Here is a 72,089-nt window from a genome sequence, read left to right as displayed (position 1 = left end):
GAGACTGCATGTCTATCTGCCTCTGGCTGACATGGTATTGACCTGACGCCTATGCTGGCCTCAGGCTTGTAACAATCTCCAACAAGTGCTTTGATTACAGACCTATAATACTATGCTCAATTGTTGATAGTTTTTAAAAATATTATTAAATTTAGCCGGGCGGTGGTGGTGCACGCCTTTAATCCCAGCACTCGGGAGGCAGAGACAGGCAGATCTCTGTCAGTTTGAGGCCAGCCTGGGCTACCAAGTGAGTTCCAGGAAAGGCGCAAAGCTACACAGAGAAACCCTGTCTCGAAAAACCAAAAAAAAAAAAAAAATTATTAAATTTATATGGCAAATCTAAATATTTTCACCAAGATTTCAGTTTAATTCTATCATAAATGGTGTTTAGATTCTATTCTGTATTCTGCATTTCTGCTGGATTTTTCTGTAAATGTGAATCATTAAAACCATATCCATTCACTTTGAAAAGAGAAGCACAGCTTCCATTCATTCTAAATGGATGCACTGTGGGTATAATGCACAAAGGGTACCAAGTCCTTACTATCTCAAGGAAACTGCACAATTCATTCACACCAAAAGCTGCATATCATACAGCACCAATCCATGTTCCTCTTTTATGAATTTGTTTTGCACAAATCATTTATTAGTCCTATCTTTTACATAGCAAATTACATCATGAATTATAATTTAGTTACATAAAGCTGAAATGATGACATACGTTTTCTTGCAGTGTGCTCTATATTTACATTTGAACTTCTTTCCCTCTCTGATGCACACAGTCCTGCCTTGACTCTGAAGAGCTGTTACTCCATCTTCTGTTATCTTGTCTATTTTGTATACTCTCATTTTGAAAAAGTTGAACTGCAACATAGAATTCCAGCAATAGAGGAGTCTGAAACACACAGTTCAACTATTTTGGAGACAGAAAAATCCACTGTCCAAATTGGGTTCCATATGATTGATTGTTTATAAGATCATGACTGAGAATAGCCTTGTACAACTTAGTGTCCTAGGGGAAGAAAGAGTCCATTCATTATCCATGGAGTCACCCCACACAATCAAGTCCTCCTTTAGTATCTCCGAGAAGCCAGAAGATATTTAGGGAGATTAATTTACCAGCAAAAGCAAAGAACCAGACTACTTAGAAAAGGTATCAATGTGGGCTGCTGTGGGTGTCAGGCAGAACCAAGGGACAAATCCCCTCCAAGACTCTAACTATATTATTGGACACAGGGGACCCAAAGCTCGGTTGCAAAGCTTTGACTTTTTCAATTTTTTTTTCACAGTATAGTTCCACAAAGTAAACCAGGTTAAAACAAACAAGACTTGGGTCTTATTCTTCCAAAAACTATATATGGAGCACCTTTGGGATAGAGCCTGACTGTTGTTATTTTTATAGCTTCCAGATAAATCCATTGTGTGTATCTATGGAGGCCTACAATGAGATCTGAGCTTGCTTTACCCAGCAGGGCTGCATTAGAGGATTGCTTGACCACGTGTGTGTTTACCAGGTGTTTGGAAGGGACTGCACTTGGCTGTGCTAGGGGGAGGTCTTTTGCTCCACCCCTTGGCATTCCTATAAATAGCCCTTTAGAAAAAACAGAAGGGGCTGATGGGTAATGATCCAGGCCCTCCTGAGGCCATCCTGTGTTTCTGTCTCTTTCTGTCCCCTCTATCCTTCTACCTAAATCTCTTATCCCTCACTCCTCAAGAGTACTCTGGGGTACACTATGGGAGCTGGTCTTCCAGCTGGGCTCCCACATATCTCAAGATGACAAACACTGCATCAATCCTGCCAACGGGGAAAGATGAGAGCCAGACACAATGACACAGTGACATAGTAACATAGTAACAGACATAGTAACATAGTAACATTGTAAAATAGTAATAGACATAGTAACAGGGGTGCCCTGTTACTGTGGAGAACTGCAAATCCATAGTGCCCATTCTCAGCCCATCAGGCACAAAAAAGATGTACTGGAACAGAATATGAGTGGCCTTGGTGGAACAGAAAGTGGCTTGGGAAACAGTGATCAGACGCTGTCATCCCATTTCAGAAAGTCTTGAGAAATCTGAACCTCTGAGGTTTTCCATTCACTTGATAATTCTCCCAAGGACATTTCTGATCCCTCCCCTATGATGTGGGTTCCTCTTTATCCCCTAAGAAATATTTGATATTGTCATAAATGAACTGAAGGAAAACCGAGATCTCAGAAATGTATTACTTAAAGTACACTTTGTCTCTCTTGCCCAGTGCTCTAAACAACAGCACGAGGAGAGTTAGCTACTCTTCACAAATGCAGGTTCTTCAGAGGCTAGCACTGGCCAGTGCTTTATGGATGTTAGTGGAGTCCAGCACTGGTGTTTTAGTTTTATTGTTTACTTGTTTACTTTGCTTTTCCTTATTTGGTGTGGAGGCATGCCCCTCAGCTTATTTACAAAACTGTTCTATTTTGTTATGCCAACTTCAGTTTCCAAGGGGAGTGCTCAACTACCAAATGGGTGACCTTATTAGCTGAATAGGAACCTGTTGTAACACAGTCCAGGAGCCATGTGAGAATTCTGAGTGTTTGTGAGAACACTCCAAAAACAAACAAACAAACAAACAAACACCTTTGACAAAGCAAAAGCAAAGCAAACAAGAGTCTTGTGACCTCAGTTTCTTCAAAATACAGAATTGTTCTTGGATGTGTTTTTGTGTTTGTAGGGGATAGGAGTGAGTTGACTTCTGACCACCATTGCTTGTTGCTGTCATTCAATAATATGCCTTGATAGAAAAACATACTTTTGCTACATGCAGCCTGTCTTTGTGACTGTCTATAGCATGGACTCGAGAACTTTACTTGGGTGACCTTTTTTTTTTTTTTTTTTTTATTTAATGCCAAATGCTATTTATTGAAGGAGGGAAGAGGTCTTAAATACAGGCTTACAACACAATGGGAGGGCAGAAGTTCGCTACCAATGTTTTACAATCTTGCGTCTAAGCTGCTAATGCCCATTATGTTTGATACACAGACAAGGAACTTCCCTTAAGCATTTAGAAGGGTGGAACCTGGCAGGGAATTAGCATAGGGAGGATATCAAGGTCAAGGTCAGCAAGCAAGGCAACAGTTGTCCAAAACGGGGCCAGGACCCTACAGGTCCCCCTTTTACTAAAAAATGAGCTTCTGGAGCCGGGCGGTGGTGGCGCACGCCTTTAATCCCAGCACTCGGGAGGCAGAGGCAGGCGGATCTCTGTGAGTTCGAGGCCAGCCTGGGCTACCAAGTGAGTTCCAGGAAAGGCGCAAAGCTACACAGAGAAACCCTGTCTCAAAAAAAAAAAAAAAAAAAAAATGAGCTTCTGACTTAGGTTGCATGGGACGTCAGCAGGTCACCTTACCCGTCACGGAGACGCCTGTCCAGGCCACATAGGTGCTCTGTCTTAGGTTGGTGAGCACCCTCCAGACATTACCCATCTCTGAATACTCATTATCATACAGGCTCAATCGTGTGTGAGCTGCAGTTAACTGCTGCCAAAGATCTCAAAGTGGCACTGGGCTTGCAATCTGTGTGTTCGACACAGAAAAGACCAACAGAGGTCCTATCTCACCCATAGCCAGTAGGCTAAATGTAACTGAGCCATTCCCTTCCTTAACGAGCCTTACTGCAAATTGGAGTCCTTGTAAGATGGTATCCCAAAAGCAAATGGAACTTGAGTTTATAAATTTATGATTTTCAAAGCCAATCGAAATGTATGTAACTACTGAATTAAATTTATCATGCCTAATAGAATGAAAGATTAACTAACCGTGGTAGCTACTTTTGTTGCCAGGGTCTCCACTGTGCTAGCTGTGGTAAGTTGTTTCTTTTCTTTTCTAGTTAGACCTATTTCTTCTTGAAGTAACTTCTGGTCTTCCATAGTTAACAGCTTTTGAGGGGCAGCAGGTGTCTCTTCATCACGTGTTAGTGTCTCCTCTGGGTGGGCTATTTCTTCTTGAAGTAACTAAGCCTGTATTTAAGACCTCTTCCCTCCTTCAATAAACAGCATTTGGCATTATATATATATATATATATATATATATATATATATATATATATATATATATTACAAAGGGCCAGTGAAAGAAAGAAACACACTTTGACCCTGAAACCAGACCCAAAGAAACACACTCTGCCCCTGACCAACTCAGCATGAAAACCAACCAATTTCTGAACATGAAACCAACCAATCCCTTAGCACAAAATCCAGCCAATCTCTGAGCTTCCCAAGCTCAGGGATTGAAACCCGACCAATTCCTACCCTGAAAATCTTCATTCTGGAAAAACTCTGCCCCTAAGAAGCCCTATATAAGCCCTGTACCTGTTCAGTTCAGAGCTGCCTTTTTCCACCCTGGTAGAGGCAGCCAGTCTCCTGGATTCCTCCCTCCCAATAAATCTCTTGAATGAGGTTTGGGTAAAGACTTTCTTTCATTGGAGTAGAGCAGAGCAGAGAAGTAGCAATTTTCACTGGAGCAGGAGCAGAACCGCTACATTCCTACTAGGAAACCATCCCCCACCAGAACAGAGTTGTAGATATCACCTGGCTTCCGACCGCCAGAATACCTTTCCCTTCAGAGTTATAGGTATCACCTGGCTGCCAATGGCCAGGATAACTTTCCCTTCTAAGCTGTAGGTATAACCTGACTTCTGGCAGCCAGGATACCTTTCTTTTCAGAGCTGTAACAACACCTACAGATATAGCCTGGCTTCTGACAGCCAAGATACCTTTCCCTTCAGAGCTGTAATACCTACAGGTATAGCCTGGCTTCTGACAGCCAGGATACCTTTCCCTTCTGAACCATAGGTCTAGCCTGGCTTCTGACAGTCAGGATACCTTTTCTTCCAGAACTGTAACACAGTTGGGCTTTTCCTTGGGTGGCCAGCTTGCAAAAAATGATGACAAGATTTATATTCATTATGAAAGCTTGGTCTTAGCTTATTCTTATTTTTAACTAGCTCTTATAACTTAAATTAACCCATTTCTATTACTTTCTACCTCATGGCTTTATTAACTCATCTCCGTTCTGCCCATCCTGCTTTCTCTGTATCTCCTGGAATCTCTGTCTTCTCTCCCTCTCTGCATGAAAATTTTGCCTAGCTATTGGTCATTCAGCTCTCCACTAAGCCAATCAGAGTGACACATCCTCACAGTGTACAAAAAGATTATTCTACAACAGTGCTCCTTTTTTTCTAAATAAAAAGGAAAGGTTTTAAGTCTAACATAGTAAAACTTTATACAATAAGAACAATTATCAGGTATTGTCTAAATAGAAAGGAAACGTATTAACTTTAACAAATGAAACTCTATACAATAAGAACAATTATCAGGTAAGAATCACATTCACAATGTCCAGTTCATTCGTATTTGGCAAATTCAGAGAAAATACTCCATTATCTATGCCATCTTGATGAGTCTGAAGTTTTGTACCTAATCTACTTCTATCAAGACTAAGGAAAACTATAACTATAATTATCTAGTCTTCAACTCCATCAGAGACCCAAGAAGGATGTAATATTACCTGAGTAAACAGGAAGTGCAGAGCAAGCAACTTCCAAAACTAAGAGAAATGACAGAAAGAGCTGGCTGCCTGGACAGTCACCAAAGTTTCCTCTGTAATATTGGAACATTTATCCTTGGCCTATGCAAATATATCTGTTGGACCTTGAAAATATACCCAACATAACTATGTTTGATTGTTTTAGATGACCAATGACAACTATTAACCTGTATTTTTTAATATCATAAATAGGTTTCAAAGACTAAAACTTTACACAACCTTTTTAAAATGAGCTATACAATACCTTAAACAAGAGTAGAAACATATATACAGTATAACAAAAATAACCCTAAATTTGTATCAATTACAAAAATCCATACCAATGTAAAATATTTGAGACTAGCGGTTGCTCAAAAGAAGTCTTAACAGTCTACCCTTTTATCCCATCATTTTTAGACTGTATCTCCCCCTTTCCCTTCAGAAATAGATCCCTGAATCTAATCTCTTTTGTTTAGCTTTCTCCCTGACCATGACTAATTTGTAACCAACCCTTCTAAATGGTAACAAACATCCATAACCCATCAACTGACCAAAAACCATCCACCCCACTCTTAGGAATGTGGGTGTTAGGTTCTCTAGACTGCTTCCTGCTGGGCACCATATGTAGTTGGGCTTTTCTTTGGGACACCAGCTCACAAAAAGTGACACGGAGACTTACATTAATTATGAAAGCTTGGCCTTAGCTCAGGCTTGTTTCTAACTGGGTCTTAAAACTTAAATTAGCCCACTACTATAAATTTACTTTCTGTCTCCCAGCTTTATTCCCTCATCTCTGTACTGCCCATCCTGCTTGCTCTGCATCGCTTGGTATCTCTGCTTTATTCTCATAGCATCCCCTCTGCATGGAAATCCTGCCTAGCTATTGTCCATCAGCCCTCCACCGAATCAGTCAGAGTGACACATCCTCACAGTGAACAAAAAGATTATTCCACAATATACACATTCCTTCCATTGAAGAGACAAGCCTGCATGCTTATCATTCCTGGTTTCCCTAGTGCTTATCTGTGAGCTTATGCCCTCTACAGTTACAGTTGTGTGTGTGTGTGTGTCCCTCCATTTATGATTAGCTGTTACTTGGTATAGTCTTGTGCAGTCAACTGCAGTTGCTTGCGAGCTCATGTCTGCAATGACTGTGTCTTGCTCAGAAAATAGTATTGCTGCCAGGTGGTGGTGGCTCACGCCTTTAATCCCAGCAGTTGGGAGGCAGACTCAGGTGTATCTCTGTGAGTTTGAGGCCAGCCTGGTCTACAGAGTGAGATCCAGGACAGGTACCAAAGCTACAGAGAAACCTTATCTTGAAAAAAAAAAGAAAGAAAGAAAAAGAAAATAGTATTGCCAATCTTTCTACCTTATGCCTCATATTATTTCTTCCCTCTTTGTTTCCTGAGTCTTAGAGGCAGTAGTTTAAATGTCCTGTTTAGGGATGAGCACTAAATCATCATTAATTCTAAACCTCTTCAACTATGTCTCTAGATTCCCTCTGGGTTCACTGTCTAGGCCTGGAGTTGGGGGATGGAGAGAACTGGGTGCATGGTGACTATTTTAGAGGCAGAGCAGGTAAAGACTTAAGTCTCTTATGCTCCCATTGCAGGTGATCTGTGCCCACGGAACAGATAGAATGGACACTAAAATCCCTTTGTTAAGGGCTGAGGATGTAGCTCAGTGATAAAGCACTTGCCTAGCATCCATGACCTAGCTTCATTCCTAGTGCCATACAAACAAACAAAAACTTTTGTAAAGATCTCAGTTTAGCAGGGCCACAGAACTAGGTAGGCCACCAGACCTTAGCACAACTGACTCCATGTTAGAAGTACTATTCAGGCCATAAAACTCAGCACATAGACAGCACCACCTGCTAAAATGAAAATAAAGACTTAATCCATCAAAGCGCATAGTTCTGGGAAATCTCTAAATGTACTAACCTTGCTTTTTTTGGCTTCTGCAGTTCCTCTTCTGGTTAGCTGTACTGTGGGATATTTGTATACAGAGTGAAGATGTATTGCTGTGATTGGTATAACAAAAGGCTGAGTGGTCAATAGCTAGGCAGCAAGTATAGGCAGAACTTTAAGGGGAGAAAGGTAGAGGAGGAGGAATCTAGGTGCATGAGGAATACCAGGAGCTAGAAGGAGAGGAAACAGGAGGTACAAGACAGAAGAGAGGTAACGCCATGTGACAGAATGCAGGTTACTAGAAATGGGTTAATTTAAGTTACAAGAGCGAGTTGACAAGACAAGTCTAAACTAAAGGCCAAGCTTTCATAATTAATAATAAGTTTCTGTGTTGTTATTTGTGAGCTGGTGGTTGATGGAAAAAGTACTACCACATAACTCTCCTTGTTAACTGAAGTATGTCAAACCAGAACATGGTTTTGTGCGTAAAAGCTCACGCTGAGAAAGGCTGGGGACTCCACTGGGGTCCTGAACACCCAGTGTAGTTGCTGTCTGGCTGATAAAGACTTTCTGTTGGCTTAGACCTGCGTCTGAGCAATCCTTTCTGGTAGGTACCCACACCATAAGAAAGATCAGTATGACACAGGAGAATCACCGAGCAGTAACGCTTCTCTGTTACAAGGCTTGTCAGCAGCCCAGGAAGAGTCAATCTTAGTGGGCCCATAAGTACCTAATAGACATGCACTTTAGGAGAAAGTTATCAGAATAGTGTGTTCATGAGAGACAATTGTGTGGAAGAAAGAGATTACATTATATAAGAAACCAAAGGGACTAGGATTCTACTTTTTCAGATTACTCAATGGTTTCCAAGGACACACCTCAGCTAAGCAAAAATCTCTAAGCTCCACCTCTCAAAAGATTTGACACTAACAAACTGGGGACCAAGCTCCTAACACATAAACATTTGTTGAGCAGGGTGCACACAACACATATCCAACAGCACTTCAGGTGATTAAAACCTCATGGAAAACTCAGTACTCCTGAACTTCTAGTCTTCAGAACCTAGGAGAGATGTTTGTTGTGAACATTTACGATTTGAGCTGCCAGGCAGTGGTGGCGCATGCCTTTAATCCCAGCACTTGAGAGGCAGAGGCAGGTGGATTTCTGTGAGTTCGAGGCCAGTCTGGTCTACAGAGTGAGATCCAGCACAGCCAGGGCTACACAGAGAAACCCTGTCTTGAAAAAAAAAAAAGACTTGAGGTATGTGTTGTTAGGATTCTGCCCTTACTCCAGCTGCATGACCACACATGCACAGCTCAGCAGTTAAGCAAAAGGTCTTGCATCTTACATCATCAATGTGCACTGGCGACAATGTAGGAGCCTTAAAAAGCCGAACACAGACCCCACTCCCTCCCTGCTCTGCTCTGCTCCCCTCTCCCCCCACCCCTCCTTCTTTCTCTCCAGGCCTGGCTCTCCTCTCTCCCTCCTCTTCCCTCCTAATAAAGCTCTGAAAACTAACACTGGGTTCTGTTGTGACCATGACCTTTCCACACAGTAACCAGTGGCAGCCACCAGCACCGTTTATCATCCTTCCATTGGTGCTGTGACTCGGATAGGAAATTCTGCTCACTCTGTGTCTGGGGCTGAGCGTTGTTGGAAACCCATACCGAGGACCTGCAATTGTGCGATCTGCTTTTTCATTTGCCCAGTTGCTGGCCCTGCACATTACCCCCATCAACCAGACTGGTTTTTCCCCTGCTACTTCCTGCGACTGAAGCCTGAGCTATATTCTTTATGTCGGACCTCTGGGGGTCCTCGGCTGTGAACCATGACACACTCAATCTTGATGAAGTATTTCATGCTGTCTGGACTCCCAGGGGGTCCTCTGGAACGTACACCCCAGCCCCTGCCCTTATCATGACAAAGACTGGGTAATTTGTGCTGTTAATGCCGGTCCATAGACTGCCTATTCTCAAGGACACTTGAAATAGGAGCCTGGGATCCCGTTTGTTATTTTAATTTTTTATTTTTCTCTCTCAGCGCTGCAGCCATGGGACATAGGGGCTTCTCGTGGTTCCATTCCTCCTCTGAAAAATGCCTTAAATATCCCCAGATACCAGTAAATTTGGCCACATAACAGCTTCACAGGAATTATCTAACTTGTGCCAGCGAACGGGCAAATGAAAAGAGTTACCTTACCCCTACGCTTTTACCTAAGCTCTAAAGCACTAAAGCCCCTCCCTTTCTGACTCTCTCTTTCTCCTGACCACGTGCATTCCTAAAACTAAGGAATCTCTGACTCCAAATAACCTTATCTTATCTATTTTCTGCTCTGTGCTCTGCTTTCTGCTCTTGGGTATTGGGCAGGCTCTCCAGTATGGGGCAGGCTCTCCAGTATGGGGCAGGCTCTCCAGTATGGGGCAGGCTCTCCAGTATGGGGCAGGCTCTCCAGTATGGGGCTATCACCTCAACTCCACCTTAACTCCTCCCACTCATTCTCAAGCTGCCCTGAGAAGTGCAGATGGGTCTGGAAGCAGGCTAGGATCCATGCAAATAAGTTTACAGTAATCAGGATGGCTCTTTAGCCAGAGATCAGTTTATAGCCTGCCTCCTGGCGGGTCTTCCTAAAGCTGTCCCCAAGCCAGCAGACATAAAAAAAAAATCAAGACACAGAGTAAAATCCATCTCCATCTCTTGTCTCCCAGACCTCCCCAACATAAGGACTAAAACTTAAGCATCTGGAGAGCAAGGCTCCTGACCCCATAGGAGGAAGTTTCATCTGTGGCATTTATGGTGTACCAGGGGAGAGATAAAAATGCTGGACAACAAAATTGCCAAGTGCTGGCACAAAGCCACTGGGTCCGTGTTTTAAGAGCGGGGGTGGGGGAAAAGCCATGCGAGCTAGTGCATGCGCTGCCAGGCCATCAACTGAGCCTTGTTCAGATGCCACCTAGAAAGACAACCAGTCAGCTGACTGCACCCAGGCATCAATGGGCAAGGGAGCATCAAGCTAAGACCTCCAGCAGACCTAGGCTTGGCCACAGGCTCGCTCGCAGGAAACCCAGAATGCAGTATGGAAGTGATCCATTTCTTTTCTTCTCAACCACCAGAGCTACTAACTCAGTCCTGGGAGTTTGGGGGTCTCACCTCTCCTCGCTTCCCTATTGTTGGGGTAGGGAGGACAGCCTTACCCACCTCACCAGACTTAATTGTACTTTCAGGGTTAGTTAATGGGAAAATTTTCCAGCTAAGATAGGAGCTTTCATTTCATTGCTCCTCCACGTGCCTCACTCCAGACCTGTCACAGTGCTTCTCCTCCTCGTGCACAGAGACAGGGCACTGATCTCTGACTTGTCCCTAATTCTAAAAAATGAGTTCTCACCCCACAAGCTTTTCTCTTCCCCGTTCCCTCTTCTAATTAACTGCTCAGGATCACCACAAAGCTGGAGTCCAGAGATCATTAAGTAAGAAACTGTAACAGCTAAAAGGTATTTACACCCCCAGACCCAAAAGTGTTTGGGCTCTACAAAAACAGACTTTAATATAACCATTTATCACTGTTAAATGCTCTCAACAATTGATGACCTGTGTCTCCTGGATGCTAAACTAGTAAAGGAAACAGGTACCTTAAAATAATCTGTCTCTGCCAGGCAGCAGTGGTGCACACCTTTGATCCTAGCACTCGGGAGGCAGAGCCAGGCAGATCTCTTTGAGTTTGAGGCCAGCCTGGTCTACAGAGTGAGATCCAGAACAGGCACCAAAACTACACAGAGAAAACCTGTCTCAAAAAACCAAAAAAAAAAAAAAAAAAAAAAAAAAAATCTGTCTCTGATAAAGCTTATCTCAGGTTAAAAATGTTCCAATCTCTCTGTCTCTCTCATTAACACTAACCAATATAAGCAGAGTACTAAATACTTCAATGGTCACTAATTTTCTCATGGCTGCTTCTTAATATGTTCAAATTTTTTCCCAAGCTCCAAAAGCCAGCTTAAGTCCATCTGGACAGGTCAGATCTACTTCAGAAGTTCCCTTCCCTATCTGCCCCAAGAGCCAACTGACGCCCACCAAGTCAGCTGGAAGCAGTTTTTCTGGGAGAAATGATGCCCCTATTCCTATTCACTCACTTTTTATAAGCAAAAAGTCAGGAATGTTAGGATTCTGCCCTTACTCCAGCTGCATGACCACACATGCGCAGTTTAGGACATAAGCAAAGGTCTTGCATCTTACATAATCAATGTGCACTGGCGACTACGTATGCACCTTAAAAAGCTGGACGCAGACCCCACTCCCTCCCTGCTCTGCTCTGCTCCCCTCTCCCCCCACCTCTGCATCTTTCTCTCTCTCCAGACCTGGCTCTCCTCTCTCCCTCCCTTTCCCTCCTAATAAAGCTCTGAAAACTAACACAGGGTTCTGTTGTGACCGTGACCTTTCCACACAGTAACCAGTGCCGCCACCAGCATTGTTTATCATTCTTTCATGTGTTAGTTTGAATGAAATTGCCCCTCATAAGCTCATAGGTAGTGGCACTATTAGGAGGTATGGCTTTGTTAGAGTAGATATGGCCTTGTTGGAGGAAGTGTGTCATTATTGGGGTGGGCTTTGAGATCTAATATATGTTCAAGTCATGCCAAGTATCTTCAGGACAAGATGTAAGAACTCTCAGCTACCTCTCCAGCACCATGTCTGCCTACATGCTGCCATATCCCACCATGATGATAATGGACTGAATTTGTGAACTGTAAGTCACTCAATTAAATATTTTTCTGTGGTGATATATTTGTAATCTAAGAAATAAAGCTTGCCTGAAGATTAGAGGATAGAGCCAGCTACAGAGTTAATCACAGAGGTCACACAGTGGTGGCACATACCTTTAATCCTACCACTTGGGAGGCAGAGCCAGAGATTCTTCTGGATTTCTGTGAGTTCAAGGCCACACTGGGCTACATGAGATTAATCCGGCCTAAAAGAGAGAGAGAGCCATGCAGTAATGGCACACACCTTTAATCCCAGCATGTATGATCATACACCTTTAATCCTAGCACTAGGAAGGTTGAGACAGGAAGTGATTATGGCTGGACAGAGAAAGGAATATAAGGTGGTAGGAGACAGGAATTCGTGTTCTTGCAGAGGCTCTATCAGGCTGAGGAGTTGGTGAGGTAAGAGGTAGTAGCTGTGGCTTGCTCTGATTCTCTGATTTTTCAGCTTTTACCATGATATCTGGCTCTGGGTTTTTATTATAAGACCAAAGAGGATTCGTGCTACATTTTTCCATTATAGGAGTTGCCATGGTCATGGTGTCTCTTCACATCAATAGAAACCCTAAGATAAGGCAATCTAAAACACAGGCATTGATGTCTAGTGTAGGAATTTTCTTTGACTTCATTCCTTGAATTAGAAATTGAGTATAAAAATTTTCATTTCTGCCTAGATACCTGTAGTTTGTCTTCTGGAACTTTCAGCCAGTGATTAAATGCCTGTGAAAGTTTGGTTCTCACCTGTTTACCTGCAATTAATAACACAGAATATGACAAATAAAACATTATTTTACTTAAAAAATAAAAAAAATTTCATTTCTGGATGTTCTAACAAGAAGCATAATGAAATTGGGATTCCTATTTAATTCCTAATTTGCAATGGACTAGCCCAATATCATTAAAGCAGGAGTGGGATTGACAGTGGAAGCTTTCTAATGTGTGAACTGCAATGTACTCATGTGCTACAGTATAGTCACTAGTTATTTCTTATCAATGTTGTCTGATGTTTAAAAAAAAATTGAGCCATGCCCAAAGGCTTTCTCACATTCCATCTATGCTTAGATTTTCACAGTAGCATGAATTCCTTGATGGACTTTAAAGCTGAGCCATACCTGAAAAATCTCCCATACTGATGTGTTGTAGAATAATGTTTTTGTACACTGTGAAGATATGTCTTTGCATTCTGATTGGTTTAATAAAGAGCTGAGGGGTCAACAGGTAGGCAGGAGAGAATAGGTGGGACTTCCAGAGATAGAGAAGAATTCAGGGTTAAAATCTAGGCATTCAGGAGACATCAGTGAGACACTGAGAAAGCTGGATGTACAGTGTGGAGATGTAACAAGCCATGTGGCAGAATGTAGATTAATAGAAACAGGTTAATTTAAGTTATAAGAGCTAGTGAGACAAGCCTAAACTAAGGCCAAGCTTTCATAATCAATAAGATGTTTCCATGTCATTATTTGGTATCTGAAAGTCCAAAGAAAGTGTGACAAGAAAGAGCTACTACACTGAAGACTTACTGATGTACTTTAAGGCTAAGCCGCTTATATCTGAACGATCTCCCACACTGATGACTTATGTGAGGTTTCTCACCATCATGGGTTCCTTTATTTTGAGCAAGGTTGGAAACAGGAGTAAAAAATTATTTACATGTGAAAGGTTTTCTACTAGTATGCATTTTCTGGTGTTGAGTAAAGTATCCATACATTTTAAAGGCCTTTCCACATTCCTTACATTTATAGATTTCTTTTCATCTATGTGACTACTCTGGTGTGCAGTGAGGTGTGAACTTTGTTTAAAGGTCTTCCCACATTTACATCTGAAAGGCTTCTCATCAGTATGAATATAAAATATAAAACATGTTTTATATTTTAAAGATATATTTATGTTTATATATTTTATATAAAAAATTTTAAATAAAGTAAACAGCTATCCATATAAAATATTGAGTAAACAATTACTTAATATTCTTAGCACTGGTGGTTCACAAATGTCTATAACTCTAGTTCCAAGGGACTGGGCATCCACTTGTCCCCTTTCCCCTCCTCCCTTCTCCTCTTCCTCTCTTCTCTTCTTCCTCTCTGTCTCTCTGTCTCTCTCTCTCTCTCTCTCACACACATACACTTAAAGTAATAAAAATTATTTTAAAAATTCCATTCTCTGGGGAATGCATTGTTTTCTGTTGTTTTGTGATTTACACAGGGTCTCATGTAGCCCACAGTGGCTTTGAATTCTATATGTAGTACAGGTTATGGGACCCTAATTCTTTTTTATATTTAATATTTTTATTTTATAATTAATTTAATTTCACATATCAGCCATAGATTCCCCTGTTCTCCGTCCTCCCACCTCCCAGCCCTCCCCCTCCAATCCACCCCCCATTCCCACCTCCTCCAAGGCAAGGTCTCCCCTGGGGAGTGAGCCCAGACTGGCAGACTCAGCCAAGGCAGGTCCAGTCCCCTCCTCCCTACACGGAGGCTGAGCAAAGTGTCCCAGCAGAGGCCCCAGGCTCCAAAAAGCTAGCCCAAGGACAGGTCCTGGCTCCACTGCCTGGGGGCCTCCCAAACAGTTCAAGCTAATTAACTGTCTCACTTATCCAGAGGGCCTGCTCCAGTCCCATGGGGGTTCCTCAGCCATTGGTTCACAGTTTATGGGTTTCCACTAGTTTGGCTATTTGTCCCTGTGCTTTTTCCAATCATGGTCTCAATATCTCTCGCTTATACAATCCCTCCTCTCTCTTGCCAATTGGACTCCCAGAACTGCACCTGGGGCTCAGCCATGGATCTCTGCATCCACATCCATCAGACACTGGATGAGAGTTCTATCATGACAGCCAGGGTGTTCGGCCATCTGATCACCAGAGCAGGTCAGCTCAGGCACTCTCTTGACCATTGCCAGTAGTCTACAGTAGAGGTATCTTTGTGGATTTCTGGGGACCTCTCTAGCACTCTGCATCTTCCTATTCCCCTGTGGTCTTCATTCATCATGGTATCTTGCTCCCCATTCTCCCACTCTGCTCCTGATCCAGCTGGAACCTCCCGCTCCCCTAAGCTCTCTTTCCCCCAACCCTTGCCCTTCACTACCCGCCCCCCACTCCCAGTTTGCTCATGTAGATCTCATCCATTTCTCTGTCATTGGGCGATCCTTGTGTCTTTCTTAGGATCCTTTTTACTAGGTAGCCTCCCTGGAGTTGTGAGTAGCAGTCTAGTCATCCTTTGTTTTACATCTAGTATCCACCTATGAGTGAGTACATACCATGTTTGTCTTTCTGAGTCTGGGTTACCTCACTCAGGATGTTTTTTTTTAGATCCATCCATTTGCCTGCAAACCTCATGATGTCATTGTTTTTCTCTGCCAAGTAGTACTCCATTGTGTATATGCACCACATTTTATTTATCCATTCTTCAGTTGAAGGGCATCTAGCTTTTGGCTATTACAAATAATGCTGCTATGAACATAGTTGAGCAGTGTCCTTGTGGTATGATTGAGCATTCCTTGGGTATATGCCCAAGAGTGGTATAGCTGGGTCTTGAGGGAGGTTGATTCCCAATTTTCTAAGAAACCGCCATATAGATTTCCAAAGTGGCTGTACAAGTTTGCATTCCCACCAACAGTGGAGGAATGCTCCCCTTGCTCCACATCCTCTCCAATATAAGCTGTCTTCAGTGTTTTTTATCTTAGCCATTCTGACAGGTGTAAGATGGTATCTCATAGTTGTTTTGATTTGCATTTCCCAGATGACTAAGGATGTTGAGCATTTTCTTAACTTTCTTTCAGCCATTTGAGCTTTTTCTGTTGAGAATTCTCTGTTTAGTTCTATAGCCCATTTGTTAATTGGACTGGTGGGCATTTTGATGTCTAATTTCTTGAGTTCTTTATATGTTCTGGATATCAGCCCTCTGTCAGATGTGGGGTTGGTGAAGATCTTTTCCCATTCTATAGCCTGTCATTTTTTGTCTTGTTGACTGTCTCCTTTGCCCTACAAAAGCTTCTCAATTTCAAGAGGTCCCATTTATTAATTGTTTCTCTCAGTGTCTGTGCTACTGGTGTTATATTTAGGAAGTGATCTCCAGTGCCAATGCATTCAAGACCACTTCCTATTTTCTCTTCTATCAGGTTCAGAGTAACTGAATTTATGTTGAGGTCTTCAATCCATTTGGACTTAAGTTTTGTGCATGGTGACAGATTTGCAAAAAAAAAAAAAAAAAAAAAAAAGAGAGATTTGCAGTCTTTTACATGTTGACATCCAGTATGGCAGCACCATTTGTTGAAGATACTTTCTTTTTTCTATTGTATAGTTTTGGCTTCTTTGTCAAAAACCATATGCTCATAGGTGTGCAGATTAATGTCAGAGTCTTCAGTTCTATTCCATTGGTCCACATGTCAGTTTTTATGCCAGTACCAAGCTGTTTTTATTACAGTAGCTCTACAGTAGAGCTTAAAGTCAGGATTTGTGATGCCTCCAGAGGTTGTTTTATTGTACATGATTCTTTTGGCTATCCTGGGTTTTTTGTTTTTCCATATGAAATTGAGAATTGTTCTTTCTAGGTCTGTGAAGAATTGTGTTGGGATTTTGATGGGGATTGCATTGAATCTGTAGATTGCTTTTGGTAAGATTGCCATTTTTACTATGTTAATCCTACCTATCTATGAGCATGGAAGATCTTTCCATTTTCTGACATCTTCAATTTCTTTCTTCAGGGATTTAAAGTTCTTGTCATACAGGTCCTTTGCTTGTTTAGAGTTACCTCAAGGTATTTTATATCATTTGTGGCTATTGTAAAGGGTGATGTATCTCTGATTTCCTTCTCAGTCTGTTTGTCATTTGTATTTAGGAGGGCTACTGATTTTTTTTTTTGAGTTAAGTTTGTATCCTGCTACATTGCTGAAGGTGTTTATAAGCTGTATAAGTTCCTTGGTCAAATTTTTGGGGTCACTTATGTATACTATCATGTCATCTGCAAATAGTGAAAGCTTGATTTCTTCCTTTACAATTTGTATCCCCTTGATCTCCTTATGTTGTCTTATTGCTCTGGCTAGAACTTCAAGTACTATATTGAATAAGTATGGGGAGAGGAGACAGCCTTGTCTTTTTCCTGATTTTAGTGGAATCGCTTTGAGTTTCTCTCCAATTACTTTGATGCTTCCAAGTTGGCTGTTGGCTTGCTGTAAATTGCCTTTATTATGTTTAGGTATGTTCCCTGTATTCCTGATCTCTCCAAGACCTTTATCATGAAATGGTGTTGGATTTTATCAAAGGCCTTTTCAGCATTTAGTGAGATAATCATGTGGTTTTCTTCTTTCAGTTTGTTTATATGGTGTATTACATTGACAGACTTTCATATGTTGAACCACCCTTGCATCCCTGGGATGAAGCCTACTTGATCATGGTGGATAATTGTTCTGATGTGTTCTTGGAGTCTGTTTGCCAGTATTTTATTGAGTATTTTTGCATCAATGTTCATGAGGGAGATTGGTCTGTAGTTCTCTTTTTTTGTTGCATCCTTGTTCGGTTTAGGAATCCGGGTAATTGTAGCCTCATAGAAGGAGTTTGGTAATGTTCCTTCTGTTTCTATTATGTGGAACAATTTAGAGAGTATTGGTATTAACTCTTCTTTGAAGATCTGGTAGAATTCTGCGCTAAAACCATCTGGTCCTGGGCTTTTTTTGGTTGGGAGACTTTTAATGACTGTTTCTATTTCCTTAGGGGTTATTGGACTATTTAAATAGTTTATCTGGTCTTGATTTAACTTAGGTATGTGGTACCTATCCAGAAAATTGTCCATTTCTTTTAGGTTTTTCCAGTTTTGTGGAGTAGAGGTTTTTGAAATATGACCTGATGGTTCTCTGGATTTCCTCAATGTCTGTTGTTATGTGCCCCTTTTCATTTCTGATGTTGTTGATTTGGATTCTCTCTCTCTGTCTTTTGGTTAATTTGGATAAGTGCTTGTCTATCTTGTTGATTTTCTCAAAGAACCAACTCTTTGTTTCATTAATTTTTTTGTATTATTCTCTTAGTTTCTAATTTATTAATTTCACCTCTCACTTTGATAATTTCCTGGCGTCTATTCTTCCTGGGAGACTTTGCTTCTTCTTGTTCTAGAGCTTTCAGGTGTGCTGTTAAGTCACTAGTGTGGGATTTCTCCAACTTCTTTATGTGGGCATTTAGTGCTATGAATTTCCCTCTAAGCACTGCTTTCATAGTGTCACATAAGTTTGGGTATGTGGTGTCTTCATTTTCGTTGATCTCTAGGAAGTCTTTAATTTCTTTCTTTATTTCTTCCTTAACCCATTGGTGATTCAGTTGAGCATTATTCAGTTTCCATAAGATTGTAGGTTTTCTGTAAGTTTTTGTTGTTGTTGAAATCTAACTTTAAACCATGTTGGTCTGATAGAACACAGGAGGTTATTCCAATTGTTTTGTATCTGTTGAGATTTGCTTTGTGGCCAAGTATGTGGTCGATTTTAGAGAAAGTTCCATGGGGTGCTGAGAAGAAGGTATATTCTTTCTTGTTAGGATGGAATGTTCTGTAGATATCTATTAGGTCCAATTGGGTCATGACATCAGTTAAGTCCTTTATTTCTCTGTTAAGTTTTGATTTGGGAGATCTGTCCAGTGGTGAAAGTGGGGTGTTGAGATCTCCCACTATTAATGTGTGGGGTTTTATATGTGGTTTAAGATTTAGTAATGTTTCTTTTACATATGTGGGTGCCCTTGTGTTTGGGGCATAAATGTTCATAATTGAAACTTCATCTTGGTGGATCTTTCCTGTGATGAGGATGTAATGCCCTTCTTGATCTCTTTTGATTGATTTTAGTTTTGTTGGATATCAGGATGGCTACACCCACTTGTTTCTTAAGACCATTTGATTGGAAAGTCTTTTCCCAGCCTTTTATTCTTAGGTAGTGTCTGTCTTTTTTTTTTTTTTTTTTTGGTTTTTCGAGACAGGGTTTCTCTGTGTAGCTTTGCACCTTTCCTGGAACTCACTTGGTAGCCCAGGCTGGCCTCGAACTCACAGAGATCCACCTGCCTCTGCCTCCAAGTGCTGGGATTAAAGGCGTGCGCCACCAACGCCCGGCGGTAGTGTCTGTCTTTGAATTTGAGATGTGTTTCTCGTATGCAGCAGAAAGATGGGTCCTGCTTTCCTATCCATTCTGTAAGCCTATGTCTTTTTAGAGGTGAATTAAGTCCATTGATATTAAGGGATATTAACGACCAGTGATTGTTCATCCCTGTTATTTTTGGTGGTAGTGTGTGTGTACTTCTCTTCTTTGGGGTTTACTGTTGTGCCTTTATCTATTGCCTGTGTTTTTGAGTGTATATCTGACTTCCTTCGGTTGGAATTTTCCTTCTAGTGCTTTCTGTAGGGCTGGGTTTGTGGATGGGTATTGTTTAAATCTGGCTTTGTCTTGGAATGTCTTGTTCACTCTATGATGATTGAAAGTTTTGCTGGGTATATTAGTCTGGGCTGACATCCATGGTCTCTTAGTGTCTGCATTACATCTGTCCAGGTCCTTCTGGCTTTCAAAGTCTCCACTGAGAAATCGGGTGTTATTCTGATGGGTTTACCTTTATAGGTCACTTGGCCTTTTTCCTTTGCTGCTCTTAATACTCTTTCTTTATTCTGTACATTTAGTTGTTTAATTATTATGTGTCGAGGAGACTTTTTTGGGGGGTCTAGTCTGTTTGGTGTTCTATAGGCTTCTTGTATCTTCATAGGCATTTCCTTCTTTAAGTTGGGAAAGTTTTCTTCTATAATTTTGTTGAATATATTTTCTGTGCCTTTGAGTTGGTATTCTTCACCTTCTTCTATCCCTGTAATTCATAGGTTTGGTCTTTTCATGGTGTCCCAGATTTCTTGGACATTTTGGTTCATGACTTTGTTGGCTTTAGTGTTTCCTTCGACTGATGAAACTATTTCTTCTACTGTATCTTCAATGCCAGAGATCTTCTCTTCCATCTCTTGCATTCTGTTGGTTATACTTGCATCTGAAGTTCCCGATCTTTTACTCAGGTTTTCTATTTCCAGCATTCCCTCTGTTTGTGTCTTCTTTATTTTTTCAATTTCCCTTTTCAGGTCTTGGACTGTTTCCTTTATTTGTTTCATTGATTTTTCATGATTTTTTTTCAGTACATTATTGTTTTCTTCTAGTACATTATTGTTTTCTTCCAGGACTTTATTGTTTTCTTCTAATTTGTTTGCCCTTTCCTCTAGTTGTTTACAGTGTTCTTCCCATTTTTTTGTCTTTTCCTCTACACAAGCCTCTACCTTCTTCATGATGTTACTCATAAGGCTATTTTCTTCTGCTTCTTCCAATTTTTGATGTTCAGGTCTAGATGTTGGAGGCGGGCTAGGTTCTGGTGATGCTGTGTTGCTCTTCATTTTGTTTTATGTACTTCTGCCTTGACGTCTGCCCATTTACTTGTGGTTCCTTCTTGGTCTTATCAGTGTACTTGGTTCAGAAAGAGCTGACAGATTCAGGAAGTCTCTCTCTCTTGTCCAAATGGGAACTCCGGGGCAGGATAGAAGCTCTTATCTGGACCGGAAGTCTCTGGTCCAGAAGGGAAGTCGGGGGCAGGATGGGAGCTGGGGGCCGGTCTCTAAGTCTCAGGAAGTGGCTGGGGTCTTGGACAGATGGGCGTGGAGGCAGGGCGTGGAGATTGCAGGGGGTGCCGGGGGGCTTGGAGAAGGGGATCCCTCCCGGTGGGGCTAGAAGGGGACCTGTCCAGTGGCCAGAACCTGGGGCCAAGTTGGGCAGGTCTTCCCGGAGTGGCTGGTGCCCAGGGATGGGGTCTGGGTTGGGCCTGTTTTGTTTTGTTTTGTTTTGTTATTCTTTGCGGGGGCTACCATCCAGTTCCCAAATGGAGACTTATTCTTACTTATGAATGCCCGGCCTTAGCTTGACTTGTTTCTGGCCAGCTTTTCTAACTTAAATTATCCAGTTTTTTTTTTTAACTATGTTTTGCCTATGGGCTTTTAACCTTTTTTTTATTATTATTCTATACATCTTTCTTTCCTTTGTACTCCATGGCGGGCTGTGTCACTGGGTAGCTGGCCCCTGGTGTCCTCCTCTCCTTTTCTTCTCATTCCTCTCTCCCTTCCCTAGATTTCTCCTCCTATTTATTATCTCAGTATGCCAGCCCTACCTATTCTCTCTCCTACTTAGCTACTGGCCATTTAGCACTTTATTAGACCAATGAGGAGTTTTAGGCAGGCAAAGTAACACAGCTTTACAGAGTTAAACAAATGCAACATTAAAAAAATGAAACACATCTTTGCATCACTAAACAAATATTTCACAGCATAAATGAATGTAACACATCTTAAACTAATATTCCACAACAGGTTTGGAATTTAGTTACTTGAGGGTACCCAACTGGCACTATGGTTGAAGATGTGTCATCCTTTGTTTCTGAAGTCCATGAAGATGCTGTAATAAATCTGGGGTAAGAAGTAGGAAACTAAGAGTTTATCTCCTGAAGTGTTATAGAATAGCAAGTGCTTAGAAGTACCCAGTAAACTCCTTTTCTTCCAGGCTGAGGAGACTCCTTTATATGATGTTTTTCTCAATTGATGAAATCACCCAATTCTAGCAGTTTTTCCTTCCTCTTGGGAGCTTACTGTGGAAATACCTTGTAACTAATTCTGAATTTTAGCTATCATGTTTAAAATCCCTTATAATAGTAGGTTTCTCTTTAACAAAAATAGTTTCTATATATTTTTTTTAGTTTTGTATAGAATGCTAGAAATTCTTTTAAGAGAAAATAATGAATGTGCAAAAAATAAGTATGGATCTTTGATTTAGAAGAATTAATGGGGATATCTTTGGCTAAATAAATTGATAAGTTTAGTCAATTTTGAGAGTTGTTATAGTTGGTTTATTGAATCACCAATCAAGCAATTGAAGATCATATGGAGAGTTGAACCATAGCATAATATGCAAAATTTTACAACTGTGTTAAAATCTTTGTAATTTATCTGGGAGTGCCCCAAGTGGGAGCAATTCTTTTCATAGAATCCCTCCTACTGCTAATATGGGGACGATCTGAAAGCAAAAAAAAAACTTTGCTCCAAAGGGAAAAGACACAAACTTAACATTTGTATAAGATCTAGTCACCAAACCTCCATGGGTTCTGTGAAATGATAAAGCATAAAATCCTTATTCTGTGAGTTGGCTTTAGGCAAATGTATCTAAGCAGACCAATATTTAAGAAAACATTTTTGTAAACAAAGAATCAGGCATCACTTTCACCTCAGACTATTGAAGTTTGAACTTAAAGATTTTAAATGATCTTTAACTATAGTTAAATTAGTTGGGTATGGGGAGCAAAGGAACCTCTGAGTAGCTGTGTAAAGAGTGGATGAAGTTCCAAGTGAATGTGTATTGTTTGACATGGCACCGCCATGTTAAGGAGCCCCATGTCTCAGACCCAAAGGACTTGACAAAGCCTTCCTCCGGCCCCTGACAGTGAGGCTCAGAGCGATGGCAAAGCCTTCCTCTGGTTTGGATGAGAATGTTGGCAGTGTGTGCAAAAACTGGCAATGACACCTTCTTCCTTGGGGATGGCTACAACCGGAGACGTCTTGCTTACAGAGACTGCCTACCAAGACTAGCTGCCCCCTCCTCCAGTTCTGTACATGAAAAAGCACACTGAGGTTCCAAGTTGTTGAGTAGTTGATACCACTCTACCAGAGGGAAAAGAGCCCACCCCACCCAGGCTTATCTGTATGTGTGTCTGTTTTCTCTTCACTCCCTCACTGCTCCTGTCACATAGGACACTTCCAGCTCAGTTCCCCTTTGATTCTCCTATGTCTGGTAAGAAAGGTGTGTGGTGTTTTCACCAGCAGGATCTTATCAGCTTGATCTGATGATAACTGTTGTGGGTGTCTCCAGGGTTTCTCTAAGCAACAACCAGTTGTGAGATATCTTACACCCTGCACTGGAATTTTGTTTGTTTTTAATAACTATTGGGTTTTAAGAATCACATTGTCTAGCCATTGAGGATACCTCCTTCTAACTCTTTGTTAGTTAGTTTTTTTTTAACATAAACATTTAACTAGCTTATTGTAGTAGTTTGAATGAGTAAATCCCCACCCCTGCCCCCACGTTCATGTGTTTGAATATTTGGCCCTCAGTCGGTGGAACTGTTTGGAAAGGATTAGGAGGTGTAGCCCTTTTGGAGATGTGTCACTGGGAGTGGGCTTTTTGAGGTTTCAAAAGCCCATGCCATTCCCAGAGTAAGTCAGTTTCTCTCTCTCTCTCTCTCTCTCTCTCTCTCTCTCTCTCTCTCTCTCTCTCTCTTCAGATAAGGATATGAGCTCTCAGCTACTGCTCCAGCATCATGCCTGCCTGCCTGCTGCCATGTCCCCCTCTATGATGATCATGGACCTCCTGAAACTATTGAGCCCTAATAAACTCTTTCTTCTCTAGATTTCCTTGGTCATGGCCTCTTCACAGCAACATAAAAGTAACTAAGACATTATAAAGTAGTAGGCTCCATATGGGTTTTTCAAAGAACCTTCCTTTTTATTAATGTTATCCCCCATCCCATTCTGCTTAAACTTCCACTCCCAGCATACCATCTCTCTACTTTCATATCAATTTAATGTTCCATTATCCCATTCACTTAAGGCATCCCCCATTCAAGTGGCTCCTTTTAGTTTTCTGACTAGGATTGATTAAAAGAGACTATGCAAGCATCTGCTTCTTCAATGGAGTTAGTCCCCAAGATGGTTATGTTTGTACACACACACACACACACACACACACACACACACACGCACGCACGCACGCACGCACACACGGAGGGGAGAGAGAGAGAGAGAGAGAGAGAGAGAGAGAGAGAGAGAGAGAGATTGGTGGAAATATCAACTGAACATGTGACAACAAAGCGGGGAAGTCACTGCTATACTTCTTAGATGCTATCTTCTGATTTTCCTATTATGACGGTTGATCAAACATTAGGGTAGGATCGTAAGGAAGGCCCCGAAATTAGACATTCAAGTTCCCAAGGAATGGGTCATCCAAAATCCAAAACATCCGGCCAGGATTGGAGTTTCCTTCTTTGCAGGTTTCTCTGATTTCTTGGTAAATGGAAGGATCTTGGTAGAGGCCCATAAGGGCTTGTATTTAAAGAATTTCAAACTTTTTTTTTCTAAAGAAAAGGTGTAGCTGAAAAAAATAGTACTGTGGTTAAATCTGCCATTTGGGAGCCATCTCTCTCCATCCCCAAGCTGTTATGGGGCTAAGCAGTGTTACAGTAAAATATAATATGCCTTTTCCTGGGGTTGTGTGAGTTAAACATTTGCCAATGTGTAAAATACCCAAGGGAAGTCTGGTAGAAAAGAAGACTTTTCAATGATAACCTACAACAGGGAGGAGAGAAGAACAAACATGGAGAGCTATTGACCTGATTCCACCAAAAGAGTGTCTCCTGCTGTGGGGTTATCTATTGCCTGTGTTTTTTATGGATGTATCTGACTTCCTTCGGTTGGAATTTTCCTTCTAGTGCTTTCTGTAGGGCTGGATTTGTGGATAGGTATTGTTTAAATCTGGTTTTGTCTTGGAATGTCTTGTTCACTCTGTCTATGATGATTGAATAATTTGCTGGGTATATTAGTCTAGGCTGGCATCCATGATCTCTTAGTGTGTGCATTATATCTGCCCAGGTCCTTCTGGCTTTCAAAGTCTCCATTGAGAAATCGGGTGTTATTCTGATGGATTTGCCTTTATAAGTCACTTGGCCTTTTTCCTTTGCTGCTCTTAATATTCTTTCTTTATTCTGTAGATTTAGTTGTTTAATTATTATGTGGCAAGGGGACTTTTTTGGGGGGGTCGAGTCTGTTTGGTGTTCTATAGGCTTCTTGTATCTTAATAAGTATTTTCTTCTTTAAGTTGGGAAAGTTTTCTTCTATGATCTTGTTGAATATATTTTCTGTGCCTTTGAGTTGGTATTCTTTTCCTTCCTCTATCCTTATTATTTTTATGTTTGGTCTTTTCATGGTGTCCCAGATTTCTTGGACATTTTGTGTTATGACTTTTTTGGCTTTGGTATCTTCCTTGACTGATGAATCCATTTCCTCTATTGTATCCTCTATACCAGAGATCCTTTCTTCCATCTTGTATTCTGTTGGTTATGCTTGTATCTGTGTTTCCTGTTCGTTTACTCAGATTTTCTATTTCCAGCATTCCCTCTGTTTGTGTCTTCTTCATTGTCTCTTTCTTTCTTTCTTTTTTTCTTTTTTCTTTTTTCTTTTTTCTTTTTTGGTTCCCTGAGACAGGGTTTCTCTGTGTAGCTTTCTGAACTCACAGAAATCTGTCTGCCTCTGCCTCCCAAGTACTGGGATTCAAGGCGTGTACCACCACCACCACCACCACCACCACCACCACCACCACCACCCAGCTTCTCCGTTGTTTCTATTTCCGTTGTTTCTATTTCCTTTTTCAGGTCTTGAACTGTTTCCCTCACCTGTTTAATTGCGTTTTCATGGTTTTCTTTAAGGGATTTATTGCTTTCTTCCAACTTTTTATTTGTCTTTTCCTCTATTTCTTCCAATTTTTTGTTTGTCTTTTTCACCATTTCTTTATTGATTTCTTCCACTTTTTTGTTTATCTTTTCCTCCGTTTCATTTTTTATTTTCTCTTGAAAGGCCTCTAGCATTTTCATGATTCTATTCTTAAGGCCGCTTTCTTCTGCTTCTTCCACCTTGTGATGTTCAGGTCTAGCTGTTGGAGGAGGGCTAGGTTCTGGTGATGCTGTATTGCTCTTTATGTTGTTGTATGTACTTCTGCCTTGACGTCTGCCCATCTCCTCCTCTAATGGGTATAAGAGGTGCCTGTGTCTGAATGAGTTGCTGTTGGTTCACTCTTTGCCTTTTGTGTCTGTGTCTCAGGGGGCTCTTTTGAGTCTAATCTTAGTTCTTGGTTCAATTGGAGCAGGCAGATTCTGTGTCTCAGGGAGCTGCTCTTGGGTCAACCCAAGCTAGTTGATTCTTTGAGTCACAGATGCTTTCTTGGTCTTCTCAGGACTCTTGGTCCAGTCAGAGCTGACAGATTCTGTGTTTCAGGAAGCCTCTCTTGGTTCAATGAGAGGTGGCAGATTCTACTTCTCAGAAAGCCACTCTTGGTCTAGTGAGGGATGGCAGATTTCCTGTCTGCTGAGGTTATTCTTGGTCCATTGACAGCCCTCTGTCCAATGAGAGCTCTCTCTCTCTAGGCCTGATGAGAGCTCTAGGCCCGAATAGAGCTGGGGGTTGGTTTCCAGGCCTCAGGAAGTGGCTGGGGTCTTGGGCAGATGGAAATGGGGCCAGGGTGTGTAGATTGCAGGGTCCGCTGCTGAGGGGTCTTGGTGAATGGGGGGCCTTCCTGCAGGAGCTCTGCCTGCTGGCCGGCAACTGGGGCCGAGTTGGGCAGATGTCCGAATTCTTTTTTTTTTTTTTTTTTTTTTTCCGAGACAGGGTTTCTCTGTGTAGCTTTGCGCCTTTCCTGGAACTCACTTGGTAGCCCAGGCTGGCCTCAAACTCACAGAGATCCACCTGCCTCTGCCTCCCAAGTGCTGGGATTAAAGGCGTGTGCCACCACCGCCCGGCTCCGAATTCTTATAATATAAATTCTTATAATATAAATAACTAGTAGGTTTAAAGTTGAGACAGTAGTTCATATCTATAATTGTAACACTGGAAAGCCTAAAGCAGTGGTTCTCAACCTGTGGGTCGAAACCCCTTTGTGTGTAGGAGGGTGATCCTTCTACAGGAGTTGCCGAAGACCATCAGAAAACACAGAATTTACATTATGAATCATAACAGTAGCAAAATTGCAGTTATGAAGTAGCAACAAAAATAATTTTACAGTTGTGGGGGTCACCACAACATGAGGAACTGTATTAAAGGGTTGCAGCATTAGGAAGGTTGAGAACCACTGATCTAAAATATGGAGAGCCTGAGGCCTGAGTGGTACATAGAGAGATCCTTCTTAACAATAAAAAACAGGAAAAAAACCCCACCAAACTTTAGGAGCTTAAGAGATGGCTCAATCAGCAAGTCATAGGCACACCACTGCACCACCTTCTGGGAGTCACAGTCATCAGCTAGTAATGCATATTGCTTCTCGCAGGGACCTGAATTTGGTGAACAAAAAAGCAGAGTGGAGCTTTTAGGTAAAATGTTACAAGTGTTAATGTTGTGAAACCGTGTGCCAGAGGCCTTGTGCCAAGGTACCCCTCAGTGGGTAAGTGGGGCAGTGTGGTCCCAAGGAAAGTTAACCACACAGTGGATGGGACATCCACAGGGAGAAGAAAAGGGCGGGGAGAGAGGGGAAGGAAGGGGGAGAAAGAGGGGGAGAGAGAAAGGAAGAGAAAGGGAGGGGGTAGAGAGGGGGAGAAATGATAGAGAGAGAGGTGTGTGCTATCCTGGTGAGAAGGGGGAGAGAGAGCTTGAGTGAAGGGGGCGGAGTTTTTCCTTAAAGGGAATGTAGGATGGCATCAGGACCCTGGATGGTTCCCAAAAGGCGGATCAGAATAGTAACAAGTCCATTGAAAAACATAAAGGTGTGGTGGCTCACACCTATAATCCCAGCACTCAGGAGGCTGAGACAACTGGTGTAAATTCCAGGCAAGATCTTGTCTCCCCAAAACTGAAAGTCAGCAAGCAGGGCATGGTGTCATGTGCCTTTAATTCCAGGACTTGGGATGCTGAGGCAGGAGGATCTCTGTGAGTTAGAAGCCACCCTGATTTACATAGCAAGCTCCAGGCCAGAACACTAGCCAAGGATACCTAGTACGACTCTGTCTCAGTAATGACAACAAAACCAAACAATAACATAAACCACCAAAACTTAGCTGGATGTGGTGATGAATGATTTTAATCACAGCAAACAGGATGCAGAGACATGGGGATTTCAGGCTTTGAGGCCAGCATGATCAACATTGAGTTTTCATTATATCAGTGAGACAAACGTTTCAAAAACAAACAAAAACAACCCTCCATAAAGTTTAATCCAACATAAATGTTCATGATTGGCTCAACATGAGTGCTTGGAGCCGAACTCAGGTCTTCTGGAAGAACAGAAAGTGCTCTTAAGTGCTGAGCCATCTCTTTAGTCACTATTTTCCTTTCATAGACACAGGTTCTTAAGTAACCTTGGTTTCAAACTTGCTATGTAACCATGCTGGCCCTGAAACTCCTTATTCTGTCTTTACCTCCTGAGTGCTGGGACTACGGGCATGCATGCCCAGGTCTGGCAAAGCAGCACATTTCAATTAGTGACTCTCAAGTACAGGCAGATTGTGTTCCAGTGAAGACAAGGCGATCTTTGCCCCATCCAGTCATTCCCAGTATAAAGGCCTTATCCCGTTGTCCCCCAGACTTGGTACTCCACACCTGGGAAGCCCTACAGAACTCCCGCATGACATCCCAGGGTCAAGTGCAGGCTGAGTTCTTCAAGGAGAAACGGGCTGCGATGGCCTCTGGGAAATGTAGTCCTGAGCGGGGTCATTTGATCGGTCCTTGCTGCACTCCTGATTCTGGAATAAAAATCTCCACCCCACCGCAGAGCTGAATCACCTAAAAAAAAATCAGAGGATTCTAGCCCCGGATCCGTGAGAAGTTCTCCCTTAGAAGGCTAATCGTATGTTCTCTCGTTCCAACATTCTCTACTTCCACTCTCGGGCGTTGAAACTCTCCCGGGGAGTCTAGAGAAGCACGGCCTTCTGGGAAATGTAGTTCACTTTAAAAGCTGAGACACATGGCGGAAGTGGCTGGAGAGAGGTTGTTCCGGATCGTCTCAGTGCCCTACCCGACCTAACCGGGTGCTGTCCTGGTTGGTATTCGCTGGTCCTCTGAGTTCGTAGCCCGTGGGGTCGCAGTTATACTTTTGAGGTGAGTCTTGCCCTGGTTCTAGGTATTTTGTGTATGGGGCCTTAAGGCCTTTATTTGTTGGTCGCTGGCTGCCGGCTGGCTCTAGGGGACCCACCCGGTTTCCGGGATGGCGCTGGAGGCGCAAGAGGTCTTCTCCGCAGGGACTACGGCGAGGCGAGTGTGACTTCATAGGCGAAAAGGTTTTTGGAGGGTGTGGATTGTACGGAAGGGTGAGAGCGAGCGTGCGCGAGGTCACCCGAACATGGGTGGTAGGTGGTTACCGGATCCTCGAGTCTCCCACCGCAAAGTGGGGGGAAATACGTCTACTCCTTCCTTGATGTCAAATTTACTTGAAAAATTGGAAAAAAGAGAGAGCTAAATATTGGAGGTGATAAGGATTTCTGTGCACAAGATAGATCAGTTTACCAATCAGCGTGACTTTTAAATATAGTCGGAAGTCAGATGGGCTGACCCACTTCTCTGATCTCGGCACTCCAGCTGCGGAAGCTGGAAGACAGCGACTTTGAGGACAACCGTAGGCACACAGAGAGTTCCAGGTGGGCTGCATAGTGAAATCCTGTCTCGGAAATCTATGAGGGTGGAGAGACTATATTTGAAAAGACTCGTTACTGTGGAACTCCTACTTTTGGGTCACACCCTCAGAGCAGGCGGTTAGTCTTGTTTAGGGAACAAACAACAGATATGAAAAGTCTAGAGAAACTGTAAGGCTCTGTTGACTACCATTAGAGAAGTCAGAATTTGGAGTTCAAGATTCAGGGTAATCCACATCAGTTCTGAAAAGAAAACCTCAGCTCGGAGCCTTTACGACAGGAGACACATGACACACTGGGACTCAGTTGTTCGCCCATCTCTATCCACTTCAGTTTATAGTTACAATAAGGTAGCTATCAATGTGGTGGATTTACAAGGTAGGGATTTTTTTTTTTTTTTTTTTTAAGGTAATTACATGGGATTAGTGCCCTGGTTCCCTGGAGCTGCCTCTTTCCTCTAGATGAGAGCACAGAACAGAGTCTCCATATGTGGACCAGGAAATAGGTTTTCAAGAGACACCAAATCTGTCAGTGCTGAGATGGGGACTTCTCTGCCTCCATAACTGAGAAACAGATTTGCTGTCTGTAAGCTGCCTAGGCTCTGATATTTTTGTTAGAGCAGCTTAAATGGACTAAAATGGACTTTACTACTGCACCTCACCAGTTCCTGCAGAAATTATTTGAAGTTCCTGAAATGAACCTTGCTTTTTGTTTAAGGTTTCCAGCCAGATCAAGTTCCTCTTTTTTATTTGCATGAGAGGTGGAGGAAACCACAGAAAAGGTTCTCTTCATGCCACAGGGAGCTCTTTCTGCTGTCCTAGTAAAAGAGAGTATGGGATGAGACAGGGATTTGAGGGGTGAGGTAGGGCTGGAGGGTGATTAATAATGGGAGGAGATGTAGGGATGGATGTGTGGTAGGGAACATTTTGGAGATTATTGAACCCATCACTGATGGTAATATTGAATAGTGACTAGCCTGAGACCACAGCTTTAATATATATATATATTGTATTGCCAGACTGAGCCTGGGCCTTTCAGCATTAGGCAAGATTTCTGCTACTGTTCTTCACACAAAGCCCTTGGTCAGTCTTAGATATGGAGGGAGGATCCCATGTCAGGAAGAGTCACCAGGAACAGGGATTCCCTTCTAGTTCCTTTGGGATCTCTGGGGAAAAAACTATGTTCTGAGAAACCCTCCTAGGTCTCAACTATCCAAGTCTTCTGAAGTAGCCTAGTGAATGTAGAAAATAGAAACTGGGGCTGGAGAGATGGCTCAGCTGTTAAGAGCACTGATTGTTCTTCCAAAGGACCTGGGTTCAATTCCCAGCAACTATGTGGTGGCTCACAACCATCTATAATGGATTAGTGGGTCTGATGCTCTCTTCTGATGTACATGAAGACAGAGCACTCATGTACATAAAATACATAAATAACTAAATCTTATGGGCTAGAGTGGTTCAGTGGTTAAGAGCACCGGCTGCTCTTCCAGAAGATCTGGGTTCAATGCCCAGCACCTATATGGCAGTTCATAGCTATCCATAACTCAGTTCCAGGGTGTCCTGTTCCCTCTTCTAACCTCTCAAGGTACCAGGCATACACGTAGTAGACAGACATATGTACAAGCAAAACACCAATAAACATAAAATAAATTAATCTTTTAAAAATCAATTCTGAGCATGGACTCTACGGCACGTTTTATTGGGATGGGGGGAGGGTTGAAGACAAGGGAATAAACAGCATCTGTTTGGGGGAAACTCAGGTTACCCGGGAAAAACAGCAGGCATTTTACTGGGCACTGGAAGGGGCCTTGGGCGTTATGGACATAGTGTTTTTAAAAAAATTAAAGGCTGGGGCTGGAGAGATGGCTCAGAGGTTAAGAGCCCTGGCTGCTCTTCCAGAGGTCCTGAGTTCAGTTCCCAGCAACCACATGGTGGCTCACAACCATCTGTAATGAGACCTGGTGCCCTCTTCTGGCCTGCAGTCATACATGCTGTGTACATAATAAATAAATAAATCTTAAAAAAAAAAAATAAGGCTGAATGTGGTGGTGGACACCTTTAATCCCAGTACTCAGGAGTGAAAGGCAGGCAGATCTCTGAGTTTAAGGCCAGCCTGGTCTGTATATCAAATTGAGGCCAGCCAGGGCTACACAGAGAGACTCTGTCTTAAAAAGAAAGAAAGAGAGAGAGAGAGAGAGAGAGAGAGAGAGAGAGAGAGAGAGAGAGGAGAGAGAAGAGAGAGAGAAAGAGAAAGAGAAAGAAGAAGAAAGAAGAAAATTAAAGGATCCTGGTAGTGCACACATTTCATTCTAGTACTTGAGAGGCAGAGAAAGCAGATCTCTGAGTTGGAGACCAGCCTGGTCTACTTAGTGAGACCCTATCATTAAAAAAAGAAAAAAGAGTATCTCTTCATGTTCATAAGATTTTTCTATGCATGCTACAGATAAATGGCAAGTTTGTCTCTAGGAACCTCCTGGGACATTACTCCTGTAGCTGGTAGATTCTACCTTGTGATAAAGGGGCTATGAGAAAGACACATTCCTTACCCTATTAATGAGGTAGGAAGGACTTCCTGGGTGGGTAACAGGCCTTACAAATGGAAGTTTACAAATGGAAGGAATGAGAATCTGTCATCGTCCCTATGAGTGTCCCTCAGTAGCATAACAGTCTCAATTGTGGTTTTGGTCTTTGGATGTTTAACCTAGTTTCTTCTAACTCCATCTTCCTTCTCCAGTTCTGCAGTTTTCCCAAAGTGCCCAGAGGAACAGAGAAGCATGGCTATTGTGGATGTCAACACTGTGTTCAAGGTGAGGTAAAAGTTCTTCTGTCATCTGTCTTCTGGTTGCTGATTCCTGAAATGGAATTGTCACCGTGTTGTCATGGTAACCATGTGAGGTTGAGGTTTGCCAGTAGGATTCTGTTTTCTTCAGTATGTGTGAACTACAAGAGGCTGTATGTTTTGGTTTTGTTTTTTGTTTTTTTTTTTCACTCATGCATTTCTGGGCCATGTAAGGAATCTCACTACCTCTGTGTTCATGCTTGTACTTCTTTTTTCTTTTCCTCAGTTTCCTTCTCTGAAAGTGGCAGAAATACTAGCACTTATTTCGGATTTGTTCTGAGTGAATTGATGGTTGTAAGGTCGTTAACAAGTGCTGACACATAGGATGTACCAGATGAGATTATTATTGTATCGTGTACTCAGTCGCCTATGAGTCAGGAATAGGGGAAATACAAAATTATTCGGGATTGCTGCAAGTTCAAGCCCATCCTAGGCTACCTAGTAGGTTCCAAGCTCACTGTGTGAGATCCTGTCTCAAAAAAAAAAAAAAAAAGAAAAAAGAAAAACACACAAGAAAAATGTTGGTAGATATTTGTAAATAAAGGAAAGTGCTTTTGCTTTTAAATCCGCAGGTCTGTATATTTTTACTGTGTTTACATATTTAATGGGACAGAGTCTGCTCTGTAGATCACTCTGGCCTTGAATCCACAGAGATCTGCCTGCTTCTGCCTCCCCAGAGGCTCAGATTAAAACCTGGCTATGATTATTATTGTTTTTTTTTTATTTTTTTTTTTTTTTTTTATTTTTTTTAGTCAGGGTCTCATGTAGCTCAGGCTGGCTTTGAACTTGGTTTAGAACCAAGGATGAACTTGAACTCATGAACTTTCTGCTCCCACCTCATTTATTGGTTGCACATCCTTTGATACTCCCCCTAGAACAGACATATAATTTATTCTTTATTTTTTATTCATTATTCCCATCAGAAACCCATTGTCTTTTCTGCTTAATAACTTTCCACCTAGAAAACAAAAAATGCTTCTTTTAAAATTTATGTATTATTTAAATTTGTTTAGTTTCTCTAGACAGGGTTTCTCTGTGTAGTCCTGGCTGCCCTGAAACTCTCTCTGTAGACCAGGCTGGCCTCGAACTCACAGAACTCCACCTGCCTCTGCCTCCTGAGTGCTGGGGTTAAAGGTGTGCACCACCACAACCCAGCTTGCCTCCCCTTTCTAAATCATCTGAGTAAGTGGTCTTTTGACTTCAGCATACACACATACAGAATTTTAAAAATTAAAATAGATAGAGGATGAATAACACTGAAAAGCTGAGAGAAGGTGATTTTGTGGGCAGTGCAGAGATAAAGGGGTACCTTTAGAGATACCTTCAGGCTGTCTTTGAGGCACTGAGCTTTTAGGGTTAACTAGGAAGAATAGGAGTAGGGAGAGGTGTGCATAATTAGGCAGTCCTGATCAGGGTGTGGTCTGATCAGTCCTTGTCCATTCTCTCAGTTTCTGCAAGCTGGTGGGCAGAACCTCATGGTTGCAGGGGACAGATTTATTCTCAGCAGCTGGTTACTTTTGCTCCTGATCGGGCCCTACCCTTAGGGACAGTTGGCCACATTTGAGGGCAGGGGGCAACCCTTGAGGCTATGCTATTCCTGAAGTCCAAGGTGAATGCAGTTTTAGGACCAGAACCTGAGACCTTTAGATGCCTTTTAGGGGTTCTGGAGACTGAGATACACAAAAACGTTGACAGTACGATGCCTATACCCACTTGTGTGCTTCAGTTTTAGAAGTTATGGAGATAGGCAAAGAAGGTATCACCGCTTTCGTCTTGAGTGATTGGCATGCCTGCTTGCAGAGCTGTGATCGGCATGCCTGCTTGCGGAGCTGTGATCGGCATGCCTGCTTGCGGAGCTGTGATCGGCATGCCTGCTTGCGGAGCTGTGATCGGCATGCCTGCTTACAGAGCTGTGATCGGCGTGCCTGCTTGCGGAGCTGTGATCGGCATGCCTGCTTGCGGAGCTGTGATCGGCATGCCTGCTTGCGGAGCTGTGATCGGCATGCCTGCTTACAGAGCTGTGATCGGCATGCCTGCTTGCGGAGCTGTGATCGGCATGCCTGCTTGCGGAGCTGTGATCGGCATGCCTGCTTGCGGAGCTGTGATCGGCGTGCCTGCTTGCAGAGCTGTGATCGGCGTGCCTGCTTGCAGAGCTGTGATCGGCATGCCTGCTTGCGGAGCTATGATCAGCATGCCTGCTTGCAGAGCTAGCGACCCTGAGTAGAGGGACAGACACAGAAGGGAGAAGGGAGCCAGCCATTCTCCCTGCTTCCGGTTCTCCCGTGGGTGCAGTGCTGTTTTACCTTCTAAGTGTCATCTGTGTCTCTTGTCCCTGGAGGATGCCCATTGCTATCTGATGTGTCCCTATTACTATTTTAATCATAACCAAGACGCCCACAGAATAGTTTTCAGGCTTCCATTTGAGTGTGTCATGTTCCCAAAACAGGTGGCCTCAGTGACAAATGGCTTCATCCTTCTGGGCAGCTGGTTCTACTGAAACAGTTACCTTCTCTGCCTCTGAGCCTCTCCGCGGGCCCCAGTGTACTGCCGGATTTCCCGTGCATTCTCCTTTAACCTCAATTAAGATACCTCATCTGGGGCTTTGGGTTTCTTGTGTTTTCCTACTTGGGATTGGGTGTCATTCTGTAGCCCAGGCTGCTCTGCAGCTTGTGTAGCCTAGATGTCCTGGTTAGAGTTTGTGTTAGTTTGTCACAAGCTGGAGTCATCTGAGCAAGCCACGGGGAGCAAGCCAGTGAGCAGCACCCCTCCATGACCTTTGCATCTGCTTCTGCCTCTGGGTTCCTGTCCTGTTTAAGTTCCTTTCCTGACTTCTCTCAGTGATGTACAGTTGCCGGGAAGCACAAGGGGAATGCATACCTTCCTCCTCAGGTTGCTTTTGGTTGTGATATTTCCTCACAGTAATATTAACCCTAACTAAGACCTCAGGCTAGCCCTGAATTTCTAGCCGTCCTTCCCAGTGCTGGGATTATGGGAGTGAGCTGCTTATCTGGGTAGACTGGAGTGATTCTTTGGTTCAATTTGCAGGACTAAGAGAAGCAGTTATCCTTATTCTTGTGAATTTACTCCAAAAGAATGCAGAATAGGAAAGAGAAATTTGCCAAAGGCAAATTCTAGACTCTACATTTGTGTCATCCTGGTAGAAGTCTGGAGATAGGTTTAATTCCCCCAGCCACCATATGAGACAACAGTAGCAAGTGTGGCCAACAAGTGACACTTGGCAAATGTCTTTTCATCTGTGGGTTTTGCTGGGAACGCCCAATGTGGCTACAGTTCATCTTTGTTGACTTTCCAGCCTCCTAGAGGTCAAGCTGGCACAGCCCAAGGCCTCACTCAGGCCTACAGAAAAGAAACACCTCATCAGGAGGGACATTCAAGAGCTCAGGAATGATTTCTCAGGAGCCAGAGGCCAGTTCTTTGAAATGTTCAGTTTCCCTAGTCTTGGGAGGGGACATGCCTTGCCCTGGAAAACCGTGAAAAAGGAGTCTTGACGTTTGCCTGGAATGATTTTCTTTGCTCTCACCTGCGTGTTGTCCTTGCAGGAGTTGGTGGTGTTCAGGGATGTGGCTGTGGAGTTCTGTAGAGAGGAGTGGGAATGCCTGGACCCTCGCCAGAGATCTCTGTACAGAGATGTGATGTTGGAGACCTATGGGAACTTTGTGTCACTGGGTAAGGCCGTCCGTTTCTTAAAATTCAGAAGGTGCTTTCCCTGAGGGAAAGGGGTAGGGAAGACCATCTGTGGGAGAGTGAAGTCTGCCACATTCAGGGCTTAACTGTGGAACCTTTTCTCCTTCCCCAAGCCGCCGCTCACAGTTGGTAAACAGCTTCCTTTTTACACTGTACATATTTACAAATAGTCCTTTGATACACTGTGTACATACTTTCTCATGATACTTCCCTGCTGATTTTAATTTTCATCAGTGATTTCTGCAAGCAACAATTATTTAGTAAAGTGCTTCCTAAATACAGCAGCTTATGTATTTATTTTAAATCACAATCATCCTGAAGATCTGAAGTTTGTTTTAGGTTTAACTGATTCTATAGCAAATGTTTTTGCTCTCACTGCTTGTTTCTGTATTTGTTTTTAACATTCTCTCTCTTTGAGTAGGACTTGCCATTTCTAAGCCGTCAGTAATTTCACTACTGGAGCAAGGCAAAGAGCCGTGGATGGTGGAGCAAGCAGGATGGTATCCAGGTGTGTAAGGATGTTAGGGCAACTGGAGTGCTTTGGGGGAAGCCCAGACTAGTCATAGAGTGGAGGTGATCGTCCTCTGGTACAGTGTACAGAAAGTTCTGCTGTGAGAGCAGTGTTTTGGAAGAAATAGTGTGAGAAGGAAGAGTATCAGCAGCTTGCTCTTTCTTTGTCTTTCCTTCCTCTTCTCTGTGGACTTTTATTTAGAGCATCTGTGTGTGTGCACAGTCAGTGGGAGTGAGTTCTCTCCTTGCACCATGTGGGTCACCCCAGGTCGTCAGGCTTGGCGGCACCCCCTTAGCCTGCTGCGTGTGCCATCATCATCTCACCGGCCCCACTCAGCTTTATAAACCTCAGGCAGCGGTGCTATGGTGCACAGTGCTATTTATAATTTCGTTGTCTCCATTGACCGTGTGGAGGGTCTGGCTCTGTGAGGTCCTGGAAGTAGTTGTAACATCTGCAGCTGTGTTGTATGATTATCATTTCTTTCCTGGTTCTGTCTTCCCTTAGGAGTTTTGAGGCTTTGTTATTACAGAATCACACAATTGTGATTGCCAAACAGATGAATATGACTGTTTATCATTGTGATAAAATTATCTTTGACAGTGTGGATTATCACAAAGTCTATTTTATCTGATATTAATGTAACCATTCCAAGGTTACCTATGCCATTTAATTTTTACAATTCTTATTATTTTGTTTTATTTGAGGGTGTTAAGTCTCAAACCTTGGGACAAAAGGCTAAGGCGCCTATTTAACATATCAAAGTGGACCTGGCCTCCAGGTTCTTCCAGCATCCCTCAGTGTCTACCTGTTACAGGATATGGTTGGTATGTCCCTCCCCAGAGGCTCTTCCCTAGATAGTCCAGACATGTTGGTTCCCCTCCCCCTTTGGTACTCTGCCCTCCTGGCTGCTGCACCTGGGTCCCCTCTCTCCTCTCTCTTCCCCTTCCCCTCCCCCCACATGGTCCAGCTCAGTCTGGTCACGTCCACTCTGGACTCTCCCAGACATCTCTGCCTCTGGCTGTGCTCTCCCACATACCTGTAATACACTTCTCTTCCACCACACCTAGGAATAGTCACGTCCTTTCCTTTCCTTTCCTTTTTATTTCTTTTTTTCATTCATCTGGTGCCGAAACCCAAGAGTTGCCTAAGTGAGCTCCCTTTCAGGGCACTCAGCCTCTCTGAACCCAGCCGTTGATCTCACTCTCCTGGGGTATGTACTGATCATGTGTTTCTGCTGGCTTCTGCCACCCACCAAACTTGAGTCCAGAGTCCGCCTCTTTGGCCGCTTCCCCCTCCACCTTATCTGACCATTTGTCTCTCCTTGTCTACTCGGTAAGACTACTCCTTGTCTACTGGGGGAGGGGCACCACGTGGGCATCTCCTTGCTACGCCTTTGGGGGGGGGGACCCACCATGTGGGCAGTCCTACTTACTCAGACACTTGCCCCTCTCCAGCTGTTTCTCCCCCTCCCTGCGCTAACCACTCGTCTCCCCCTTCTACTGGGTGAGTGTCACCACAGAGCTGCCTGCTCTGTCTGCTTTACTGCACCGGTGTGTCAGGAAGCTCCTCTTGCCCTCCTGGCCCCCGTCTCATGGAAAGGGACGCCTGTCTGTGATTCGGGACATCTCTCTCTGACAAATCTGTCCACTTGGGATGCTCCATTTGAAATTTGATTGAAATTCCTGTTACCAGACACTCTCCCCCTCTGCTTCCTCATGGCTCCTCCCAGTCCTTCCTGGAACTTCTTCCCCTCTCCCTAGGAGTTGCCAGGTCCACTTTGATATGTTAAATGCTCACCTCTGTCATTTGTTCCAGGGCTTGAGACTTAACCATGTATGTGTACACTTTAGGGTAGAGGACAGCTTTTAAGAGTGTGTTCTGCTCTTCAGCTGTGGGATCTGGGACTGAACTCAGATTGTCAGGTTTTCACAGCAAGCACCTTTATTCACTTATTCATCTTATCTGCCCCATTTGCTTCTTTTTTTTCCTCTTCGTGTATATGTAGTATATGTGTGTGTGTGTGTGTGTGTGTGTGTATGTGTATGTGTGTGTGTGTGTGTGTTTGTGTGTTTGTGTGCAGGCCAGAGGTTAATATTGTCACTCTTTGTTGATCACTCTGCTTTTCTTTTATTCTTCCTTTTTGAGGCAGCCTCTCTCAATCAAACCCTAGTCTTCCTAGCCAACTTGCCCTGGGAGACATCTTCCCTGTCTCTCTGCCGTTTGAGACTGGAATAAAAAGCAAACCTCCATGCTTTCTTGGTTGGCTCTGTGAGCTCTGAGGATCTGAAGTCCAGTTCTCTTGCTTTGCAGCACATATTTTAAGATCTCATTTTGGGCCTGGAGAGATGGCTGAGCAACCAAGAACACTGACTTCTCTTTCAGAGGATCCGGTTCAATTCCCACCACCCCTATGGCAGCTCACAACTGTCTGTAACTCCCAAATCCTGGGGACCTGAAGCTGCCTTCTAGCCTCTGTAGGCAGGGTGATCGCATGTGGTGCACAGATACACATGTAGGCAAAACAATATTTATATATATATATATATATCTTACTTTAAAAATCTTTTTTTTTTTTTTTTTTTTTTTTTTTTTTTGAGACAGAGTTTTTCTCTGTGTAACAGCCCTGGCTGTCCTAGAATGCTTTTTGTTGACCAGGCTGGTCTTAAACTCACAGAGATCCTCCTGCCTCTGCCTCCCCAGTGCTAGGATTAAAGTAATGTGCCATCAGCCACCAATTTCTAACATAGATGTTTCCTGTCTTCTAGTACTAAATATGTACTTATTTCCTTTCAGATTTGCTGTCTGTAAATGAAACTAAGAATTTATCTCTAGAGAGTGGCATCTTTGGAAAGGAATCATTTAAATGGAAAATAATAGAAAATGTTGGTAATTCTTGCCTTGAGGAATCCTGTTTTGGAAATGATTGGAAACTTAAGACACGACCGGAATCTACAGAGGAATATTTACAGAGAATGACAGCCCCGTTGGAAAAAATGTCAACTGAATTCATTCAGCCTACACCCATTGCTCTAAGTGAAATGACTCACTCTGAAACAAAACACAATGAACAGGAAGCAGGTGAAACTATTACTCAGCAGGTAAAAATTCCTACCAATGACAATGAAGTGTACGAGAACACCTTTATCTATTACACAGATCAGATGAAGCATCAGCAGGATTTTGCTGGCGAGAAATGTGATGAATTGAAAGAGTGTAGCAGAGGATTTGCGTATGACTTCCAACTTGCCCCATATCAGATCAATAAGAAGCCCTATCAGTGTGAGATCTGTGGCAAGATCTTTGAAAAGCATGCTTACCTTGTTCAGCATAATCGCTTTCACACTGGTGAAAAGCCCTGTGAGTGCAAAGAATGTGGGAAAGCCTTCACTAACTGCTCCCTGCTCGTCCAGCACCAGAGAGTCCACACGGACGAGAAGCCCTATGAATGCAAACATTGTGGGAAGGCCTTCCTCTACTTCTCGACGTTTTTTCAACATCAGAGAACACACACCAATGAGAAGCCTTACGAGTGTCACAAATGTCAGAAGGCCTTTAACAAGAGTGCAAATCTCACCAGACATCAAAGAATCCACAGTGGTGAGAAACCCTATGAGTGTAACTTATGTGGAAAGACTTTTACTTGGGCTTCCAACTTGAATGATCACCAGAAAATTCACACTGGTGAAAAACCTTACGAGTGTAACTATTGTGAAAAGGCCTTTCTCTGTCATTCAGCATTCATGAAACACTATAGAACTCACACTAACGAGAAGCCCTATGAGTGCCAGGAATGTATGAAGGCCTTTAGGCAGAAAGCACATCTCATCCAACACCAGAGAGTTCATACTGGTGAAAAACCGTATGAATGTAAGGAATGTGGGAAGGCCTTCGCTTGTCCTTCATACTTTAACAGACATCAGAGAATTCACACTGGGGAGAGGCCTTATGAATGTAAAGAATGTGGGAAGGCTTTCATTGATTGTAAAACTCTAATTCTACACCAGAGGATCCACACTGGTGAGAAACCCTTTCAGTGCCAGCAGTGCAGCAAGGCCTTTCGGCAGAGGTCCCATCTTACCCAGCACCAGAGGATCCACACCGGTGAGAAGCCCTATGAGTGTAAGGAGTGCGGACAGGCCTTTACTCGGCTCTTACAGGTGAAGAAGCACCAGAGAATACACACAGTGGGAGAAATCTTGTGTATTTGAATACTGTCCTTTATTTATTGAACAGCCCTTATTCAACATCTTTACATACATATGGAAGAGAAGTGTTGATAAGATCAGAAATATGGAAAACACCTTTATGTGTCCCTCAGCTCCCCAGACCCTGCTGAGAAAAGCCTGGAAGTGAGGTGTGTGGAACCCCTCACATCGTACTTAAAGTTGTGTAATTTATACTGTGATGATTAGAACAGGAAGCCCTCGCTTTTTTCAGCTATTACAGAATAAGAGTTTGTAAGAGAAGACCATCTGATGGCTGTCCCTTTTTTTTCTTTATAATCTAGTTTATTCAATATTAATTTACATAGGAAAAATAAAAACTAAATTATGAATAGAAATACTAATTACCAGTAAAAGGGTTACATTTAATTGTAACTATAGAAATTGCCACATAGAGAACAGTGTGGACATTCTCAGTGTAGAAGCTGTCCCATGCATCATTTGCCAGTATTTACCTGTATTTTATTATCAGTTAACTTCAGCTCTGCTTCAGACTGCTGCCTTTTTAGTCAGTAGTAAGTGAGGTTATTGTGAGGATTGTGTGAACTTAGGAAAAGGGACCTTTGGCATAATCACTAGCAAGGAGGAATGATTAGGAAATATTAGGAATCATTTATGATAGTCTTCGTTATTATTTTTGGAATGCTCATCTGCATTTTATTAAAGACATCTCCTGTCAGCTTGACCCATATCAAAGCTTTCATAACGAGTTCTGGAATGAAAATGATTGGAACATGAGCAGATAACCACTTAGCTTCAGTTGAACCAGACAGTTGACTCTGGCGAGACGGCATGAACTCAGTGCATTTAGCGTAAAGGTGAGATCAAAGTGTCCTCCACAGCAGAAACAATGTATGTTTCCTTACTCAGGATAGTCATATTTACACAGGATGTGAATTAGAACAATTTGTAATCTCTAACTATCACTATATGACTCTTGGTTTACATGAAAAATGCAGCAGTTTGCTTCAGTGTGAAAGATAAGCAGCTCTACATATTAAAACCTGATGAGATTCATTTGCCTAAATGCTATAAAATATTCAATTGGAAAAAATGAACAAGTCCTAGAGTTGACAGCAGAATTACATATTATATACAATAACTGATCAGTGAATTTAAATAAGTTTTTAAGAAGCAATAAAATGGACAACTGGACTTTGAAAGCTTTTCCCAAAGCATCTGAAACATAGACTAGATTTTCCAGGTCCTAAGGAGACATTTGAAGATGCAGCAGTCAGTGCTAACGGGAAGGAGATAGAACATTTTCAAGCAGAAATATATTCAGTTGGTTTGGGTGGGTTTTGTTTTGAGACAGGGTCTCTCTTAACCTGGTGGCAGTCCTCCTGCTCCATCCATTGAGTGCTGGATTAGAAGTCTGTGCTGCCACACTGGCTTGAGCTCAGAGCTGTAAGCCTGCCAAGCACGTGTTCTGCCACTTTTTCCCTGAGACATGGTCTTGCTAAATTGCCTAGGCAGGCCTTGAACTCATGGTCCCCATATATTAGCCTCTCGGATAGCTGGGATTACAGACCTGCCACTGGGTACAGCTAGAAAATCTTATTGCTATAAAATAATTTGTTCAGTGTTATATGAGTTAAATTTGAAATGTTTAGAGTAAATTTTGTGTGAATATATATAAATTTTTCTGATTGATTCACAAACCTCTAGAATAAAGCCAGTATACTCTTAAAGAATAGAAAAATGTGTTGTGTTACCTTAAATGAAGCATGTGGTAGTGTTCAGGAGGGAAGTAAAGTTTTGTTTGGGATAGGGCCTCATGTGGCCCAGGCTAGCCTCAGTCTCAGAGTCCTGCTGTAACTTCCCAGGTGCTGTCCTACCAGATAACAAGGAAATTTGAAACAGATTGTCAACATAATGCCTTCGCCAGCCCATCCTTTTTATAAGGTTAAGTAACCTTTTTAATGAGAAAAAGGTTACCAGTCTTTGTATGACTGTGTAATCCCAGCACTGGGAAGATGGATGTAGGAAAATAAGGACTGTTCAAGCCCAAACTGGGCCACACGAGACCCTGTCATATGCTAGAATCATTAGAGAAGGTAGCTATAGAAACAACCAGTAATCAAAATAAGACAGCAAACAAAGACAACGAGCATAGAAGTAGCCCGTGGGAAGTTGTGAGGTAGAGTGGTAGACATAAAGTAAGTGTATCAATAATTCCAAAGCGGTTTGAATAGGCTGATTACTGTAGTTGAAGGACTGGGTTGGTGTGGGACATATCTGGAATTGGATCCCTCGGGAGGTGAAGAGAAGATTGCTGTTTCAGATTAGCTTGGGGTACAGAGAGCAACTCCATCTCAAAAATAAATAAAAAGTAAATAAATGAGAAAGAAAGATAATGCTACAAAAAGACTGAGATTAAGGATGGTGAGAGAAGCCCATGCTATTGAGATATTAATCAAAGAAATCATATAAGGAAAAGTTCAAGAGGAAACAACAGAAATGATTTACCAAAAAAGTAAGAAAAAAAATGACAATGTTCAAAGACTGATTTCATTAAAAGGATCTGAATATTTTTATTTGTATGTAACTAATAACATGACCTCCATAAATAAAAAGCAAAGGTTAATCAAACTACAAAGAGAAAGCTTGGATTTTTAACATGCCTGTCTTGAGCAAAATCAGGAACATTTGGACAAATATTGAAAGATCTAACAGACATATGTGGACTCTGAATTTACAAGATACTCTTTTATTTAAGAAATTATTTTCTGCCGGGCGGTGGTGGCGCACACCCCAGCACTCGGGAGGCAGAGGCAGGCGGATCTTTGTGAGTTCGAGGCCAGCCTGGTCTACAGAGCGAGATCCAGGAAAGGCACAAAGCTACACAGAGAAAAACCAAAAAAAAGAATTTATTTTCTGTGTCTTCAACTTCAGTCTGAATAAGTATCAGTCAGTTCAAATTATACACAATGCCTTCTTGCATAGGCCTAGGGATGTCCTTCCATATATTTGGAAATATACTTTTAAATAACTTCAAAATAACCACTAATTAACACTTAATGGAGTTGAGGGGGAAATATTTCCCCTTGGATAATGTATGGAATGTGATGGCTGTAGTGTGTAGTAGGCAGTGTTACCAGAAAACTGAGGTCAGTGAGGAATTCATTGTCTCAAGATGCTGGAGAATTTTAAAAAGTGAAAGAAGTAGTAATAGGTTAGAAACAGCAATTCAGCAGGAAGCAAACATGGTTATAACTTGTTAAACAGTTGACATATTCTGGGGTGCTCTTTAGCTGTTAAGGAATTCTTGAAGCCAAGTGTGGTATTGCACATCTTTAATCCTAGCCTTCAGGAAGCAGAGGCCCAATGATCTCTTGAGTTCCAGGTCAGCCTGGTCTACATAGTGAGACCCTCTCTGTCTGGGGGTAGGGGGAAGCAGAGGTATGGGGGATTGAGAGGCATAGTTACTAAGGCCTGCATTTAGCACTCAGGAGTGTAAGGCCATGGTCAACCTTGACTACATAGTGAGACTCCTTCCCCTCAACATTGAAACTAAATCTTACACATTATTGACTAATATGTCCTTTAGTACTTCTAAGTGTAGAAAGTGGAATATATTAGAAAATAAAGACTAGCTTCCTCATTCATAGTCCTTATCTATGTAGTGTTATTTTTTGGCCTTCAGTTAACTGAATCGGTCCCTTCTCTCCTTTGAAATATAGAATGAGATGACTATCTTGTACATATTAGCTTCTATATGCAGATAGATATTAAACCCATCCCTGGGTTGGATTTGCTACTTTGGAGTCCATGTACGTTTACAAAGGCCAATAGCGTTTGGTTCCTTCTTGGATGTTGTATAACATCCCTTCCTATACCTTTGCTGACACTTCTTTGTTTGTTAAAGCTTTGTTTTGCCAGGCTGTTAAGTGAAGTGTGTTATGACAGTTTTAATTTGCACCTTCTGCTATATGTAATTTGCAGTTAATGCCATATTTTCCTATTTCCAAATACTACATTTTCTGTGGAATGTCTTAATACTATTTTCTGTTGAATGATTGTTTTCTACTGGCTGTGTAAGACTTACAACCCTTTTCTCTACTTTGTGGTTATATTAGGGTTTTGGGTTTTTTTTGTTTTGTTTTGTTTTGCTTTTTTTAAATGTCTGATTTGGATTTGTAAACTCAACCAATTCATGATTGGAAGGCATCTGCTTGGGTGTTAATGCATGTAAATCATTTTTTCCATTCCAGTATATTTTCACAAATCCCATGCTCTCCTCTTGTGGTTTATGATTAAAGTGTAAATACTGGGCCGTGCAGCCTTGGTTGTGTCGAGTTAGGCAGGGCATAGTGTTCCTCTTCGTGGATGGTGACTTAGCTGTCTCAACACTCGGTCCTATCAGTTTTAAGAACAAATTCATAAGCTGTGTTCCTATATTTTTGGACTTATTCCCTTGCCTTAAATTTTGTTTTTATTGTGAGATAAGTCTTCCCCAAGCTGGCCTTTACCCCCTGGCCCTCCCATCAGCTTCCCATATGCTGGAATTACAGGTGCATGCCCACATCCGGTTGGACCTCTTGTCTAGCTGATTTATTTCCCCCTTTCCTCTCCTCTGCTCCCTTCTCATCTTTTTAAAATTTCATTTTAGCTGGGCATGGTGCACACACCTTTAGTCCCAGAACTCAGAATGCAGAGGCAGGAGGATCTCTGTGAGTCTGAGGACAGCTTGGCCTACATAGAGTTCCAGGACAGCCAGGACTACATAGTGAGACTCTGTCTTTAAAAAAAAAAAAAGTTTAATTCTGTGTATGTGACCTGTACGTGTGAGTGCTGGTACTTTGGAGACTTCTGTGGGTCGGAGGCGTCGGATTGCCTGCGGTGGAGTTTCGGTGGTGCACAGGGGTGTTGTGAACCAGAAACTGAACTGGGGTCCTTTGCAAGAGCAGGTCATGCTCTCATGCCCTGAGCCATTTCTTCAGTCCCTCTTTCCTGTTGAAATCGGACCTTGCATTGTAGTCCTGCCTGACCCGGAACCTCGGCCGCCCTCCTTCCTTGCCTCGAGAGTGTTGCGATGACCAGTGTAGACCACCTCACCCATCTTGGATCTGTTTCTTGACTTTTATGGCCTGATGATCTTCCTATCTCTTCTTGCATTATAATCAGAGGCAGGTGGATCTTCGGAGTTCAAGGCCAGCCTGGTCTACACAGTGAGTTCCAGGATAGCCAGGACTACATAGTAAGAACCTGTCTCTAAACATAAAATTGCTTAATAAGATGTGTTGGTACTTGGTAAGCTCTCTATGTAGCAGAGGATGGCCTTGAACTTGTGCCTCAGGTTAATTACAAACATGTACCACCATGCCCAATGGGAAGTTGCTTAAAATGTGTTATTGGACATAATAAATATTTGACCATTATTATGGTTTAAATTCTCCTCTTTTTGGGGCACTTGGGGCAATTGTTAGTAAAGTGCTTGGCATACAAGTATGCAGACCTGGGTTTTGATCCCCAGCACTCACATACAATACCAAGAAGCAGTATGCTTCTGTGACTCCATTGTAGGGGAGGGAGGAAGAAGAGGAGTGGAGATAGGCAGATCTTAGCCAGCGAGTCTAGCTGAATCAGCAAGCTCCATATATAAGGAGAGATCCTGCCTCAAAAAGAAAGGTAGAAAGTAATAGACAAAGACAACCAGGCTGTCCTTGGACTAAATGATCTTCCTGTTTCACTCCTGAATGCTGAGGTTTCAGAAATGGGCTATTATTACTCCAGAACTGAATAACCTTGGGATCATGCCCTCAGAAATCTCCATGATCTCTGGATGGAGGAGAAGCCTTAAAAGTTGGTGTGTGCTTACATGTCTTAAGTATGTTGTACTGGTTAGTTTTAACTGTCAACTTGACACTTAGAATCATCTTGGAGGAGAGTCTTACTGAGGAATTATTAAGATCAGGTTGGCCAATAGATATGTCTGGTGGATTGTCATGTTGGTTAATTGGTGTAGAATGACCCAGCCCACTGTGGGTGGCACCATGCCATAGGCTGGGTGCTGAACTATCTAAAAATGAAGAAAGCTAGCAAGGAAGTAACAATCTATGCAATTATTCTCACAGTTTTTGTGTGAATATGATGCTTGAAGTTCCTGCTTTGAATCCCCCATAATAATGATGGACTGTAACCTGGATTTGTAAGCTGAATAAATCCCTTTCTCTCCTAAGTTGCTTCTTGTCAGACATATCCCAGCAACAGAAGGCCATCCCCTAGAGCCCTGCGTCTTATTAAACTTTTACATTCACAAGACAGATTCCATTCCACTATTGTATGCATAAGAAGAAAGATCAGATTGTATATACATCTGTCATTCACAAGCAGCGTGTGAAACAGCGTATTTTATCAGCTATACATTCTCATCACATGCTGTGAATAATACAAAGTACTGAGTCAAACTGAGTCTGGCCAGTATTTCCCTAGTCCTAAAAAAAGAAAAGCAGCTGGATGGTTGTAGTGTACGCCTTTAGTCCCAGGACTTGGAGGCAGAGGCAGCTGGATTACAGAGTGAGTTCCAGGACAGCCGGGGTACACAGTGAAACCCTGTCTCAAAAACGCCAGAGACAGAGGAAAAGCTCACCAGTGGCTAGAGATGGAAGTCAGAGGTGGAACTCGCTTGCTTGCTTAGCATGCACAAAACCATGGGTTGATTCCCCGTCGCTTTGTGAATCACATGGTGGTGCATACCTGTACTCCCAGCACTCTGGATCAAGTGGATCCAGAGGGTCACAAACTAAGGTGGGAAGCTAGAACGTGTGTGCCGGGTGGGGGGTGGCAGGGGTCATCTAAAGCTTACTGAGCTGTCATCACCAAGCAGATGAGAAGACCTCAGTGGCAATGATCTGCTGGGTATGCACAAAGCCCTGTGTGTCAACCTTCCCTAGACCAAAGAGAAAACGGTAGGTGCAGTGGTACATGCCTTTAACTACCTAGGACACTGAAGCAGGATCAGTGGAGGTAGAGGCCAGCCTGGGCGAAGATCAACAGCAAATACACAGATCTTGTCAGCAGTTGAATGTGAATACTGGCTACATATTGTCTGTACCATTTTTAGGTTTGTGGGGTTTTTTGTTTATTTTTTGAGACAGTTGCACAAAGTTGCCAATACAGACCTTGAACTTGTAATTCTCTGGCCTCAGCCTCTGCTTCTGGAGTTATTTAAATTATAAACCTGCATCATCACTAGCATAGATTTCTTTTTTCTTCTTTCATGTTGGGGATTGGACCATCTAGCCTTTTGCAGGCCATGCAAGCGTTCTGCCATTGACTAGCCCACTGCTAGTGATCTGTCAACAGCTGTGTTTTATTTGTTTGACCCCTTCATACTGGGTCTTGCTTTGTATGTAGCCCAGGCTGGAATTCACCAGCCCAGGCTAACCTTAACTCACAATCCTGCCTTAAACTTTCTCAAGTTGTTTGACCTGCACATATGTGCCATGGCATATACATGGACACACGGACACACACACACACACACACACACACTACACAAAGTGAATGAATATAAATTGTCTTGCTTTCCATACTTTTGGTGAACATATTGAAAGTACATCATGAAGCTGAAATGTGTTTTGTTTTTTCCTTTTTGTGTGTGTGTGAGTATTTTGCTTGCATTATGTATGTATGTATGTGTCCAACGAGAATTGTCTAGTACCTACAGAAACCAGAGGAGGGCATTGGCTCTCCTGGGTTTGGAGTTACAGACAGTTGTGAGCCACCATTTGGGTGCTGGGACCTGAACTTGGGTCCTCTGGAAGAGCAGCCGGCTCTTAAACACTGAGTCACCTCCCAGCCCTCTGAAATATTTAATGCCACAATGTTTAAAAAACAAGCCGGGCTGTGGTGGCGCACACCTTTAGTCCCAGCACTCTGGGAGGCAGAGCCAGGTGGATCTCTGTGAGTTCAAGGCCAGCCTGGTCTACAGAGCGAGATCCAGGATGGGCACCAAAACAACACAGAGAAACCCTGCCTCCAAAACAAAACAAAACAAGACAAACAACAACAACAAAACACACACACACACACACACACACACACACACCAAACTATCCAGTAACCCAGTGTGCTTTCTTTTACTTGTAATACCAGAGGAACTGAGGCCGAATGAAAGAAATCACGAGTTTCAGGCCAGCCTGGGCTGTAGTTAAAAAAAAAAAAAAAAAAAAAAAAAAAAAAAAAAAAAAAAAAACCACCAATGTCCAGCTTTAGGTGCTCCCAGAAACCAAATCTTGGAAAGCACCAGCATCAAAATGAAAGAAATCGATTATAACACGTTAAGAATCCGCGCACACAGGCTGTGGGGACTGAAGAAATGGATGAAAGGAAAGGTCTTCCTTACATAAGGAGGTATGAATACCATGAAACCAGTCATTCATGTTTTCAGGCGTGCTGCTGCGCCCTTCTAACCCTCATGCTTAAGCCTAGATTGGACCCGTAGTCTACTTCGTGAAAAGAAAACCGTGGCGTTAGTGGTTCCCGCCTTTAATTCCAGCGCCACGGAAAAGAAAGGGAGGTGGATCTCTGCATTTGAGTCCAGTCTGGCCTACGAATCCCAGGCTAGCAAGGGCTGCACGGAGAATCTTTGTCTCAGATATTTAAAAAGAAAGGAAGGAAAATGGGTAGACAATCTTATCACAGCCATAAGAGTGGTACAGGTAGGGTGTGGTGGTGTGTGCTTTTAATGCCAGAGCCTGGGGCTTGCTGGAGGATCACTGCAAGTTCAAAGTCAGCTTGGTCTCCGTGGAGGGATCCAGGGCCATTTAGGGAGACTGTCTTAAAAAAACAAGTAACAGATGCCCAAACTAGCAAGCACGTCTGATTAAGGGCCATTATTCATCAAGCGCTCCATGCTGGACCTCGAAGCATCAGGTGTTAGTTTGTTCAACGCCAGAGTCCGGGCTCTAGGCCATTTTGGCCCATCCCTGGATCCAGGCGCCGAACTCCCTCTGTCACTGCGGGTGCAGGATGCCACCTAAGCCTCTCTCACTCCGCAGGTCCCTTGTGCGCCTGCGCACTGCCTCACAGCCCCCCCCCCCCCCCCCCCGTCCAGGAGCTGGGGGCGGAGCTCGCAGCCTCGGCAGGGCGGGGAGCCCAGAACTGCATGAAAGTGGCAGGCGGCGCCCTGGACTTTCTGGTTTGAGACCAGAAAGAACCCCAGGACCCTCACTCTCACCCTCAGTAGCACGTCTGTGCCACCGCTGCAGCGCTGAGGCCCAGGTCACCGGTCGCTGCGGTGCCTGCGCACTCGCGACCCGCCCTCCGGTGGGTCCGTCAGCTGGGTGAGTCGGGCTCCCGCGGCCTGTGGTCTTCTCCGGGAATCGAGGGCCGGGCCCGCTCTGCGGTCCCCTGGACTCGGGTGGCCATCCGTGGGTGCAGCCTATCATGCTGCCGCGCTGCACCTAAACCCCGGCCTGGCTGTGGACGAGGACCGAGAGGGAAGTCGGGGGTGGGGGTGGGGGGAGATTGGCACCCTGGGGACACCCTGTGCAGCACGCGGGGACCTTAGATGCGGGGCAGGCCTCAGGGAGCTGAGAGCCGTGGGACATCTCGGAACTAGAGGCCCGGCAGCCCCAGGGGTGGTAACCTGGGGCTCCACTGCACAGGCTGTGTCCGAAGCAGCAAACTCGGACACGGGTGACTGTGGGCTGTCTCCAGTCTCCCTGTCGCTTGCTGTGGTGCGTGCGGGTGGGGTCAGCCGGGTCCCCTGAAGCGTGGAAGGGGGCCCTGACCAAGTTCAGAAAAGCGTGGGGGTGAAGCCAGAAGACGAGGTAGCACACGCCTGTGATCTCGGGATTTGGGAGGTGGAGGCAGGAGGATAAGCCGGTCAAGGTCATCTTCTGCTGCCTGACATTGGGTTGCCAGCCTGGGGTAAAATGAGACCCTGTCTAAAAAGTAAAAAAGAATGAATTATTCATTGCTCTGGGTCTGAGCATTCCCCTACATTTTCAGTGAGCGGAGACCTGATCAGAGGATTCCTCTTCTAGTGCAGTGCATGACCCGGGTGCATACTGAAGGCTCAACTGCCATGTTTTGCAGCTGATTTTCCTATAGTTTGGAGGAGGACGTATTTCTGTGTAAGCTGCCTCCCACCTCTCACTCTTCGTGTGTTGGAAAACCGGGTTGCATGTCAGAAGAGATCCTCTGGTTTTTAAAATTTGGAAGCTCTGGGGCGGTTTTGATCTCATCCTGCAACTCTCCCTCCAGTCCCTGTGAACTGCTTCTCCAGGGCATGATCCTCGAGGAGGGACAAGCCGGTTCTTGCAATTCTAGAATCATGGCTCATGTAAGTTGGTTTCTCTGTATCTGAAATTCTGTCTTTAAAAAAAGATTACACTATTTATTTATTTATTTATGCTGCGTGTGTGCTTGCACATACGGGCATAAGCATGCTATGGCACACACATGACCTTCAGAGGACAACTTTTGGAGTTGGTTCTCTCCTACTTTGTGTGTCCTGAGAGTGGACCCCAAATCCTCAGCTTCCCATGTGGGTCCCAGGGATAAAGCTCATGCACTTATTTATTTATGTGTATTCATTTTGTTGGGGGGAGGGGGCGCGTGCCACAGGTGTCTGTGGAGGTAAAAGGGTAACTTGCAGGATCTAGTTCTCCTCCCACCACGCGTGTCCTGAAGATGGAATTCAAGGCACTGACTTGACCGCCTTTACCCAGTGGACGCTCTCGGCTGCCCCGTCCTTTTCATTCTGTCCGGTTGTACAAACTCTCTCATTGGTTATTTTGAAACGTCCTAACAGAATCTGACCCTACAGCTGCCCCCCAGTCTCCCGTTACACTGGGGGAGGAGTCTACTCGGTGTCCTCCTCTCCATCTCCATCCCGGGGTGCACTGACCAAATCGGAGCTTATTTGATATGAACCCCTGAAAATCAGAAACCCCCTCCTTACAGCATCATTGCTCCCACAGCTACATTGTGAGCAGTGACTCCCTGTAATTTAACTCTTTCCATTACTGACATAGCGAAAGACGATATGAAAGGCACAGTTCCCTTTTTTATTTTTGAAATTTTTATTTAATTCTATTGTATATGAGTGTGTCTGAGTGAATGTCTCTGTCTGTTTCTCTGTCTCTCTCTCTCTGTCTCTCTGTCTCTCTGTCTCTCTGTCTCTCTCTCTCTCTCTCTCTCTCTCTCGTGTGTGTGTGTGTGTGTGTGTGTGTGTGTGTGTGTGTATTTTTCTGTCTGTCTGTCTGTCTCTCTCTGCCTGCTGCTTGTGTGTCAGGATGTAAAGCTCTCAGCTACTGCTCTAGAGCCATGCCTGTCTGCTTCCATGATGATCATGGACTAACCTTCTAAAACTACAAGGAAGCCCCCATTTAAATACTTTCTTTTATAAGAGTTGGCTTGGTCTTGGTGTTTCTTCACAGCTACAGAACAGTAACTTAGACACCCTCCAGTACATTCTATCCCATTTTATCTTACACATAGTACACGGGCTTGTCATTTCAGAGTGAGGTGATGTTCAGAGATGTGACTGTGAACTTTTCTCAGGAAGAGTGGGAATGCCTGAGTTCCTATGAGAGGGATCTGTACAAAGATGTGATGTTGGAGAACTACAGCCACCTGGTGTCACTGGGTAAGTTCACCGAAGACCATTTTCCCACAGGGCAAGGTAACAGAATGGGCACCTCTGTGAAACGCTTTTATGATCCCACATAGTTCAAATACATAATTAAAATTAAAAAATAAGTTTTAAAAGGATGGAGTTGTATGAGTTTAGATGAAAATAAAACCATGCCTCTACCCTTGATATTAAAAGAATTCAAGTTCTAATGTTTTTCTACCCTGATAGCCATCTTTGTTTGGAAGAATTGACTAAAGGATCTCTTTTTATCCTGGACAGATGGCTCATAAGTTAAGAACACTGGCTGCTTTTGCAGAACACATAGGTTTGGTTCCCAGCATCCACAGGGTATCTCACAACCATTTGCAACTCCAGTTCTAGGTCATCCAACACTCTCTTATGGCCTCTGAGAGCACTACATGCACACGGGACATGGACATACATGCAGGCAAAACACCCAAACACATAAAAATAAAAGTTAAAAAACTAAAACAGCTGGGTGGTGGTGGCACACGCCTTTAATCCCAGCATTCGGGAGGCAGAGGCAGGTGGATCTCTGAGTTTGGGGCCAGCCTGGTCTACAAAGCGAGTTCCAGAACAGCTAGGGCTACACAGAGAAACCCTGTCTCAAAAACCTAATAATAATAATAATAATAATAATAATAATAATAATAATAATAACAAGACTCTGTGTGCTCCCCTACCCCACACAGAAAGTCTCCTGTACTTTACCTTGCATTCCATATGTACACTACACCCCTGGTCCTCCTTCCTTCTCCTAAGGGTCACAGCCATGTATCACCCCACCTGGCAAATAGATTCATTCTTTACATGGATTCTGTTCTGTTCTTCCAAGCAGGATGCTCCATTTCTAAGCCAGATGTGATCACCCTGCTGGAACAAGGGAAAGAGCCCTGGATGATTGTGAGGGATGAGAGGAGAAGGTGGAGCCAAGGTGAGTGAGCACTCATCAGGTAAAGGCAATGTGTGACTGACGTACACCTGCTGGTTGGAGGATGCGGCTCTGAGATGCTGATGATGGAGAAGATTGGAGGGTGCATGTAGACAGACTTTTCTTTTTGGGCCGCCAACTCACAAAAAATGACACAGAGACTCATTAATAATGTGAAAGCTTAGCCAATAGCTTAGGCTTGCTCCTAACGAGTTCTTATAACTTACATTAACCCATATCTTTAATCTATATTCTTTTAGGTGGTTTGGTTGCCTTTACTCTGTATTGCCCAGCCTGCTTCCTCTGTTTTTGGCTGGCAACTCCTGGCATCTCTGCCCTTCTTCTTCCCAGCATTCTTTCTGCCTTGAAAATCCTGCCTGGCTGTAGGCCATCTCCCTTTTTTATTAAACCAATCACAGTGACATTTCTTCACACAGTGTAAAGGCATATTCCATAACAGATACATCCCTGAGATGCTGATGGGGAAGGATGGAGGATGCACCCTTAGATGCTGATGGGGAAGGATGGAGGATGCATCCTTGGATGCTGATGGGGAAGGATGGAGGATGCACCCTTAGATGATGATGGGGAAGGATGGAGGATGCACCCTTAGATGATGATGGGGAAGGATGGAGGATGCACCCTTAGGTGATGATGGGGAAGGATGGAGGATGCATCCTTGGATGCTGATGGGGAAGGATGGAGGATGCACCCTTAGGTGATGATGGGGAAGGATGGAGGATGCACCCTTAGATGATGATGGGGAAGGATGGAGGATGCATCCTTGGATGCTGATGAGGAAGAGAGATGAAACTTGGAAAGAAAACTTAGATCTTTTCAGAATGAGTCACCAATGGCATTTCCTCCACACCAAATTGCTGTCGGTTTCTTCTCTTGTTTCCCTGCCTTTTCCACACAGGAAGGCTTTCTTGTCTAGTGAGAATGATTTTCCCTGTGCCTTATATATAATTTCTTTGTAGATAATCTTGTGGTTTAACCCCCTCTCCTTAAGAACCTCCCAAATTAATTGTATTTCACTTGTATAGTTGCTTTGCTGGTGTGTTTGTGCCTGCACCACGTGCATGCCTGGTGTCCACTGAGGCCTGAAGAGGGCATCAGATCCCCTGGAGACTGGAGTTACAGGTGGTCATGAACCACCCTGGAGGTGTTGGGACTTGAACTCTGGTCCTCTTGAGCAGCCAAGTGCCCTTAACTGCTGAGCCACGAGCCACCTCAACAGTCTAAGTATTCTGTTCTAAGTTGAAGCCTTACAATCCACCGAGGCTGACCGTGAGCTCCTCCTCTGAAGCGTCTCAGATCGTCTCCAGTCTGGGACTACAGGTGTGCGCCACCACACCCACTTTGTAGTTCAGTTTTTATATATGTAACTACTGTTTTCATTTCATGGAATTTATATTTGTAATGAAGTCATATAATGAATGGGGGTTAGAAAGATGGCTCAGCTGTTAAGAGCATTGACAGTTAATACACAGGATCTGGGTTTTGTTTCTGGCACTTACACCATGGTTCACAACCATCTGTAACTCCCATTCCAGGGGACACGGTGCCCTTTTCTGGCTTCCAAGGGCACTGCATGCACATGGTGCACAGACATACATGTAGGCAAAATGAATGTAAAAGTTAAAAAATAAACAAGTACATGCTTGTGTTAGGGGTTGAGCATGCTCAGTGATTGAGCATCTGTTTAACCATGGCCTTGGTTAACTACACAACCAGATAAAACAAAAAATAAATGGCTTATTAATATCCTGAAATGACTAGGTATGGTGGTTCACTTCTTTAGTCCCAGTTCTTAGGAGGCAGGTCCATCTCTGGGATTTCAAGGCCAACCTGGTCATATAGCAAGTTTCAGGCTAGCCAGGGCTACACAGTGAGACTTTGTCTGGGGAAAAAAACCTTATAAGTATTAGAAGAAACGCGAATAGGATAAGGATATGGAGGATTGGAATGAGGTTTAGGGATTAGAGTGAAGTAAGGGAGAGTGACCATGAAAATAGAACCAACCTGAAGAGGCTCTGGTTGGCTAAAGATGGGATTGCTTGAGTGTCAATTCACTCAGTTGCGATGCCTTGAGATACATAAAGTGTGCTTTATTCATAAAGGCAGTTTTGGTTTTGTTTGTTTGTGCTGGTTGTGATGGTGCTGGGGTTGGAAGCCAGGGCCTCACATGCCACCCAGGCGCTCTACCACAGCCCCAGCTGCAGAATCCCTGGTGCCTGTTTCTCATCCCTCTTTAGTGGCTTCTTAACTGTGCTTACTTCTCCAGCAATGCAATGTGCACGTGTAACTAGTGATTCCAAAACATTTAACTTGAGTTTCATAGACGAGGCTCTCCTTAAGTAGCTTCAGTTGCTTGCAGGAATTTGAATTCAAGTAGTCAAATTTGGGAACAAATAATGCTAACTCCTTTGTAGCAGAGTCTGACTGTTGATCTACAGAGAGGCCCTGCTTGAGACTGTTCACAATGCCAAATAATAACAATAATAATAATAGCATAATATATCATATATTATATAATATTAGTAATATTTTGAAGATAGGTCTCATCAGGTAGCCTGGTTGGAACTCACTATATAGGCTATGCTGTCCCTGAACTCACTGAGACCCCCCTGCCTGTCTCCTATGTGTTGAGTGCACCACACCCTTTTTATTTTCAATTATGTATGTGTGTTTGTTTTCAGATCTGGAAACCAGATATAGCAGTAAAGTGTTATTTGAAGAAAAGAATCCTTATGAAATTAATTTATCTCCATGGGAAATAATGGAAAGAATTAAAAGGCGTGGCCTCGGAGACTCCTTTTTTGGAAAAGAATTTGAATATAAAATGTTTAAAGAACAAGAGGGTTCTCACAGGGTATATTTCAGAGAAGTGACAAAAATTACCCCTGGAAAAAGACCTATGTATAGAAAACGCTCATCTGTTGGTCTCTATAAGAAAAGTCATAACAGAGAAAAGCCCTACGAATGTGGGGAGTGTGGAAAGGCTTTCAGGGTCCGCCAACAACTTACTTTCCATCAGAGAATCCATACCGGTGAGAAACCCTATGAATGTAAAGAATGTGGAAAAGCCTTCAGACAGTGCGCCCACCTCAGTCGACATCAGCGAATTCACACATCTGATAAACCCTATGAATGTAAGAAATGCGCGGAGATCTTCACCTGTAGCTCAGACCTCCGAGGACATCAGAGAAGTCATATTGGCGAGAAGCCGTATGAATGTAAAGAGTGTGGGAAGGCATTCCGAGTTCGAGGACAGCTTAGTCTCCACCAGAGGATCCACACGGGCGAGAAGCCCTATGAGTGCCAGCAGTGTGGGAAGACCTTCCGGCAGTATGCGCATCTTACCCGGCATCAGAGGCTCAACAGTGCTGGTGTGTGCTACAAGTGTAAGGAGTGCGGACAGGCTTTCCTGTGCAGCACTGGCCTTCGGCTGCATCACAAACTGCACACAGGAGAGAAGCCGTACAGCTGTAAGGAGTGCGGGAAGGCCTTCCGTGTGCGGCAGCAGCTCACCCTCCATGAGAGGATCCACACGGGTGAGAAGCCCTTTGACTGTAAGGAGTGTGGGAAGACCTTCAGTCGGGGTTATCATCTCACGCTCCACCAGAGAATCCACACTGGCGAGAAACCTTACGAGTGTAAGGCGTGTCACAAGTTCTTCCGCCGTTACTCGGAGCTCATTTCCCACCAGGGTATTCACATTGGGGACAAGCCGTATGACTGCAAGGAATGTGGGAAGGCCTTCCGACTCTTCTCACAGCTGACTCAACACCAGAGTATTCATTTTGGTGAGAAGCCCTATAAATGTATGGAATGTGAGAGACCTTTCCGGCTGCTCTCACAGCTCACTCAGCATCAGAGCATCCACACGGGTGAGAAGCCTTATGACTGCAAAGAGTGTGGGAAGGCCTTTCGGCTCCATTCGTCACTTATTCAGCATCAGAGGATCCATTCTGGAGAGAAACCGTACAAATGTACGGAGTGTAAGAAGGCCTTCAGACAACACTCACACCTCACCTACCACCAGCGAATTCACCAGGATTCTTAAGGATTCTTTTAAGAATCCTTCCATTGCAAATGTGTTAAGGGTCATTAGAAAATTCTAGAAGAAAAAGGTTTTAATCCTTTTTTGCTTCATGCTCACAAGTAATGGCATACAAGATTTCAGTCAGAGGAAAAAGTGTTCAACTTTAGGAAATTCTCTCTAGAATGGAATTTCACGGAAGGAGTGAATGTATGAAAGCTATCTATCCTGTATACCCGAGCGCATAGCCAGGGCACCAACTCATTTTTAAAATTAATAAATAAAAAGAACTGTCTGTATAAGTTGTATCTCAGAGCTAGTGAAAGTTGTTGAGGTACAGTTCTTAATTAGAGAATTTCAGCCGGAACATATAATAGCGACTCTAGAGCAGTGGTTTTCAACCTGTGTGTCACAACCCCTTTGGGGTCAAACAGTTCAGTAGCCAAATGACAGTTATGAAGTGGTAACAAAAATAACCGTATGGTTGGGTCACCACACCATAAGGAACTGTATTAGAGGGTCGTAGTGTTAGGAAGGCTGAGAACCACTGGGCTAGGGGTTAAGACCATTGAGTGGTAGACTGTCTTGAACCTGGTAGTGAGTAGGTCAGGCTGGCAGCATCTGAATCAATGTAGAATAATAAAGAATTCTGTGCCTTCTAGCGTGACAAACTACAACATCAACACTAACTAAGCACTGAACCTCTAACCCATACAGCCCTAACTCCCAATTTAGAAGAAATAAGGAAGAGAACAGATTACCTGGTAAAATAAGAAGCAGCGAACCTAAAATGTGGATGAGTCTACTTGGTTTTCAGCCAGCAAAGTGACATTAAGAGGAGAGGTAGTGCTTTTTGAATATTGAAAAAGACTTGAAAGACGAAGGTCAGATGCACTGGGATTTCTTAGATCATGAGTTGCGTGAACATATGAAACAAGACAGGAAGTCTGTAGAGGAAAGCAGTCACCTGAACTAAATCTGGAAATTCATGGACTAAACCTACATGATTTAATATGGTGTCACTAGCAACATGCTTAAAGTCCAGGTATTGTGGCCCCTCCAAATTAAAACAAGATTTAATTTAAAGTACAAGACTTTGAAGTCTTAGTTCCTGGCTGCTCCAGATGCACTCGGGGATGAGGCAAGCATGCTGTGATGTCAGCTCTGAGGATGTGGAGATGAAAGGACCTGTGGGGTCTACTAGCTAGCCAGTCTAGCTGAACCCAGGTTATCGAAAGACCCTGCTCAAAAAAAGTAAGGTAGGCAGCTGATGTCAAGTCCACCTCTGGCCTCTCGAATAGACACATGCATATAAACACAAAACTCCATCCTGGGAAGCAGAGGCAGGTGGATCTTAGTTCAAGCCAACCTAGCGTACATAACAAGTTCCAGACCAGCCAGGACTACAAAGTGAGGCCACCACCACCAATTAAAAAATGACTAAGTTAAAAAAGTATAATCTAGCCCAGGTCTTCACAATCCTTTTTGTGTTTTTAAAGCTTTCTACATATTTAAGAGTGAAGTGAATTATGTTTGCAAACTTATGAACATTTTAAAAATTACTTTCTTAAAAGTAATAAAGACTGTTTAATGGGTGGTGATGTCAGATACATGATTTCCCTGTGACCGCTCTCGGGAGCTGTTTCTCTATACTGCGTCACACGAGTGATCTTCCTACCGGAAATGTAAAATAGAACCAAACTCAAGTGTCTTTATTCCCAGCTAGTCCGTTTGCATACTGGGGTCTGCAAGGTATGATAATCCAAAACTTCTCAAATAAAATTGAAACTTCATAGTATTTAAGACAAATTTACAGGAAACATACTGTTAGTGCCCTTCCTTCCTTCCTTCCTTTCTCCCTTCCTTCCTTCCTTCCTTCCTTCCTTCCTTCCTTTCTCCCTTCCTTCCTTCCTTCCTTCCTTCCTTCCTTCCTTTCTCCCTTCCTTCCTTCCTTCCTTCCTTCCTTCCTTTCTCCCTTCCTTCCTTCCTTCCTTCCTTCCTCCCTCCCTCCCTCCCTTCCTCTCTCTCTCTCTCTCTTTCTTTTTCTTTCTTTCTTTCTTTTCTGCCTTCCTTCCTTCCTTCCTTCCTTCCTTTCTCACTGTTCTCACAGTTCTGCCTCAAACTCACTGTATTTCAGCCTCAGCCTCCTCAGTGCTAAGATTACAGGCATGCATTTCCAAACTTGGCCACTGGGTGGTGCAGTTTTAAAGGGTACTATAGAATATTAAGTAATATGTATTAAAAATAGTACTTTTTAAACCTAATCAAAACAATGAAATAATTCAGATTTATTTGACTACTTAACCTAGTTATCTCAAGTGCATGTTGTCACTCAATGCCTGGGAGTGTGTAGGATATTAGCAATTACTAAAAACTGCACAAGTGAAATAGAAGACTGTAGTAGTGGGAAGATGGACCTTATACCATCAATGCACATACAAGTCTGCTCCAGGGGTATGGCAGCCGGTTCCAGGGTCTGCACGTTGGTCTTATGCTTTTCTGGAGCAATTAGAAGTTTGAACCCTAAGGAAAAACCCGTGCCTGGGCAATGATACAAATACATCCCCAAAGCATAATTCTGAGCAAAATAAGCAGATAGAAAACATGTTGGTAGAGTGCTCATCTAGTATGCAGGAAGTTCTGCATATGTGGCAGAGCGGCACATACCTAAAATCCCAGGACTTGAGAAGTGGAGGTAGGAAGATCAGGAGTCCAAGGCCAGCCTTAGCTGCAAAGCAAGCCCAAGGCCAACCTGGACTACATGAGACTCTGTCTTTTGTTTTTTCAAGACAGCCCTGGCTATCCTGGAACTCACTGCAGATCAGGCTGGCCTCAAACTCACAGAGATCCACCTGCCTCTGCCTCCTGAGTGCTGGGATTAAAGGCATGTGCCACCACCAGGCTAGAGACCCTGTCATAAAAAAACCAAACAACCATATCTATGATTCCCTGTATAATAAGTAGGAAAACCAATACCCTTTCTATGTAATTAGAAGGAAGGGTCATGGTTGGGGTGAGGCGAGCTGCCCAGGAGCATTATTGATAGAAAAAGCACGGAATGTTCTGAGGACAGCAATGTCTTGTCACTTGGGTTGGGTGCTGAGGACAGAGGTATTCAGTTTATGAGAATTCACACTATACACAGATTCTTCACTTCTCCGTATGGTTGTTGCACAACTAAAAGTTTTTAACTTAGAAAATGACAATGAGTTCATATTAATACTTCAAATTCAATGTCTCCATCTTAAACTTTATTCTTGTACCTTTATGGCAAAATTTTTGATTCTCTTATAATACAGTCATTGCTCTAGAAGATGCATGAAGTGCTGCAATGGAAAGTCAGCTTCACTAATAATCCTGAACGAAGCTGGTTTGCTTTGCATCACTGTTCTTAAATATTCCTGGAAGGGCCGGTAGGATGGTTCAGCAGACAAAAGCACGAACCTAGTAAGTCTGACAGCGGGAACCCCCTTAGAAGGAGACAACTCATCTGCAAGCTGTCCTTTGACCTTTGCCGTGGAGTGCACACACCCACACTTACCCATAGGCATTGCAAACGGTACAAAAAAATCACTAAAGCTGTAGCTGAGGCCTGGGGAGATGGACGGCTCTGTGGTGGCAACAGCACATGCTGTGCAGATGTGAGACAGGCTTCTCTGTGCAGCCCAGGCTGTCCTGGATCTCACCATCTGTAGACCAGGCTAGCCTCTAACTCACAGAGCTCCACCTTCTTCTACCTCCTGAGAGCTGGGATTAAAGGCGTGTGCCACCATCCCTCCGTGATATTTTTTAAATGTGAAGCATTCCCATGGCTTTAAAGTTAAAACTAGGCTGAATATAGTGACTCATCTTTGTAATCCCAGCATTTGAGAGGTAGAAATAGAATTACTGTGAGTTCTGGTCCAATCTGGGCTATAGTGTAAGACTAGATCTCAAACAAATAGCCAGGTATGATGGCTCCCAGCTTCAATTCCAGAGCTTAGGAGTCAAGGGCAGGGAGATCTCTGTGATTTTGAGGGCATTTTGGTTTACACAGCAAGTTCCAGTCTAGCCCAAGCTACACAGTGAGACACTGTCTCAAAAAATATCCCTCCAAGTGAAAATTTAATGAGGGAGTGCTGGAGATATGGCATATACCATTATTGCAAAGGACCAACTGTGGTTCTCAGCACCCATGTTGGGTGGCCCACAGCCACCTACAACTCTAGCTCCAGGGGATCCAGTGCCCTCTTCTGGTCTCCATAGGCACTGTACTCACATGCTCATACATGTACACACACACACACACACACACACACACACACACACACACACACACGTAATACAATAAAATAAATAATAAAATTAAAGTCATAAAGAGTAACCTTGTAGCCATCTGTACCGCATCCAAACTCTTCTGTCAGTTCTGTAAAATCCTTGAGAGATTCTCACTCCTGCTCCCACCCCTGGAAAGCTCAGAGCCTTCAAAGGTCTTCATTCCCTCGGCGGGAAAGATGGCTCAGCAGCTCACAGTATGCACTGCTCTTTCTTTTCCCTTTTGTTGTCCTTCCTTTGTTTCTTTTTCTTTCTTCTGTTTTCAATTTATTTTTGGACACAGGCCTCACAATGTAGCTCCAGCTGGCCTGCAACTTGTTCTGTAGATCAGGCTGATCTTGAACTCACAGAGTTTACCTGCCTCTGCCTCCTGAGGACTGGGATTATTGGCATTGAAGGGAGTAGACAAAAACTCCTTGTCCTAAGTACTGTCATTTTGACTTCAGACCATTTTACCTTTAGGGTGAAACAAAGTTCAAGTCCCACTGGAGTTCCCCTGGGAACTGTCCAGAAGCTAATCGACTTCCTGTCAAAGTAACAATCCTTGAAACATAATGCCTATTCCTAACAATGAAACCTAAGGACAAAAAAGAAGTGAATCTAATTGGTTGAACATTCTTTGCCTGTTGACAATGGAACTTATAAGAAAAGCCCTTAATTCCTGAATCCTGATTGGTGAAAACTGTAACTGTAACTTGGCACAGGTATGCTTATGGTTATTTATTTATTTATTTATTTATTTATTTATTTATTTATTTATTTATTTATTTATGGTTTTCTCAAGACAGCATTTCTCTGTGTAGCCCTGGCTGTTCTGGAACTCACTCTGTAGATCAGGCTGGCCTCAAACTCACAGAGATCTACCTGCTTCTGCCTCCTGAGTGCTGGAATTAAAGGTGTGCACCACCACTGCCCAGTGGTTTCGTGTTTATAAACTGTACTTCTGCCCCTGCTTAGGGCTGCCAGGAACAGCAGGCTCCCGAGTCCTGGTCCTGCAACCCTGATGGATCAGTGGCTCCACTTATATGGTGTCACTAGATTGGGACACAGCCTGGATGCTGGGAGGAGGGTATATAAGGCCTTCCCTGTTACTGAATAAATGAGTCTGCTGTTTGCCTTCAACTGACTCCCGGTGTCTGTGTCATTGACACCATGCTTTCTCCCTCCCTCCCCTGAGGGAACCATTAGGACCAAGCAACATCTGGCACCTGAATGTGGGGCTCCTGTTACTTTTTCTTTCCCAGTGAAAGTTCTGATAATCTCTCTCCCTTCACTCACAGCACTGGACAGTGCCCCCAAGACAGTGTGTTTTGGTGAGAAGTGTTGTGTTTTTTTGGTCCCTTTGGCAGGTAAGCACTGGGACCCCCATTTCTTTCTTTCTTTTGTGTTGTCTGTCATGTTTGTCTGCCTGTCCTGTTAGAAAGGCATTATTTTTTCTGTTTCAGTTCACCCGGCACCTCCACATAAGGACTGCTCCCCCTGGAGGTGGAACGAAGGCTTGGCTCCCAAACACCATCCCTTGTCCAGTGACACCATGTGGGCATACGGCCATAGCCTAAAAACCACAGAAGACACAGCACAAGACCTAAGGGTCTGACACAAATTTCCACCCCTGTTGACTGTCACCTTCTCTCTGACTGTTGTTTGCTTGCAGTTTCCCTCTAAAAGATGGGTAATCTTTTCATCACCCCACCCCTTCCATGTGGGGTATCTCCACAATCTGATGAGGAGACGACAGTTTGGGCCCCGAGGTATCTGTCAAGGGGAATGCAGCTGTTGTTAAGTCATGCGATGCTCCCCCCCTGCTCCACCACCACCGTGGGTGGCTATGCCTCTGCTGAGATATTCGGGTGATCTACCTCAGCACCTACCTGCCTCAGGAGTGGCTACTCTCCCGTGGTGCCAGGTGTCTTGCAACCCTCACAGCCTGCACCACTGTCGGTCCGTAGGCCCAGAGAAGCCTTCCCAGTCAACGTGGGCCCAAATGCCAATGCCCAGCCCTGGATTCCCACCCCCATAGCTGAACTCTCCCTCATCAGGAAGGCAGCCAATGAGGCAGGCCCAGATGCCCCCTACTCTCAGAAGTCCATGCAGTTACAAACTTATTTTGATTGGTACCATTTGCTTAAAGTGTATTGGAGTCTGCAGTCTTTCTCAGGTGGAGATCAGCCTGTGAGGATCAGGCAGAATCTGAAGCCTGGACAAATATCTTACTTAATGTCCTGGTGACCTATGATATGCTCACAGGACATGGGGAATATGTCCATACTGTACACAAGGCACAGATTGGCTTGAATGCCTATTTTCAACAGGCCTTGGACCTGGCCCTCAAGGCCCCCAGAGCCTGGACTCCCCAGAACCCCTCAGCTTACTTTCACAATCTTATCCAGCAGCCAGGGGATTTCTTCACTGACTTCCTGGCTTGTGTCAATGAGACAGTAGAGTGCAGAGAGGATGTGGGTCCCACTAGAGCTATGTTGATTGAACAGCTGACTTGAGAGGAGCTCAGTACGCAAACCTGTAATGTGGTTGCAGCTGTGAAGAATGAGGACATACACAAATGGGTGCAGGCCCCCAGACATCTCGACCCCATCACCAGTCCCATCCCCACTGTTGCCACCTCCCTGGACACTCTCCTCACTGACAGGCAGCGTGCTAATGACACTCCCAAAGCTCCCCGGGTGGATAGAATTTGCTGGGGATATGGCAAACCAGGTCATTTGTGGCATGACTGCCCCTGGGCTGTAGATATAATTCTGAATGATTTTATTAAATAAGAAACACCGAGCCAAATGCAAAAAGCCCCAGAGGTCAGAGAGCAGTAGCTACGAGCTGAGACCAAGACCGCCTTCTTACCACCTACTGCTACTGATGTCCTTCCCCTGAGAAAGAGACCTACTTCCTGTGTCTGTCTTTTTTTTTTTAAAGTATTTATTTATTTATTATGTATACAGTGTTCTGTCTGCATGTATGTCTACAGGCCAGAAGAGGGCACCAGATCTCATTACAGATGGTTTTGAGCCACCATGTGGGTGCTGGGAATTGAACTCAGGACCTTTGGAAGAGCAGCTGGTGCCCTTAACCGCTGAGCCACCTCTCCAGCCCCGTGTCTGTCTTTTTATTGACTTTCTGTTCTGCCTTTTCATTGGTTGTAAACCCAACCACATGACCTCCTCCTCACTGCCTGTCTATTCAGATCTCCAGGTCTCTATGGTTGGTATTGAGATTAAAGGTGTGTGTCTCCATGCTGGTGGTGTCCTTGAACACACAGACATCTGCCTGTCATGTGATTGGGATTAAGGGTGTGTGCTACCACTGCCAGACTTTTGCTAAATGGCTTGGTATTAGCTCTGACCCCCAGGCACTTTTATTTATTAACATACAAATAAAATCACATTTCAACACAAATAAAATATCACCATACCAGGCAAAACCTAGGACCCAATGCCCCAGATGCAATAAGGGATTTCATTGTGCAAAGGATTGCAGGTTGAAGCATGCTGAAACACCAGCCCCTTTAAACTCCAGGCAGGGTGCTCCTCAGCCCTGCCAATAAGAGAAGGCTCTGGTAATCCAAAAACCTATTAGACAATGCCCATTTTTCCATATTCCCTGATGCTGACTGTCTATCTTGATGGCAAGCTATCAAAGGCTTGGTTGACATGGGTGCTGACACCACCATTTTAACAGAGACTGAGGTGCTCCACTTCCCTCATTGGAAGTTTAAACCTGGCCCCCCATCAGTGGTATGGAAGGTCAACAAGATTCTAGATGACCACCTGTCCAGGCCATTGGAAGGACCTTGATGGCAACTGGGGAGCCATTCACCCTATCACTTCCACTGTACCTAGGAACCTGTGGGGCAGAGATATTTTTGAGGATATGGGTATTGTCTAACTACAGATGACAGGGTCTTTTTGGATGACATTGAGGTCCGTGAAAAGGCGGGTCTTGCAGTCTGAGACTCTGCATGAAGTCTACACCCCCAATTCTAAGGGCCACTGTCCCCATAAGATCCACTGTGACTGAGTCCCCTAACCCCATTCCACTGATGTGGATCTTGGATCAAGAAGTATGGGTGGAGACCTCAACATAAATCCAGCTACTCTGAACCTGCTAGAAGAGAAAGTAGGAAGTAGTCTTGAATGCATTGGCATAGGAGATCACTTCCTAAATATAGCACCAGTAGCACAGACACTGAGACAAACAATCAATCAATGGGACCTCTTGAAACTGAGAAGCTTTTGTAGAGCAAAGGATACGGTCAACAAGGCAAAGCAACAGCCTACAGAATGGGAAAATATCTTCACCAACCCCACATCTGACAGAGGACTGATATCCAGAATATATAAGGAACTCAAGAAATTAGACATCAAAATGCCCAACAGTCCAATTAAGAAATGGGCTATAGAACTAAACAGAGAATTCTTAACAGAGGAAACTCAAATGGCTGAAAGACATTTAAGGAATTGCTTAACATCCCTAATTATCAGGGAAATGCAAATCAAAACAACTCTGAGATACCACCTTATGCCTGTCAGAATGGCTAAGATAAAAAACACTGAAGACACCTTATGCTGGAGAGGATGTGGAGCTAGGGGAACTCTCCTCCACTGCTGGTGGGAATGCAAGCTTGTACAACCACTTTGGAAATCAATATGGTGCTTTCTTAGAAAATTGGGAATCAATCTCCCCCAAGATCCAGCTATACCACTCTTGGGCATATACCCAAGGAATGCTCAATCATACCACAAGGGCACTTGCTCAGCTATGTTCATATCAGCATTGTTTGTAATAGCCAGAAGCTGGAAACAACCTAGATGCCCTTCAACTGAAGAATGGATAAATAAAATGTGGTACATATACACAATGGAATACTACTCAGCAGAGAAAAACAATGACATCATGAGGTTTGCAGGTAAATGGATGGATCTAGAAAAAAATCATCCTGAGTGAGGTAACCCAGACTCAGAAAGACAAACATGGTATGTACTCACTCATAGGAGGATACTAGATGTGGAACAAGGATGACTGGACTACTGTTCACAACACCAGGGAGGCTACCTGGAAAACAGGACCCCAAGAAAGACACGGGGATCACCCAATGACAGAGAAATGGATGACATCTATATGAACAGCCTGGACATGAGTGGGGGTAATGAAGGGCGAGGGTCGAGGGAAAGAGAGCTTGGGGGAATGGGAGATCCCAGCTGGATCAAGAACAGAGAGGGAGAACAAGGAATAGGAGACCATGGTAAATGAAGACCACATGAGAATAGGAAGAAGCAAAGTGCTAGAGAGGCCCACAGAAATCCACAAAGATGCCCCCACAATAGACTGCTGGCAATGGTCGAGAGACAGCCTGAACTGACCTACTCTGGTGATGGGATGGCCAAACACCCTAATTGTTGTGCTAGAAACCCCATCCAATGACTGAGTGAACTGGATGCAGAGATCCATGGCCAGGCCCCAGGTGGAGCTCCAGGAGTCCAATTGGTGAGAAAGAGGAGGGTTTATATGAGTGAGAATTGTTGAAACCAAGGTTGGATACAGCACAGGGACAAATAGGCAAACAAATGGAAACACATGAACTATGAACCAATGGCTGAGGGGCCCCCAACTGGATCAGGCCCTGTGAATAGGTGAAATAGTTGATTGGCTTGATCTGTTTGGGAGGCATCCAGGCAGTGGGACCAGGTCCTGTGCTCAGTGCATGGGTTGGCTGTTTGAAACCTGGGGCTTATGCAGGGATGCTTGGCTCAGCCTGGGAGGAGGGGACTGGACCTGCCTGGACTGAGTCTACCAGGTTGATCTCAGTCCTTGGAGGAGTCTTTGTCCTGGAGGAGATGGGAATGGGGGGGGTGTTGGGGGGAAGGGAAGGGTAGTGGGAGGGGGGAGAACAAGGGAATCCATAGAATTAAATTATAATGTAAAATTAAATTAAAATTTAAAAAAAGGGAAAAAAAGAAGTATGGGTGGGACAGTGACCTGTAATTGAACCCAAGCTGTCAATCCCAAAGGATTTAGCTGAAGAACAGCTAAAGATGGAGCACATAGAACCATCCACAAATAAACACAATACCCCTATATTTGTTATTCCAAGAAATGGGGATAGTACAGCCTCCTGAAGGATATTCATATAGTTAAAGGTTTAATGGAAAAATGGGGTTTACACATCCAGGCCCTCCGCACCCTAGCACTATTCCTCCATCTTATTATATATTAGTTTTAGATATTAAGGACTGCTTTTTTCAAATTCCTCTGGTGCCACAGGATCAAGATCATTTTGCCTTTACTGTGTGGGAACCTAATATGCATAAACCAGCTAAGAGATATCAGTGGACTGTTTTGCCCCAAGAAATGAAGAACAGCCCCACTATTTGCCAGTTATATGTTTCTTGAACTTTAGTCAGTGTCCCCAGGGATGTTCTTTTGATCATCCATATGAACTTTCCATATGAACTTTCTCAGTTTTGATGGCAAGAGGCTCAGCCCAGCCTACAAACACTGGATGTCTCTACCAAGGAACACATCACTACCCCTGGTGAGATGGAAAGATCCTATCTCCCTCCAATGGCAGTCACCAGCCCCACTGCTAACACATGGAAGAGGGTATGCTTGTGTTTTTCCTCAGAGTGCCACTATGCCAAAATGGGTTCCAGCAAGAGATGTGCACCTGGACACAGATCAGCTTGATTCTACCAAGGAGAAAATAACCCCGGGTGGGCAATGTATATACTCCCCTTTCTTGCTCTCATTGCCCCTCTAAAAGCTGAGGGCTTGTGGACCCTCACTTTTGCTCACTTTGTATGATGCCTTTTGAGATGAAGAATGTTAGTTCAGCAGGCCAGGAACTAACTAAATGTATTAAGGGCCCATGGTCAGCTGTTATTCATTATAGCTAACACACGAGATTTTCCAATTAATTCAGACAAGTGCAGAGGTTATGGCCTTTGACTCTTTATTTTTTTGAAAAGGTTTGGCATAATATAAAAAGGCTGTTTGATCTCTCCTGGATTCACAATTATGTTTTGATTGGGAGGGTAGTGCTTAATTTTTCCCCTTTTTAAGTGTCTCCTATAACACATCTCACAACAACGGGTAGCCACTAAGGTGACTCTATAGGTGTTAATGCTCTCAGACATCCAACACATAGCCCTTCACAGGAGGTTATTAATACCTGGCTTTCTAAAATTCTTCCCCACCTGGGGTGACTCCCTAGGGATGGATGCTCTGAGGGCTGATAGTCAATGATGGGTAAGAGTTTGTTTGGCAAGCCTACCTAAGACAGGCACAGTCTAGTTGCTGAGCACCCCCCACCCTGAGGTGGGGTCAACAAGGCCAGAGCAAAGAACTCTGACTCCCACTAAGCACCCACATAATAAAATAAAACGGTGGCTATGTAGAAGGATAGGCCCATAGGGTCGAGGAAATTGGCTCAAACCAGTTGCTAAAACATGCACATAATGTATGAGCCAACCTGGAGTCTGCCTGAGGGCCCAGCAACAGGCACTGTCAGAATTCCTGATCATGCCCAGTCAATGAGGGATGACCACGCAATGTCACTAGATTGGGACACAGCCTGGGTGCTAGGAGGAGGGTTTATAAGGTCTTCCCCATTACTGAATAAATGAGTCTGCTGTTCACCTTCAACTGATTCTTGGTATCTGTGTCATTGACACTGTATCTTACTCCCTTCCCTGTTAGGACCAAGCAACAATATGGTGATTTAATTAAGTTTTTGGAACTCATAAGTACAATAGGCATGAGCTGCTATGCTGGTGGTATGGATTGCTCTTGCAGAGGATAGGAGTTTGGTTCCTAGCACCCTTATCAGGCAGCTTGGAACTACCCGAGACTCTAGGTCCAGGACAATCTGATTTCTTCTTTTGGGCTTTGAGGACACTGTACTGTACTCATATGCACAAACCTATCCACAAACTCACATACAAGATGCATGAATATACACATAATTAAAAACAAACAAACCAAAATTTTTAAAAATGAAAAAGTGTGGGGAGGCTGGAGAGATGGCTCAGCATTGAAAAGCATTGGTTTCTTTAGCAGAGGACCCAGGTTTGGTTCCCAGCACCCACGTGGAGGCTCACAATCATCTGTGACTCCAGTTCCAGGTGATCCAACACCCTTTTCTGGATTCCACAGCCACCAGGCATACACACAGTACACATACATACATTCAGACTGTTGGGGGTTATCCACCAAAGAAAGCTGCTCAGACATGAGTTTAAGCCAATAAAAAGTCTGATGTGAAATATTATTTTAAGATGTGTTACATTTGTTTATGCTGTGGAACATTTGTTTAATGATGCAAAGATGTGTTGCATTCTTTTATGTTGATTTGTTTAACTCTAAATCTGTGTTACTTTGCCTTTCTAAAACACTTGACTGGTCTAATAAAGAGCTGAACAGCCAATAGCAAGGCAGGAGAAAGGATAGGCAGGGCTGACAGGAAGCAAGCATAAATAGAAGGAGAAAAAGAGAGAAATCATAGAGGAGCAAAAAAAGGAGAAGGACATCAGGGGCCAGCCACCCAGCTACACAGCAAGCCATGGCATTACAAGTAAAGGTATACAGAAATAGAGAAAGATAAAGACCCAGAGGCAAAAGGTAGATGGGATAATTTAAGTTAAGAAAAACTGGATAGGAACAAGCCAAGCTAAGGCTGGGCATTCATAAGAAAGAATAAGGCTCTATGTGTATTTATTTGTGAGCTGGGTGGTGGACCCCCAAAGAACCAAAGAGTAAAGAGTAAACAACCAACAACAAAAGTCTTTATTAGCCAACCAGTGACTACACTGGATGTTTGGGATCCTAGTGTATCACTGAGCCTTTCTTGGGATGAGGTTTTAAGCACAAAAACCATATCCTGAGTTGACATACTTCAGTTAACAAGCACAGTTAGCCAGAACCATAACAACAGAAGCCAAAAAACAAGGTTAGTACATTTAGAGACTTTCCCAGAACTATGGACTTTTATGGATTAGGTCTTTATTTCCATGTTGGCAGGTGGTGTTGTCTATGTGCTGAATTGTATGGCCTGAACGGTACTTCCATCATGGAGCCAGTGTGCTGAGGTCTGGGGTTATGTTACATTCCCCACTGGTCTTAGTGAGTGAGTCAAATCATGGGCTCATCCTGTTCTAAAGAGATGTAGTTGGTCCTAAGGACCATTAATTTTACTGAGTTAATACACAATTGGCCATACAGTTTAAGATGCAGGGCCCTCCCTTCTGTTAATCCAATCAAAATGAAAATTAAAGGTCCAGTCATTGCTACTAATAGAGTAGTTAGCCAAGGGGACCAAGAGAACAGAGACTGGTACCAATTGTCTAATCCATTTCTTTTGCTCTTTTTTGTTTGTTTGTTTTGTTTTGTTTTTCGAGACAGGGTTTCTCTGTGTAGCTTTGCGCCTTTCCTGGAACTTGCTTTGTAGACCAGGCTGGCCTTGAACTCACAGAGATCCGTCTGCCTCTGCCTCCCAAGTGCTGGGATTAAAGGTGGGCACCACTAATGCCCGGCTATGTCTCTTGCTCTTTTTGATGTTTTTTTCCAACCATGGAAAATTTTCTCTAATTACTCCTGTTCAGTTAGCATAGAACAACAGCTTTCTCCCAAAGCTAGACATAGTTTCCTTTATCTCATGAGAAGTTAAATCTAAGCCTCCCTGATTTTGTTGGACCATTTCTGTAAGGAAATCTAACTGTTGTTTTAATTCAGAAATGGAAACTTAATACCTCTAGCTCCTGGTCAACCCATCTACTTAGTTTGGAAAACATGAGAAGAGGCACATCTAGTCAAACTATTAGCACATGCACCCTAAATTGTCTCTGGGGCCCAGTAATATTGCTGTTGTTCATATGAATATCATATCATATCATATCATATCATATCATATCATATCATATCATATCATATCATGTCCATAACAGGATAAGGGGAAATGCCTAGGTTAAAGTTTTGGGTATTAAGCAAGTTTTACCCCCTGGTAAGTCCTCTAACATTAATTTGGGCTGCCTCCAGTCACAGTGAGTTTTGTCAGTCAATGGGCTGACAATCTGGTTAGTATGAGAGCCAGGTGTCTAAGCATAACCAGCAATCCTGGCTGATTTCTGGCTGAGAATGATTAACTCTATCCCCAGGGTCCCTTCCTGTGGAAAAGAGTCTGATTCTCCAGGGTTTCCCTGTTTCCAAAGGCCAGAATCTTTCTTTTGGAGCTTCCAGATTTTTAATTTTATGGCTATTCGGTTATATTTTCTTATTG

The 72,089-nt window shown here is 43.5% G+C and overlaps 1 protein-coding gene across 1 annotated transcript; it reads left to right on the top strand.

Annotated features, from left to right (window-relative positions):
• The first annotated feature begins 28,933 nt into the window (after positions 1 to 28,933).
• On the top strand, positions 28,934 to 57,517 carry LOC114681636. Its single transcript, XM_028855233.2, has 10 exons — positions 28,934 to 29,099; positions 32,363 to 32,435; positions 36,028 to 36,154; positions 36,594 to 36,680; positions 39,477 to 40,883; positions 50,122 to 50,363; positions 50,958 to 51,200; positions 52,382 to 52,508; positions 53,353 to 53,451; positions 56,151 to 57,517. Exons 2-10 carry the CDS (start codon positions 32,403 to 32,405, stop codon positions 57,515 to 57,517), a joined length of 3,732 nt encoding a protein of 1,243 aa, XP_028711066.2. The 5' UTR covers positions 28,934 to 29,099; positions 32,363 to 32,402.
• Positions 57,518 to 72,089: the final 14,572 nt, after the last annotated feature.

Source organism: Peromyscus leucopus, chromosome 1 (assembly GCF_004664715.2).
Source record: "Peromyscus leucopus breed LL Stock chromosome 1, UCI_PerLeu_2.1, whole genome shotgun sequence".
Taxonomy (NCBI): Eukaryota; Metazoa; Chordata; class Mammalia; order Rodentia; family Cricetidae; genus Peromyscus; species Peromyscus leucopus.
The sequence above is the reverse complement of the archived record's forward strand: the minus strand, read 5'-3'. Positions and strand labels throughout refer to the sequence as shown.

Bases quoted from the DNA above. Each gene is read 5' to 3' on its own strand.
- LOC114681636 (XM_028855233.2), top strand. From the start codon at position 32,403: ATGGCTATTGTGGATGTCAACACTGTGTTCAAG. The intron at 36,155-36,593 runs GTAAGGCCGTCC...CTCTTTGAGTAG, and splicing joins TGGGAACTTTGTGTCACTGG to GACTTGCCATTTCTAAGCCG. The intron at 51,201-52,381 runs GTAAGTTGGTTT...TTGTCATTTCAG, and splicing joins ATTCTAGAATCATGGCTCAT to AGTGAGGTGATGTTCAGAGA.